This window comes from Aegilops tauschii, chromosome 4, assembly GCF_002575655.3.
Source record: "Aegilops tauschii subsp. strangulata cultivar AL8/78 chromosome 4, Aet v6.0, whole genome shotgun sequence".
NCBI lineage: Eukaryota > Viridiplantae > Streptophyta > Magnoliopsida > Poales > Poaceae > Aegilops > Aegilops tauschii.
Window position 1 is genome coordinate 268139720 of NC_053038.3, and position 72089 is coordinate 268211808.

Below are 72089 nucleotides of genomic sequence, written 5' to 3' on the forward strand. Positions count from 1 at the left end.
CATTAATTTTGCAAAAGACTGTTAATAGATCTAGAAAGAATTGGTCCAAGAAACTTGATGATGCATTATGGGCCTATAGAATTGCATATAAAAATCCTATGGGTATGTCTCCGTATAAAATGGTTTCTGGAAAAGCATGTCACATACCTCTCGAACAAGAACACAAGGCATATTGGGCCATTAAAGAGCTCAATTATGATTTCAAACTTGCCAGCGAGAAGAGACTATTTGACATTAGCTCACTTGATGAGTGGAGAACCCAGGCCTATGAGAATGCCAAACTGTTTAAAGAAAAAAGTTAAAAGATGGCATGACAAAAGGATACAAAAGCGTAAGTTTAATGTAGGTGACTATGTTCTGTTATACAACTCTTGTTTAAGATTTTTTGCAGGAAAACTCCTCTCTAAATGGGAAGGTCCTTACGTTATCGAGGAGGTCTATCATTCCGGTGCCATAAAAATCAACAACTTCGAAGGCACAAATCCGAAGGTGGTGAACGGTCAAAGAATCAAACATTATATCTCAGGTAATCCCATAAATGTTGAAACCAATGTTATTGACACTGTAACCCTGGAGGAGTACATAAGGGACACTTTCCAGAACGTTTCAGACTCCGAAAAGGAATAGGTATGTGGTACGGTAAGTAAACCAACTCCAAAACAGTTCTAATAGCAATTTTCTCCGTTTTGGAATATTTAAGAAAATTGGAAAATAAGAAGTAGTCCGAAAGGGACACGAGGCATCCACGAGGGTGGAGGGCGCGCCCAACCCCCCTAGGCGCGCCCCTTGCCTCGTGGGCACCTCGTGTGCCCTCCGAACTCCTTTTCTTGCACGATACTTCTTTTAGTCGGTAAAAATTCATTATATAATCTCCCGAAGGTTTTGACCACCGTACCACGCAAATATCTCCTATTTTTGTTCCGAGCTGTTTTTTGCCAGAGTTTTCAAGGCCAGGCATCATGTTGTCCCCCTCCTCCAACAACGGGGGCGACGATGCTTGGCTAATGAAGATAGAGATGAAAAGAGAAGAACTTGGGGAGATAAACAAGGGTGATAGGATCAAGAAGGCCACGGAGGATCAAGCTCCGGCAGCAGAAGAAGAAGACATCCTTGAAACTTACTATAACCATCTTTGCCCTACTGAAATAGAAGCTTTCAAGATGATTGAAATAGTTCGGGTGCAAAACAAATATCTCACTCGTGAAAATATTTTGTTGCAAGAATACATCACCGCACTCAAGGGCATTATTCACAAATTGGAGAATCTCCTACGCTCGATGTGTGACACGACTTCATCAACAACTCCTTCATCACCACCTCCGAAGAAAGAGACATAAACACATGGGTATGGGCACTCCCCTTGGCAAGTGCCAAGCTTGGGGGAGGTGCCCCGGTATCGTATCACCATCACACTTCTATCTTTACCGTTTTTATTAGTTCGATCCTTTTGCTTATATCTTGATCTAGTAGAATAAAGTTTAGTATGATCTAGCTTTGAGTTTTTGTGTTGATCCTTATCTATGTAATCGAGTCCGTCTGCTATATACAATAAAGATTAGTCTTGAGTCGAGGGCTTGGATATCTTGCTATGATCTTGAGGGAATAAAAGAAAAAAGAAGGAATAAAAAGAAATAAAGAGATCATATTGATCTTATGGAGAGTAATGACTTCACATATAAAGAGTATGATGAATAAAAGTTGTTGAGAGTTGACAAACATAGTTTTGGTCATCGTTGCAATTAATAGGAAGTAATAAAGAAAGAGAGGTTTTCACATATAAATATACTATCTTGGACATCTTTTATGATTTTGAGCACTCATTAAAAAATGACATGCTAAAAAGTTGATGTTGGACAAGGAAGATAATGTAATGGGTTATGTTTTCTTATATTCGAAATAAATTATATTGTCATGGATCATCCAACATGTTGAGCTTTCCTTTCCCCCTCATGCTAACCAAATTCGTTGCACCAAATAGAGATACTATGTGTGCTTCTAAATATCCTTAAACCCGGTTTTGCCATGAGAGTCCACCATATCTACCTATGGATTGAGTAAGATCCTTCAAGTAAGTTGTCATTGCTGCAAGCAATAAAAATTTCTCTCTAAATATGTATGATCTATTAGTGTGGAGAAAATAAGCTTTATACGAGCTTGTGATATGGAAGAAATAAAAGCGACGGACTGCATAATAAAGGTCCCTATCACAAGTGTACGGTTATGTAAAATTACAAACGTAAAAACGTAGTGTAAAATATACATAAACTCCAAATTTTCTTGTCTTATGACCTATATTTTTAGTTTCTTATACCAAATTTTACGTAGTGAATCAAAGGGAATGTAACTATTTGAATTCCAAATGTAATTTAATTATGAAGTGATCGTAAGATTACCTCAGGTGAAGAATAACTTATTCTGCACCCTGGGTGATGAATAGCATCACTATATATATATATATATCCAATTGGATGTGGGTTTTCATAATTAAAGCATTATTGTTGACGTTACCCTTGAGGTAAAAGGTTGGGAGGCAAAACTATAAGCCCCTATCTTTCTCTGTGTCCGATTAAAACTTCATACTCATAAGTATTGCGTGAGTGTTAGCAATTGTGAAAGACTAAATGATAGTTGAGTATGTGGACTTGCTGAAAAGCTCTTACATTGACTCTTTCCAATGTTATGATAAATTGCAATTGCTTCAATGACTGAGATTATAGTTTACTACTTTTTCAATGAAATTTCCTATTCATACTTGACATTGTGAATAGATTGTTACTTTAGCATAAGAAATCATATGACAATATATATATGTTGCTATTTTAAGAATGATCATGATGCCCTCATGTCCGTATTTTATTTTATCGACACCTCTATCTCTAAACATGTGGACATATTTTTCGATATCGGCTTCCGCTTGAGGACAAACGAGGTCTAAGCTTGGGGGAGTTGATAGGTCCATTTTGCATCATGCTTTTATATCGATATTTATTGCATTATTGGCTGTTATTACACATTATGTCATAATACTTGTGCCTTTTCTCTCTTATTTTACAAGGTTTACATGAAGAGGGAGAATGCCGGCAGCTGGAATTCTGGGCTGGAAAAGGAGCAAATATTATAGACCTATTTTGCACAACTCCAAAAGTCCTGAAACTCCACGAAAGTCAGTTTTGTAATGTATTAAAAATATTGGGCGAAGAAAGCACCAGAGGAGGGCCACCCACTGTCCACGTGGGTGGAGGGCGCGCCCTACCCCCTGGGCGCGCCCCCTGCCTTGTGAGCCACCTGGAAGCCCCCCGATGCCCATCTTCTGATATAAAGTGTCTTTTGCCCTGGAAAAAATAAGAAGGAAGCTTTTGGGATGAAGCACCGCCGTCTCGAGACGTAACCTGGGCGGAACCAATCTAGGCCTCCGGCAGAGCTGTTCTACCGGGGAAACATCCCTTTGGGAGAGGGAAATCGTAACCATCGTCATCACCATCGATCCTCTCATTGGGAGGGGGTAAATCTCCATCAACATCTTCACCAGCACCATCTCCTCTCAAACCCTAGTTCATCTCTTGTATCCAATCTTTGTCTCAAAACCTCAGATTGGTACCTGTGGGTTGCTAGTAGTGTTGATTACTCCTTGTAGTTGATGCTAGTTGGTTTATTCGGTGGAAGATTATATGTTCAGATCCTTTATGCACATTAATACCCCTCTGATTATGAACATGAATATGATTTGTGAGTAGTTACGTTTGTTCCCGAGGACATGGGAGAAGTCTTGTTATAAGTAGTCATGTGAATTTGGTATTCGTTCGATATTTCGATGAGATGTATGTTGTCTTTCCTCTAGTGGTGTTATGTGAACGTCGACTACATGATACTTCACCATTGTTTGGGCCTAGGGGAAGGCACTGGGAAGTAATAAGTAGATGATGGGTGGCTAGAGTGACAGAAGCTTCAACCCTAGTTTATGCGTTGCTTCGTAAGGGGCTGATTTGGATCCATATGTTTCATGCTATGGTTAGGTTTATCTCAATCCTTCTTTCGTAGTTGCGGATGCTTGCAAGGGGGTTTAATCGTAAGTGGGATGCTTGTCCAAGGAAGGGCAGTACCCAAGCACTGGTAGACCCACATATCAAATTATCAAAGTAATGAACGCGAATCATATGAGCATGATGAAAACTAGCTTGACGATAATTCCCATGTGTCCTCGGGAGTGCTTTCCTTTATATAAGAGTTTGTTCAGGCTTGTCCTTTGCTACAAAAAGGATTGGCCACCTTGCTGCACCTTGTTTACTTTTGTTACCTGTTACCCGTTACAAATTACCTTATCATAAAACTATCTGTTACCAATAATTTCAGTGCTTGCAGAGAATACCTTACTAAAAACTGCTTGTCATTTCCTTCTGCTCCTCGTTGGGTTCGACACTCTTACTAATCGAATGTACTACGATAGATCCCCTATAATTTTGGGTCATCACCGTACTAAGCAAAATAAGATGCATAAAGGATAAACATCACATGCAATCAAAATAAGTGATATGATATGGCCATCTTCATCTTGTGCCTTTGATCTCCATCTCCAAACCACCGTCATGATCACCATCGTCACCGGCTTGACACCTTGAACTCCATCGTAGCATGGTTGTCGTCTCGCCAACTATTGCTTCTATGACTATCGCCACCACTTAGTGATAAAGTAAAACAATTACATGGCGATTGCATTTCATACAATAAAACGACAACCATAAGTCTCCTGCCAGTTGGCGATAACGTTTACAAAACATGATCGTCTCATACAACAATTTATATATCATCACGTCTTGACCATATCACATCACAGCAAGCCCTGCAAAAACAAGTTAGACATCCTCTACTTTGTTGTTTCAAGTTTTGTGTGGCTGCTACGGGCTTCTAGCAAGAACCGTTCTTACCTACGCGTCAAAACCACAACGATTTTTCATCAAGTGTGCTGTTTTAACCTTCAACAAGGATCGGGCGTAGTCGAACTCGATTCAACTAAAGTTGGAGAAACAGACATCAGCTAGCCACCTTTGTGCAAAGCACGTCGGTAGAACCAGTCTCATGAACGCGGTCATGTAATGTCGGTCTGGGCCGCTTCATCCAACAATACCGCCGAATCAAAGTAAGACGTTTCTGGTAAGCAGTATGACTATTATCGCCCACAACTCATTTGTGTTCTACTCGTGCATATAACATCTACGCATAGACCTGGCTCGGATGCCACTGTTGGGGAAAACGCAGTATTTCAAAGAATTTCCTACGATCACGCAAGATCTATCTAGGAGATGCATAGCAACGAGAGGGGGAGAGCATCTTCATACCTTGAAGATCGCAAAGCGGAAGCGTTTATCAACGCGGTTGATGTAGTCGTACACCTTCACGATCCGTCCCGATCAAGTACCAAACGTACGGCACCTCCGCGTTCAGCACACGTTCAGCTCGATGACGTCCTCACCTTCTTGATCCAGCAAGACGGGCAAAGTAGTAGATGAGTTCCGGCAGCACGACGACGTGGTGACGGTGTTGGTGAAGAACAATCTCTGCAGGGCTTTGCCTAAGCACTACGAAAACTATGACGAAGGATAAACTAGAGGGGATGGGGTTGCCGGCACACGGCTTGGTGTTTCTTGATGTGTCTTGGGTGCTAGCCCTGCCCCTCTATTTATATGTTGAGCCTTGGAGTCGAAACTTGGAGTAAAAGCCTCCACAATGTCGGTTTCACCCGAAAGGCAAGAGTCCTTCTCGGACTCCAGGGCCAGACGCCAGGGTTCCCGGCAACTGAACCCAGACGCCAGGGACCCTGGCGTCTAGCCCCTAGACTCCGCAAAACTTCCTTTTGCGCTTTCCAAAAACCTTGTCCCCTTTGGCCCAAATAAAGTGTTCTCGTACCCAAACATTTCGGGAAACATCCGGAACCCCTTCCGGTGAATTCCGAAACCCTTCCGGAGACCAAACACTATTATCCCATATATCAATCTTTATCTCCGAACCATTCCGGAGTTCCTTGTCATGTCTGTGATCTCATCCGGGACTCCGAACAACATTCGGTCACGAACATACATAACTCATATAATACTATATCGTCAACGAACGTTAAGCGTGCGGACCCTACGGGTTCGAGAACTATGTAGACATGACCAAGACATCTCTCTGGTCAATAACCAATAGCGGAACCTGGATGCCCATATTGGCTCCTACATACTCTACGAAGATCTTTATTGGTCAAACCGCATAACAACATACGTTGTTCCCTTTGTCATCGGTATGTTACTTCCTCAAGATTCGATCGTCGCTATCCTCATACCTAGTTCAATATCGTTACCGGCAAGTCTCTTTACTCATTCTGTAATGCATCATCCCGCAACTAACTCATTAGTCACATTACTTGCAAGGCTTTATAGTGATGATCATTATCAAGAGGGCCGAGAGATACCTCTCCGATACACGGAGTGACAAATCCTAATCTCGATCTATGCCAACTCAACAAACACCATCGGAGACACCTGTAGAGCATCTTTATAATCACCCAGTTACGTTGTGACGTTTGATAGCACACTAAGTGTTCCTCTGGTATTCGGGAGTTGCATAATCTCATAGTCATAGGAACATGTATAAGTCATGAAGAAAGCAATAGCAATAAACTAAACGATCATAGTGCTAAGCTAACGGATGGGTCTTGTCCATCACATCATTCTCCTAATGATGTGATCCCGTTCATCAAATGACAACACATGTCTATGGTCAGGAAACTTAACCATCTTTGATTAACGAGCTAGTCAAGTAGAGGCATACTAGGGACACTTTGTTTTGTCTATGTATCCACACATGTATCAAGTTTCCCGTTAATACAATTCTAGCATGAATAAGAAAAATTTATCATGATATAAGGAAATATAAATAACAACTTTATTATTGCCTCTAGGGCATATTTCCTTCACACATATATATATATATGCATGATACTGGTATATGACACTCTCCACTATGAGTAGCCTAAGTATAGCCTAACTAAAATACCACATGTAGTTGTAGTAGGTTTTTTGACTTTATATGCACTAAAATGCAAGGTAAGTGCAAATAATGACTTAAACATAGCAGACGAGACCTGAAATGGGCCGAAAAATCAAACCAAGGGTATATCCGTGATTGTTTACCATGATTTTATTCCGAGGCGGAACGATGTAGTAACTAACGATTTGGAGTCGAAGTGTTGCGTCTCCTTTTGGAAACTATGATCCTTCTTGTGAGATGCTCCGGTATGGAAGGTGCGAGCACCATAACTTGTGCCTAACTTCACCAAAAAATTTCCATGCAATCGTGAGAGCACGCCGCAGTGACACAATGATTTTCGTTATTTTCTGGACTCTATATGCATTTCCTAAAATTAAAATACCAACAAGTCCTATGCCTCTGGCCGCACCGTGCAGACGAACTGTTTGAAGTTTTTCCCCGTTTCTCGGACAATGAATGAAAACTCGCAAAGCGACCCACAAATGATCTTGCAAACACCCACGTGTAGTTGCGACTATATATATATAGGGTGGGTCTATTATGATAACACCCCTTAAGAGTCTTATTGTAATAACACCAGCCTTATTCTTCACATCCCCCACCAGATCGCCGCCGCCCCTCCCCTCCCGACCTTCTACCGCGGCAGCAGCCTGGGAGCGCCGCCGCTCCTCCCCTCCCGACCTTCTACCGCGGCAGCGGCCTGGGAGAGCTGCCGGCCCTCTCCTCTCGGCCTTCTTCTGTGGCAGCGTCCTGGAAGCGCCGTCGCCCCTCCCCTCCCGGCCTTCTTCCGCGGCGGCGGCCTGGGAGCGATGCCGCCCCTCCCCTCCCCGCTTTCTCCCGTGGCGGCGGCCTGGGAGCGCCACCTTCCCTCCCCTCCCGGCCTTCTTATGCGGTGGCGGCCGGTAGCGACGCCGCCCCTCCGCTCCCCTTGTTCTTCGGCGGCGGCGGCCAAGCAACGACGCCGCCCATCGCCTCTCAGCCTTCTTCCACGGCAGCAACTGAGCAACACCTCCCCCACCAGTATATCATCCTTCTTCCGCAGTAGCAGCTCGATAACACCGCCACCGAACTCCTCCGGGTCTGCAATTACCTGTACTTTATCAGATGTGGATTGGTGCTGCCTCGACATCAAACCAATTCGAGCGAGGAGGACCGTGCGCAAGGTTCCTTCATCCACGTCAGCTCCTGGGATTAAGTCTGAACGACCTTCGGAGCAAATCCTCCGTCTCCGTTCACCTTGAGCAACGTCTAGACCTCTCATGAACTTCTGAAGGGAAAGTGGACTGCACGGGCGAACGCGAAAGTTGTGCAGGCGGACGAGAAGGGAACTTCCTCCTGCAAACGCAAGAAATCACTACAACACGAGTTAGCAGTACACTTCCCCAACCATATCAGTTTAGTTATTCCAGACAAAGCAGTACACGCAGTCCAGTACACCTACAAAAACAATGCAGTGCGGTTGCTTCGGTTCGTTGTGGGGGAAAATGCAGTGCACTTGCTTGGTTATGCAGTACGCTTGTGTAGGTTCATTACGGACAAACATGCAGTGTGGTTACTTCAGTTCACATTGCGGGGTGATGCAGTCAGCGTGCATTAGTTCATAGTACCATATGAAACACATTGTAGTTCGCATGATTTAGTTCATTTTGCCTGACAATGCAGCTCGGTCATTTTGTGTGCAGGAAATGACGTTCAGCAGATACAAAATGCCGCGCATAATTCACAACCCATGGAACAACAACTTTCAGAAGAGTAAAGCTTCTTCTGAAAGAGAAACTGGCTGGGTTACCCCTGAGATTCCTCGAGGATTCTTCACGACAACAAACAGGGTGAAGTACTCTCCAAAAGAGGATTTTCCCAGGGAGAAGAGATAGTCGAGGATGACAATGACATCACATTCATGTGGGAGGGCACTCACCGACAGGAGGATGAAGATGACGACGATGAAGATGAGCCAATAACAGTTCTCAACCCAGCGTATAAGCATGAGTTCACTACGTTTGGACAGCATGTCCGAACAGACAATGATGATGTAGTTGAACACGATGTTGCAACAGATGATCATTATGACTATGATGATGTGCCACCGCTCCAAAATTTTCAAACCAATCCACTGAGACATCGTCACAACATTGGATTACCACCACCTCCACCTGCTGCACCCCAAAACAGAGCTCAGCGTCCAACTGCTGCACCGAAAAACAGAGCTCCAATTAGAGCTGCTGCATCAACTTCGACACTGCGACCACCAATGGTGCCTCGGTCAAAAGTCAACAGCAGGTACAAATCCTCCTCACTATTGCCGCCGCGAGATCCTCAACTACACAGATCTGCTATAACCCCGCCATGTCCAATACAACCCGGCGAGCTGCAAACACCATCGGGTGAATGACTCTACACACATGTAAGTTTATGTTCTAAAAATAATAATAATAGTTGCAGTCCATTCAGATAACATTGCAGTGCACACTGATATTTCTTGTGATGTTTGACCTGGCATCTAATAAATTGGATTCTTCTGAAAACTTAGGAACATTGCAATGCTTTATTAAACTCGTATGCACTCCTAGTATTTAAAAAACAGAACATAACAAATTATCTCATAGAGCATTGCACTTAATGCAGGATAAAAACATGCCGCTGAACCTCATACCTGCCGCTGGAATGAAGTTCACCACGTACGACAAGGCATGGGACTTTTACAACAATTATGCAAGATGTGCAGGGTTTGGCATACGCAAGAGGGCAAAACACAGGACAAATGCCTACATTGTCTGCTCAAGAGAAGGGACGCACAAGCAGACTGTGTCAGATTATCACCGGAAACGTCAGAAGACATCAAAAAGGATTGACTGCAAGGCAAAGATTAGAGTCAAAAAGAGGAAGGATGGGAAATTTGTGATAGAAATGGTTGAACTCAACCACAATCACAAGATGCTGGAAAGCCCTGGGATGCTTTTGCACATGCGATCGCACAAAAAGACGATCCTTTGATAGACTAGTTAGTGAAAGACATGCAACTGGACAACCACACACACGCTAAGATGATGTCAACACTGTCACGTATGTCTGGTGGTCTGCAATACATGGGACATACTAGCCGCGACTGGGTAAACAAGTAAGCACATCACAGAACATGTGTTACATTGCATTTGATGAGATGAGTTTGCATTGCGTTTGAAAATGCAGGAAACAAAAGTTTGCCAGAGAAGAGTCCCAAGATGACGTCAAGAAACTTCTGGATTTCTTCGAGAATATGCAGAAGATAAACCCATAGTTTTTCTATGATTATGACGTTGATGCAGATAACCGTGTAAGAAACATCTTTTGGGCCAACGCAAGTTGCAAAGGATCGTATGAAGATTTTGGAGACTACATTACATTTGACACGACGTATAAAACTAACAAATTCCACATGCCGCTGGGAGTCTTCGTGGGAGTGAACCATCATCTACAGAGCACCATATTTGCTATTGCACTCGTGTGAGATGAAACAATACCGTCGTTCGAGTGGGTTTTCAAAATATTTCTGAGGTGTATGAACAACAAGCCGCCAATCTGCATGCTCACAGGTACAAAAAAACACGTGCATACTTACGTTTGTTTGGTGCAGTTATGTTTCTTCCATCTTTCTTACACACACACAAACAACTTAATAAAAAACACTATTTGTGCGTTCTCAGACCTGTGTTCTTCGATGAAGGCAGCATTAAAAACTATCCTCCCACATACTCTGCATAAGTTGTGTCGGTGGCATATCATGAAGAAGTACAAAGACCACCTCGCCTTGCTGTATAAGGCGCACGAGAAACTCAAGGATGAACTCAATGCGGTGCTGAACCACCCACTAATGCCGTCAGAATTTGAACGAGCATGGAAGGACCTCATTCAGAGATACAACTTGCAAGACGATGAAGTGATGAATTCGCTATGGGATGACAGGCACGAGTGGATCTCGGCTTACTACAAGGAAATTTTCTGTGCTCGGATCACTTCCACACAGAGAAGCGAGAGCATGAACCGCATACTGAAGAAAAACTTTGTCAAAGAGAAGCATGATCTCCATTTGTTTGCTCAGCAGGTGGACAAGTGCATTCAGACCAAGAAGGCCGTCGAGCATGCAAAGACAGTAGCAAATGAGGTAAACAAAATGTCAATCAAAAACTGCTAAAAATATAACTACAAAAACAAACAATTTTTTCATTTCTCCGGTTCGTAACAGTGCATTTTTGATCATGCAGTCAAAGGTAGAAACAACAACCCAGTTTGGGTTTGAAGTTCAGTTATCAAAAGTGTATACAAGGGCAGTGTTTGCAGATTTCAAAGAAACACTCTACCGTAGCACTGCATTCAGAGCAGAACGGTGCCCTGAGAACCCGACAAAGTATCTCGTACACCACTACAACAGATCATATGCATTTGACTGGGCAAGGCATAATTTCCAAGTGGTCGCCGATGAACAAAAAGGTGTCTACGAATGTGAGTGCAAACTCTGGACACACACAGGTGAGACTCCTATCACAAAAAATTCTAGTTTCTGATAGTCATGCATGAAAGCTCACTTACTGAACTTTAAAATTCCACATGCATGACTAATTCACAAAACCAAATGAAGTTCACTTCTTTAAAATGAATAAATAATGAAAAAAATAAGTGTTTATTAATTTCATGCAGTTCACTTACAAAAGAAAGAAATCATGTGTTGTCTGCAGAGCTCTTTTGCGTCCATGTGTTATGCATGCTTTCTCATTTGAGAGTACTCAAGATTCCTGAGGTGTACATCATGAAAAGATACACCCGTAACGCAAGATCAAATGCAACGTTTGACAGAAGAGACTATGAACAAACAACACCAGATGGAACCTCGCTTTTTTGCCGTAGAAAATTGCTGACAGAAACATCAATGGACCTTGCAAACAGGGCGACAAGGTCCGACGTTGGGTGCCATAGAGCGTTGTTTGGTATGAGGGCACTGATCGAGGAAGTTGATGTGCTCAACGAAGAAGAAGAAGAAGAAGAAGCAAAACTAAAGTAAGCAGAGAAATCCCAACATGACAATAATGCCGAGCAAGTAGAAAATACCGAACACAGCGGAACTGGTGCTATCAAAAAAGAAACAATTCTTCCACCTCCTGTTTCAAACACAAGAGGAAGGAAGAAAGGGGGCGACGCAACCCAGAAAAAGGTTGCATGCAAGGAGAAAAGTGATGACAAAAACAGTAAGCCACAGCCTGAGCTGGACAGTGATGGGCACCCACTGGGAATAAGAAAGTGCAAGACATGTAATGAAATCAGCGGCCACAATTCCAGGACATGTACAAAAAGACATGAACAAGAAAACCGAGGACACGGCGATGCACAACCAAACAGAAATTCCACTCACAACACTAACAAATGGACGAAACCGAGACACTATAGAATCTGCAAAAAGAGGAAGAGACACAATTCAAGAACCTGCCCCAAAAGAAGAAGATCAGAAAATGAGGAAGACGAAGAAGATGAAATCAAAGAAGAAGATGGTGACACAACTGAAGAAGAAATGGCTTATGAAGAAGCAGATGAAGAAGAGGAGGAAGAAGAAGAGAGTGAAGAGGACGAAGAACATGAAGAAACTGAAGAAGCAGTGGCTTATGAAGAAACAGATGAGGAAGATGAGGAAGAGGAAGAAGAGAGTGAAGAGGACGAAGAACATGAAGAAACAATGCCAACAAGACTACCACAAGGTAATGCTGCTGTACTGAAACAACCGAGAATGACACCACTTTCAAAAAACAAGGTAGGAGCAGGAAAGGATGCAGTTCACAGCGCTGGAAAACGAAAGCCACCATCAACAAGCAAGCGGGAAGCAAGGAAGGATGCAGTTCACAGAACTCAAAAACAAAAGCCGCAATCAACCAGCACGAGGGGAGCAAAGAAGGATGCAGTTCACAGCACAGGGAAATGAAAGCAGCCATCAACCAGCACGCGGGGAGCAAAGAAGGATACAACTCACAGCGCTGAAAAACAAAAGCCGCCATCAACCAGCATGCGAGGGACTACAAACACAACGGTGCAGAGACAAGAACAAGCAACACCGCCACGGAAAACAAAAGAAAGTGCGACTTTAGACACGCTCTAGTCACCGCGGAGAAGCAACAGGTTAACGACCAAATAGATGAACTTCAATAGATTAATCATATGCATAGCAGTTTGCTTATCTGTATGACTCATGTATCAGTTTAAATTTTGTGTAAACACAAATTTCCCGCTGACTATAAGTTATTCAACTAAACCATGTAAAGAGAAATGATGTATAGAGTATACCATATATATAGCAGTCTAGAGTAAAACTTTGACACATTTTGATCCAAAAATGATGTAAAAAATGCAGTTAGCTCACTAGTAGCACGAAGTTCAGAATAATAATTGAAGCGGTTCAGATCACAAAAGTGCTTATTACATAACGCATCAAAAACATGAAGCGTTCGACACGCAAAAGTACTTATTACAAATCAACCTCATAACCTTAACCAATCACGTCAAACGTGATTCTAACCGTACGAACCTCGAGTTCAAAGAAGTTGAGGACAACAACATGCTCAGACTTCAGGCCACTATCAATGACAAATTCCTTCCACCCTTTCTGCAGACACATCTGCCCGTCAACGCCTACACGGTACTTGGCTGGTTTAAGGTGTCCATTACCAAGAACAACTTGGAGAATTCCCTTCTTCTTGAGCCGAAGATACCTAATAGCTCGTTGGGGAATTTTCTGCAAAAAAGTAGTACAGATTAAACGCAATCTAATGTGCAGTGCGGAACTTGCAAACAAGAAGTACGCTTATAACTATTATGAAGTTCTTGAGACTACCTACATGTAGTACAAAATGTACAAGCGGGGAAAATTGTGGAAACTATTACTTCTCATCTAGTATCTAAGCAGTTCACATATTGTAACCATGCAAAATAAAACACGAGCTCCATGCACACAAGCAAAAAAATAAAAACAAGATATAAGTACAAAGTGCAGTACACTTCAATAAAACAAAATAAGTGCATTCCTAAAAAAACTAGAAGTTCAGACTAGTATGGAATTATACAAAAAAATAAAAACACAACGAAAAAAATAGATCAAGTGAAAAATACCATCTTGTAGTGAGTCTTCACATCTGTTGGCGTAAGCTGATGGACAAAAGGACTTGTGCGGCCAAGGCCACGGCGAAGCAGGGCGGAATAGAATGCAGAAATGTTGATGTGGCCCATATCCAATCCTTCTGTGAATACTGTGCCATATGCAAGCTGCTCCGCTCGCCCAGCTCGGCACAATACCTTCCCCCCACGACGAGCACGACGGGCCTGCGAGCAAGCTGAGCAATCACAGTGCATCGGCACAGCACAACCATGGCCGCAGCAGGAGAGATTCACGCAGGGGCCTGGAGCCATCGCAACAAAAACCTAGAAAAGGAAAAAACTAAAGAGAGGCTAGAGAAAGGAGAGAAGTTGCGGCTAGAGGAGAAATGAACTGCAAAGGACGGGTAGAAGTTGGCCTACATTTATAGAAGAGGAATGCAAAAAGGTCAAAACTGAAAATTAAAGGGGAGTTAATGAAAATTATGTTACCAAGAATGAAGGACAATCAATAAAGGTTTATGTTACCAAAGAAAAAGTTTTACCAGGAAGTTCTACAAAGACTTTGACTGCAGAAATTCCCACGAACTAACCGCAGATCATTAAATAATAATTCTCTAAAAAATTATAATCCACAGAGCATTTTATGTGTGCAGTTCTCCAAAGTCTTACCAGGAAGTTCACTATATGTGTGCATGAAGTGCAGTACATGCTCAAAATGAAGCACAAAGAAAAGCACTTTCGCGCAGTGCACAAAAGCAGAATTAGTGCACTTGATGTAGTCCGTAAATGTAAGCCATCCAGTCCGCAGCGTTGGCATAACCAGTCACAACTTTAGCACAAAGAAGCAAGCACGCAGTGCAAAATGTGTACACCTGCAGCACAGGACCATGACGAATGCAGTGCACATAGAGGCAACAAAGCAGTGCACACCTGTACACTAGAAAAAATGCTACGTAAGAGGGAAAAACAATAAAGATAAATGCTACCCATGCAGTGCACAAAAATGTAGCGCAAACATGTGTAGTACGGAATGCGTGCACATGCAGTACAGAACCCAGATCAATGCAGTGCACGGATGATTTGCTAAGCAACGCCCCTACATTGAAAAAAATACTTAAGATAGAAAATACAAAAAAAAATTGACCACCACAGGTGCATCCGTCCCCAGCCAGTCTCGTAGTAGGTCTGCGCCCACCGTAGGCGAGCCGTTCTGAGCCACAATGCATGGGGCCGGGCGCATATGGGCCCAAAGGTCAGAGAGCATAGAGCAGCGAGCGCCGTGTATAAGCGCCCAAATAAGTAACCAGAGGAATTCGACACGGTTGCCTCGCCAACACTTATAAACAGGTCGGGCGCGCCTTCCGCAGGCGAGGTGGGACTAAACATTAGGTCGCACACAACGCATAGGGAACCAGCCGTGCTCACAGGCCGACTTGGGCCCAATGCGTCTTCACTCCCCGATCACAGGCCCAACAAGGCCCACTAAGAAAAAACAATAACTTCAAAAATAAAACATCAAAGAAAAATGAGAAACATTTTTTAAATGAATAACAACAACAAAAGAAAATGTGCGTGGGCACTGCCAGAAACTACAGTTCAATATTAATAAACAAAACGCAGGAAGCCCGAAGTCAACGTACAAATGCAGTCCGCGACGTCCAACAATGCAGTTCTCCACGTGGAAGCACGAAGTATTAATTTTTCTGAAATGCAGTTCTCTTTCTACTGCATTGCAGTATGGCTAAAATGAAGAATGCAGCCTTGTTAGTTAAGCAAAGCAGTCCGTTATAAAATAAAGAACTGCATGAAAGAACTCCATCAAGAAACTAAATGTGCGTACATCTGTATGAATCCTAATCCGATATAATTCAGTGCACGAAGAATAAACTTCACTTCTATGCAGTACACTATGTGGACGTACGCAGTTCTGTTCTGATAGCAAACAAGTGCACTTACTAGGAAGATTCACCGAAAACACAGTCATCACATTTTCTGACAGTTGCATGCATACCTGAACAAGTCACGAAAAAAGAGGCGACGATGTTCCGGATTTCCAACGCACTAACAGAGCCTCCTCATAGCAGAACCTCTCTGTAGTTGCCACATAACTAAAAACAGAGCCCCACCACGCTACCACCCCGCTCCACCTCTCCCACGTCCTGTCAAGGAGAGCAGAGGAGAGCAGAGGAGAAAACACAACTGCTTCGTACCCCAAAAAACCACATTGCATCTTCTTCTCCACACTTCCTTTCACTAACCTCTCTCTCCAGAACAAACACGAGAGAGCAGAGCAGAGTCATGGTGGATGCACCTCTGTACAAGCAGCGCCGTAGGTACACCAGGGAGCTCCACGACGTCGACCTCCACGGCAGCCACAAGCTCCACGTCATTTGCACAAGCAAGGGTGAAGACGTGGACAAGATGTTGTCCACGCTTAGGAGGAAGGTTGGTGGAATGCCCGTCAAACTAGTCGGCGTTGATGTCGAGTACACGCACTACGTGAAGCCACAACGGGCAGCAGTGCTCCAGCTATGCGTAGAAAAGGAATGCCTTGTCTACCACATCTCTGCAGCTAAAGACAGGTCAGAATAACTATCAATCTGTACTATTTCTTGTCAATATTGATTTTAAATTTTCTTCACTTCAATTGCCAATATTTAAACTTTGGTTCTCATTTTTGAAAAGCATGGTATATGAATTCATTGACAGTTTTCATCTGGTTCCATGTATGTCACTCATGTGTTCAATTCTTGAATTATATGATCTAGCAAGACACACAATTTTATTTTGTTTTACCAAATACAAACTATTTGACTGAACAATAGAAAACTGCAACATTACTATACAAAACATGTATAAAATTCAGTTCAAGAATACAATCATGCACAAAACATGCATTGTTTATGCGATATATTATCAGATTTACTAGTTATGCTGAACAAAGTATTAGCAACTACTCAATGCAACAGATTCGGATATTCATATTGTAGTTCAGTTTCAGAAAAACCAAAAAAACATTGGTAGTTCTAAGAAAATAAACTATATTCACTCTATACAAACATCTTGCAGGCCAATGGAACTAGACAAATTACTCATGAATGGTGAGTACACCTTCGTCGGATTCGCCATTGAAGGAGACAAAAGCAAGCTGAAGCTATCTGGTTTGGAGATCAACTCTGACAACTACAGTGATATTCAGGTGGAATGGAGAGACCCATACAATAAGAAGAAGTTTGACTCATTGGCTGATGTTGCCGGTAGGATGATAGACATTCAGTACCATGACATGAAGAAAAAAATTAACCGCGAGGAGGACCATACTCTGTGGCGATTTTGCCCACTGCCAGAAAAGCTTATCAAGTATGCAGCAATAGATGCATTCACAACATATGAGTCATGGAGAATCATCTACGATGTCATAATGGGACTGGACAGGGCAAAAAGAGACAAACAAGCAAAGTAGAAGAAGAACAAGGCTGTAATCCAATACAGCAACTAGAAATAATCAGGGCTATGTTTTAGTTTCACTTCACTTTAGTCGTTGTGTTGTTCTTTGTTTCATGTATGCAATCTTTTGATTATGTCCGTTGCTTCATATCGAACATTTCTTTTGTAAAAACAATGTTGGTTTAGAATTATCATCAAATTTTGTTTCTGTTGTTTCACTTTACTTAGTTCAGTTTGCTTGTGATCAATTGCTTTCGCTAAAATTAGTTTGTGTTAGAACAAGTATATAGAAAACTTTGAAAAATTTAATGTGTGATAGCAAAAAATACTATTCACATACAAAACATATTTAAAAACAACGTTAAAAAAATTAAGTAATCTGACAACAACTCATACCTAAAAAAGAAAGATTAATGCAGTTCACAATGGTAAAAAATAAGCATTACACATTTGTACACATGCAGTCCACAAAAAGTAATTATAGAAAAAGAACATTAATATTAATATTTATAAAAAAATAATCCACAGGCCATTATAAACATACATGAATACAGCTCACATAACAAATATAAGGCAGTTCGCAAAGTGTATACATGAACTGCAGTACATGCATAAATGCAGAACGAGAGGGGCTGCAGCAGCTTTCGTGCAGTGCACAACACACGGACTTGGTACGTGCAGTGCAGTACTCAACGTTGGTGCAAGCAGTACAAATGACATCATTTGTACTACCACGAAATATATATATACTCGAAAAGAAAAATACTTCAGATAAGGAAAAAAATTTGACCACTCAGCTGCAACCAGGCCCCAGCCAGTCCCGTAATAGGTCTACACCCACCGTAGGCGAGCCATTCTGAGCCACAATGCATAGGGCCGGGCACACCTGGGCCCACAGGTCAGAGAGCATAGAGCACCGAGCGCCGTGTATAAGCGCCCAAACAAGTGACCAGAGGAGTTCGACAGAGATGCCTCGCCAATACTTATAAACAGGTCGGGCGTGCCTTCCGCCGGCGAGGTGGGACTAAATATTAGAGCGCACACACAACGCACCGGGAACCAGCCGTGCTCACAGGACGACTTGGGCGCAATGCGTCTTACACCCCAACAGACCCAACAAGTTCTCAAAGCCCAAAAACAAACAAAGCCCAACGACGCACAACTAGCAAGTAACTCCAGTACCCCCACACCTAAAATTGTAGTCCGCTGTGCAGTCCGGTATGGGATGGAAGATGTGCTGTCAACAAAGCATTGCAGTTCGCTTAGACGAATATTTTTTCCAGCCAATCAAAAACACTACCACGGCGAATCTTTTCACTTGGCTACAACGGCGACGGGGTTGACAGGCGCACGGGGTGTGACAGGGAGGCGAGGGGTGTGACGGACTCGCCAGAGCATGCGGCGCCGCGGCACGCCGCGTCCCCGCCTGCTCTGGCTCGTTCCAGGCTCGGCCTCGCAGTGGGGTGGGGAGGGGGTAACGACCCCCTCCCACCCCCCTGCTCGGCCTCATGCTAACGCACGCTGTTTTCTTGGTTGACAGTCGCAGTGCGGACATTCTGTTTTTCCAACAATAGGACGCACGCAACCCCAGAGCCACACACCTAAGATAGACAGGGAGGCGACGGGGTGTGACGGACTCGCCTGCGCATGCGGCGCCGCGGCACGCCGTGTCGCTGCCTGCTCCGGCTCGTTGCAGGCTCGGCCTCACAGGGGGGTGGGGAGGGGGGGGTCACGACCCCCTCCCACCCCCCTGCTCGGCCTCGCGCTAACGCACGCAGTGCGCTTGGTTGATAGTCGTAGTGCGGACATTCTGTTTTTCCAACAATAGGACGCACGCAACCCTAGAGCCACACCCCTAAGATAGACAGGGAGGCGACGGGGTGTGATGGACTCGCCTGCGCATGCGGCGCAGCGGCACGCCGCGTCGCCGCCTGCTCCGGCTCGTTCCAGGCTCGGCCTCGCAGAGGGGTGGGGAGGGGGGTCATGACCCGCCCTCGCACCCCCTGCTCGGCCTCGCGCTGCTGTGTTCTTGGTTGACAGGCGCAGTGCGGACATTCTGTTTTTCCAACAATAGGACGCACGCAACCCCAGAGCCAAACCCCTAAGATAAACTAGGAGGCGACGGGGTGTGATAGACTCGCATGTGCATGCGGCGCCGCGGCACGCCGCGTTGCCGCCTGCTCCGGCTCGTTCCAGACTCGGCCTCGCAGGGGGGTGGGGAGGGGGGGTCGTGGGTGGGGAGGGGGGTCACGACCCCCCCTCCCACCCTCCTGCTCGGCCTTGCGGTAACGCACGCAGTGCGCTTAGTTGACAGGCGCAGTGCGGACATTCTGTTTTCCAACAATAGGACGCAGGCAACCCCAGAGCCACACCCCTAAGATAGTTAGGGAGGCGACGGGGTGTGACGGACTTGCCTGCGCATGCGGCGCCGCGGCACGCCGCGTCGCCGCCTGCACCGGCTCGTTCCAGGCGCGACCTCGCAGGGGGGTGGGGAGGGGGGTCACGACCCCCCTCCCACCCCCTGCTCGGCCTCGCGCTAATGCATGTAGTGCTCTTGGTTGACAAGCCAGTGCGGACATTCTGTTTTTACAACAATAGGACGCACACAACCCTAGAGCCACACCCCTAAGATAGACAGGGAGGCGACGGGGTGCGAAAGACTCGCCTGCGCATGCGGCGCCGCGGCACGCCGCGTCGCTGCTTGCTCCGGCTCGTTCCAAGCTCGGCCTCGCAGGGGGGTGGGGATGGGGTCACGACCCGCCTTCCCACCCCCCTGCTCGGCCTCGCACTAACGCACGCAATGCGCTTGGTTGACAGGCGCAGTGCGGACATTCTGTTTATCCAAAATTGGACGCACGCAACCCCAGAGCCACACCCCTAAGATTGACAGGGAGGCGACGGGGTGTGATGGACTCGCCTGCGCATGCGGCGCCGCGGCACGCCGCTTCGCCGCCTGCTCCAGCTCATTCCAGGCTCGGCCTCGCAGAGGGGTGGGGAGGGGAGGTCACGACCCCCTCCCACCCCTCTGTTCGGCCTCGCGCTAACGCACGCAGTGCGCTTGGTTGACACGCGCAGTGCGGACATTCTGTTTTTCCAACAATAGGACGCACACAACTCGGAGCCACACCCCTAAGATAGACAGGGAGGCGACAGGGTGTGACGGACTCACCTGCGCATGCGGCACCGCGGCACGCCGCATCGCCGCCTGCTCCGGCTCGTTCCAGGCTCGGCCTCGCAGGGGGTGGGGAGGCGGGGTCACGACCCCCTCCCACCCCTTGCCTGGCCTCGCGCTAACGCACGCAGTAAGTTAAGTACAGGGAATACAAAGAGCAAATACAAATCGATAGACAACCAAAAAAATGGGAGGGCCAACCCCCCCCCCCCTAGGTTACAGTACAAACAATAAAAAACCAACTGCAGGACGCATCTTTAGGCAAAACCAGTGCACTTGGTTAGGCAAAGCAGTGCAGTATCACAAAGCAATGCAGTTGCAGGATACACACATGAATGCAGGGTCTGCGGCAAAAGTGCAGCAAAAAAACAGGTGCAGCACAAACTTGTAGACAAATGCAGTGCTTTTTGTTGGACGAAGAAGTTCGGCATCACATGCAATGCATTTTATGGGACACATAAGATACATATTGTTGGAAATATGCCCTAGAGGCAATAATAAATAGGTTATTATTATATTTCCTTGTTCATGATAATCGTTTATTATCCATGCTAGAATTGTATTGATAGGAAACTCAGATACATGTGTGGATACATAGACAACACCATGTCCCTTGTAAGCCTCTAGTTGACTAGCTCGTTGATCAATAGATGGTTACGGTTTCTTGACCATGGACATTGGATGTCGTTGATAACGAGATCACATCATTAGGAGAATGATGTGATGGACAAGACCCAATCCTAAGCCTAGCACAAGATCGTGTAGTTCGTTTGCTCAGAGCTTTTCTAATGTCAAGTATCATTTCCTTAGACCATGAGATTGTGAAACTCCCGGATACCGCAGGAATGCTTTGGGTGTACCAAACGTCACAACGTAATTGGGTGGCTATAAAGGTACACTACAGGTATCTCCGAAAGTGTCTGTTGGGTTGGCACGAATCGAGACTGGGATTTGTCACTCCGTGTAAACGGAGAGGTATCTCTGGGCCCACTCGGTAGGACATCATCATAATGTGCACAATGTGACCAAGGAGTTGATGATGGGATGATGTGAGTTACGGAACGAGTAAAGAGACTTGCCGGTAACGAGATTGAACAAGGTATCGGGATTTCGACGATCGAATCTCGGGCAAGTAGCATACCGATAGACAAAGGGAATTGAATACGGGATTGATTGAATCCCCGACATCATGGTTCATCCGATGAGATCATCGTGGAACATGTGGGAGCCAACATGGGTATCCAGATCCCGCTGTTGGTTATTGACCGAAGAACGTCTCGGTCATGTCTGCATGGTTCCCGAACCCGTAGGGTCTACACACTTAAGGTTCGATGACGCTAGGGTTATAGGGAAAGTATGTACGTGGTTACCGAATGTTGTTCGGAGTCTCGGATGAGATCCCGGACGTCACGAGGAGTTCCGGAATGGTCCAGAGGTAAAGATTTATATATGGGAAGTCTTGTTTTGGTCACCGGAAAGGTTTCGGGTGATATCGGTAATGTACGGGGACCACCGGGAGGGTCCCGGGGGTCCACCAAGTGGGGCCACCAGCCCCAGAAGGCTGCGTGGGCCAAGTGTGGGAGGGGACCAGCCCCAGGTGGGCTGGTGTGACCCCCCACCAAGGCCCAAGGCGCATGGGAGAGTGGGAGGGGGCAAACTCTAGGTCCAGATGGGCCTTAAGGCCCACCCTAGTGGCGCCCCCCTCTCCTCCCCTTGGCCGCACCCTAGATGGGTTTGGGGGCTGCCGCCACCCCTGGGAGGGAACCCTAGGTGGGGGCACAGCCCTCCCTCTCCCCCTATATATAGTGGAAGCAAAGGGGCAGCCCAACACATGAAGTTCTTCTTCTCTTGGCGCAGCCCTTTCCCTCCTCCTCCTCTCCCGCGGTGCTTGGCGAAGCCCTGCGGGATTGCCACGCTCCTCCATCACCACCATGCCGTCGTGCTGCTGCTGGATGGAGTCTTCCCCAACCTCTCCCTCTCTCCTTGCTGGATCAAGGCGTGGGAGACGTCACCGGGCTGCACGTGTGTTGAACGCGGAGGCGCCGTGGTTCGGCGCTTAGATCGGAATCAACCGCGATCTGAATCGCTACGAGTACGACTCCTTCATCCGCATTCTCGCAACGCTTCCGCATCGCGATCTACAATGGTATGTAGATGCACTCCCCTTCCCCTCGTTGCTAGATTACTCCATAGATTGATCTTGGTGATGCGTAGAAAATTTTGAATTTCTGCTACGTTACCCGACAGTGGTATCAGAGCTAGGTCTATGCGTAGTTTCTGTGCACGAGTAGAACACAAAGCAGTTGTGGGCGTAGATGTTGCCAATTCTTCTTGCCGCTACTAGTCTTATCTTGTTTCGGCGGCATTGTGGGATGAAGCGGCCCGGACCGACCTTACACGTACGCTTACGTGAGACAGGTTCCACCGACTGACATGCACTAGTTGCATAAGGTGGCTAGCGGGTGTCTGTCTCTCCCACTTTAGTCGGAACGGATTCGATGAAAAGGGTCCTTATGAAGGGTAAATAGAAATTGGCATATCACGTTGTGGTTTTACGTAGGTAAGAAACGTTCTTGCTAGAAACCTATACAAGCCACGTAAAAACTTGCAACAACAATTAGAGGACGTCTAACTTGTTTTTGCAGCATGTGCTATGTGATGTGATATGGCCAGAAGATATGATGAATGATATATGTGATGTACGAGATTGATCATATTCTTGTAATAGGGATCACGACTTGCATGTCGATGAGTATGACAACCGGCAGGAGCCATAGGAGTTGTCTTTATTTTTTGTATGACCTACGTGTCATTGAATAACGCCATGTAAATTACTTTACTTTACTGCTAAGCGCGTTAGCCATAGAAGTAGAAGTAATCGTTGGCCTGACAACTTCATGAAGACACAATGATGGAGATCATGGTGTCATGCCGGTGACAAAGATGATCGTGGTGCCCCGAAGATGGAGATCAAAGGAGCAAAATGATATTGGCCATATCATGTCACTATTTGATTGCATGTGATGTTTATCATGTTATGCATCTTATTTGCTTAGAACGACGGTAGTAAATAAGATGATCCCTCACTAAAATTTCAAGAGACGTGTTCCCCCTAACTGTGCACCGTTGCGAAGGTTCGTTGTTTCGAAGCACCACGTGATGATCGGTTGTGATAGATTCTAACGTTCGAATACAGCAGGTGTTGACGAGCCTAGCATGTACAGACATGGCCTCGGAACACATGCGAAACACTTAGGTTGACTTGACGAGCCTAGCATGTACAGACATGGCCTCAGAACACAAGAGACCGAAAGGTCGAACATGAGTCGTATAGTAGATGCGATCAACATGGAGATGTTCACCGATGATGACTAGTCCGTCTCACGTGATGATCGGACACGGCCTAGTTTGACTCGGATCATGTATCACTTAGATGACTAGAGGGATGTCTATCTGAGTGGGAGTTCATTAAATAATCAGATGAACTTCATTATCATGAACATAGTCAAAAGGTCTTTTGCAAATTATGTCATACGCTTTAGTTCTACTGTTTAAGATATGTTCCTAGAGAAAATTTAGTTGAAAGTTGGTAGTAGCAATTATGCAGACTGGGTCCATAAACTGAGGATTGTCCTCATTGCTGCACAGAAGGCTTATGTCCTTAATGCACCGCTCGGTGTGCTGAACCTCAGCGTCGTCTGTAGATGTTGCGGAACATCTGACATACACGTTTTGGTAACTACGTGATAGTTCAGTGCGTAATGCTAACGGTTTAGAATTGTGGCACCAAAGACGGTTTTGAAACGTCGCAGAACATATGAGATGTTCCGAAGACTGAAATTGGGATTTCAGACTAGTGCCCACGTTAAGAGGTATGAGACCTCTGACAAGTTTCTTAAGCCTGCAGACTAAGGGAGAAAAGCTCAATCGTTGAGCATGTGCTCAGATTGTCTGAGTGCCACAATCGCTTGAATCGAGTGGGAGTTAATCTTCCAGATGAGATAGTGATGGTTCTCCTTAGTCACTGCCACCAAGCTATTAGAGCTTCGTGATGAACTATAACATATCAGGGATAGATATGATGATCCTTGAGCAACTCGCGATGTTTGACACCGCAAAAATAGAAATCAAGAAGGAGCATCAATTGTTGATGGTTAGTAAAACCACTAGTTTCTAGAAGGGCAAGGGCAAAAGGGACACTTCATGAAATAGCAAATCATTTGCTGCTCTAGTGAAGAATCCCAAGGTTGAACCCAAACCCAAGACTAAGTGCTTCTGTAATGAGGGGAACGGTCACTGAAGCAGGACTACCCTAGATACTTGGTAGATGAGAAGGCAGGCAAGATCGACAGAAGTATATTGGATATACATTATATGAATGTGTACTTTAATAGTACTCCTAGCAGCACCAGGGTATTGGATACCGGTTCGGTTGCTAAGTGTTAGTACCTCGAAATAAAAGCTGCGGAATAAATGGAGATTGGCTAAAGGTGAGATGACGATATGTGTTGGAAGTGTTTCCAAGGTTGATGTGATCAAGCATCGCATGCTCCCTCTACCATCGAGATTGGTGTTTGCGTTGAGCACAAACATGATTGGATTATGTTTATCGCAATACGGTTATTCATTTAAGGAGAATAATGGTTACTCTGTTTATTTGAATAATACCTTCAATGGTCTTGCACCTAAAATGAATCTCGATCGTAGTGATACACATGTTCATGCCAAAAGATATAAGATAGTAATGATAGTACCACATACTTGTGGCACTGCCACTTGAGTCATATTGGTATAGAATGCATGAAGAAGCTCCATGTAGATGGATCTTTGGACTCAGTCGTTTTTGAAAAGATTGAGACATGCGAACCATGTCTATTGGTATATATGCATGAAGAAACTCCATGCAAATGGATCGTTTGGACTCACTTGATTTTGAATCACTTGAGACATGCAAATCATACCACATGGGCAAGATGACTGAAAGGCCTCGTTTTCAGTAAGATGGAACAAGAGAGCAACTTATTGGAAGTTATACATTTTGATGTATGCAGTCCAATGAGTGCTGAGGCATGCAGTGGATATCGTTATGTTCTTACTTCACAAATGATTTGAGTAGATGCTGAGTGTATTTACTGGATGAAACACAAGTCTGAATTATTGAAAGGTTCAAGTAATTTCAGAGTGAAGTTGAAGATCGTCGTGACAAGAGGATAAAATGTCTGTGATATGATCATAGAGATGAGTATCTGAGTTACGAGTTTGGCACACAACTAAGACATTGTGGAAAGTGTTTCACAATTAATACCGCCTGGAACACCATAGTGTGATGGTGTGTCCGAAAGTCATAACTACACCCTATAGGATATGGTGCATACCATGATGTTTCTTATCAAATTACCACTATCGTTTATGGGTTAGGCATTAGAGACAACCGCATTCACTTTAAATAGGGCACCACGCAATTCCGTTGAGACGACACCGTTTAGAGAAACCTAAGTTGTCGTTTTTTAGAAGTTTGGGGCTGCGATGCTTATGTGAAAAAGTTTCAGGATAATAAGCTCGAACCCAAAGCGGATAAATGCGTCTTCATAGAATAGCCAAAAACAGTTGGGTATACCTCCTATTTCAGATCTGGAAGCAAAAGTAATTGCTTCTAGTAACAGGGTCCTTTCTCGAGGAAAAGTTTCTCTCGAAAGAATTGAGTGGGAGGATGGTGGAGACTTGATAAGGTTATTGAACCGTCACTTCAACTAGTGTGTAGCAGGGCACAGGAAGTTGTTCCTATGGCACCTACACCAATTGAAGTGGAAGCTTATGATAGTGATCATGAAACTTCGGATCAAGTCACTACCAAACCTCGTAGGACGACGAGGATGCATGCTACTTCAGAGTGGTACGTGATCCTGTCTTAGATATCATATTGTTAGACAATACTAAACCTACGAGCTATGGAGAAGCGATGGTGGGCCCATATTCCGACAAATGGTTAGAAGCCATGAAATCTGAGATAAATGGATCTTTGAGAAGAAGACGGACGTGGACGGTAATGTTACCGTCTATGAAGCTCGACTTGTGGCAAAGAGTATTTCCACAAGTTCAAGGAGTTGACTACGATGAGATTTTCTCATCCGTAGCGATGCTTAAGTCCGTCGGAATCATGTTAGCATTAGCTGCATTTATGAAATATGGCAGATGGATTTCAAAACAAGTTTCCTTACCAGTTTTCGTAAAGAAAGGTTGTATGTGATACAATCAGAAAGGTTTTGTCGATCCTAAGGATGCTAAAAGGTATGCTAGCTCCAGCGATCCTTCCATGGATTAGAGCAAGCATCTCGGAGTCAGAATATACGCTTTGATGGAGTGATCAAAGTTTTTGGGTTTATACAAAGTTTGTTAGAAACTTGTATTTACAATAAAGTGAGTGGGAGCGCTACAACATTTCTAATAAGTATATGTGAATGACATATTGTTGATCCGAAATGATGTAAAATTTCTGGAAAGCATAAAGGGTTGTTTGAAAGGAGTTTTTCAAAGAAAGACCTGGATAAAGCTGCTTACATATTGGGCATCAAGATCTATAGAGATAGATCAAGACGCCCGATGATACTTTCAAAGAACGCACACCTTGACATGATTTTGAAAGAGTTCAAAATAGGTCAGCAAAGAAGGAGTTCTTGGTTGTGTTACAAGGTGTGAGTATTGAGTAAGACTCAAGACCTGACCACAGCAGAAGAGAGAGAAAGGACGAAGGTCGTCCCCTATGCTTCAGACGTAGGCTCTATAGTATGCTATGCTGTGTACCGCACATGAAGTGTGTCTTGCCATGAGTTGGTCAAGGGGTACAATAGTGATCCGGGAATGGATCACATGACAGCGGTCGAACTTATCCTTAGTATCTAGTGGACTAAGGAATTTCCTCGATTATGGAGGTGAAAAGGAGTTCGTCGTAAAGGGTTACGTCGATGCGAACTTTGACACTAATCCGGATGGCTCTAAGTAGTAAACAGGATTCGTATAGTAGAGCAATTATTTGAAATGGCTCCAAGTAGCGCGTGGTAGCATCCACAAGATGACATAGATATTCGTAAAGCACACACGGATCTGAAAGGTTCAGACCCGTTGACTAATAACCTCTCTCACAAGCATAACATGATCAAACTAGAACTCATTGAGTGTTAATCACATGGTGATGTGAACTAGATTGTTGACTCTAGTAAACTCTTGGGTGTTGGTCACATGGTGATGTGACCTATGAGTGTTAATCACATGGTGATGTGGACTAGATTATTGACTCTAGTGCAAGTGGGAGACTGTTGGAAATATGCCCTAGAGGCAATAATAAATAGGTTATTATTATATTTCCTTGTTCATGATAATCGTTTATTATCCATGCTAGAATTGTATTGATAGGAAACTCAGATACATGTGTGGATACATAGACAACACCATGTCCCTAGTAAGCCTTTAGTTGACTAGCTCGTTGATCAATAGATGGTTACGGTTTCCTGACCATGGACATTGGATGTCGTTGATAACGGGATCACATCATTAGGAGAATGATGTGATGGACAAGACCCAATCCTAAGCCTAGCACAAGATCGTGTAGTTCGTTTGCTCAGAGCTTTTCTAATGTCAAGTATCATTTCCTTTGACCATCAGATTGTGAAACTCCCGGATACCGTAGGAATGCTTTGGGTGTACCAAACGTCACAACGTAACTGGGTGGCTATAAAGGTACACTACAGGTATCTCCGAAAGTGTCTGTTGGGTTGGCATGAATCGAGACTGGGATTTGTCACTCCGTGTAAACGGAGAGGTATCTCTGGGCCCACTCGGTAGGACATCATCATAATGTGCACAATGTGACCAAGGAGTTGATCACGGGATGATGTGAGTTACGGAACGAGTAAAGAGACTTGCCGGTAACGAGATTGAACAAGGTATCGGGATACCGACGATCGAATCTCGGGGAAGTGGCATACCGATAGACAAAGGGAATTGAATACGGGATTGATTGAATCCCCGACATCGTGGTTCATCCGATGAGATCATCGTGGAACATGTGGGAGCCAACATGGGTATCCAGATCCCGCTATTGGTTATAGACCGGAGAACGTGTCGGTCAGGTCTGCATGGTTCCCGAACCCGTAGGGTCTACACACTTAAGGTTCGATGACGCTAGGGTTATAGGGAAAGTATGTACGTGGTTACCGAATGTTGTTTGGAGTCCCGGATGAGATCCCGGACGTCACGAGGAGTTCCGGAATGGTCCGGAGGTAAAGATTTATATATGGGAAGTCCTGTTTTGGTCACCGGAAAGGTTTCGGGTGATATCGGTAATGTACCGGGACCACCGGGAGGGTCCCGGGGGTCCACCAAGTGGGGCCACCAGCCCCAGAAGGCTGTGTGGGCCAAGTGTGGGAGGGGACCAGCCCCAGGTGGGCTGGTGCGCCCCCCCACCAAGGCCCAAGGCGCATGGGAGAATGGGAGGGGGCAAACCCTAGGTCCAGATGGGCCTTAAGGACCACCCTAGTGGCGCCCCCCTCTCCTCCCCTTGGCCGCACCCTAGATGGGTTTGGGGGCTGCCGCCACCCCTGGGAGGGAACCCTAGGTGGGGGCGCAGCCCTCCCTCTCCCCCTATATATAGTGGAGGAAAAGGGTCAGCCCAACGCACGAAGTTCTTCTTCTCTTGGCGCAGCCCTTTCCCTCCTCCTCTCCCGCGGTGCTTGGCGAAGCCCTGCGGGATTGCCACGCTCTGCCATCACCACCACGCCGTCGTGCTGCTGCTGGATGGAGTCTTCCCCAACCTCTCCCTCTCTCCTTGCTGGATCAAGGCATGGGAGACGTCACCGGGCTGCACGTGTGTTGAACGCGGAGGCGCCGTGGTTCGGCGCTTAGATCGGAATCAACCGCGATCTGAATCTCTACGAGTACGACTCCTTCATCCGCGTTCTCGCAACGCTTCCGCATCGCGATCTACAATGGTATGTAGATGCACTCCCCTTCCCCTCGTTGCTAGATTACTCCATAGATTGATCTTGGTGATGCGTAGAAAATTTTGAATTTCTGCTACGTTACCCGACACATATAAGCGTGAAAAAATGCCAGTTCGCACAGAACGTGTAAGTCAAAATAAATAAATATATACACATATATATACTGTATGAGTTATTTATATAAAATACACATACATATACAAATTCATCCATAAACACTGCTGCAAAAAGCAGACGAAAATCACAACAACAGAAAAAAAGTCTTTTCATACATTATATACCTTAGACAGCACACGGTACACAACATGAACCCTAGTTCTTGTCCGTACACAGGCTTTTTACCAAGTAGAAACAATGCCAAAATGATTGTTACTGCGTCTGTGACTGCGTCTGCGACTGCGACAGGGAAGTAAGCCCGAGGTCCGCAATCAGATCTCGTGGCTCAAGCGGCATGTCTTCATAACACAACATGTTCGAAGGATTGAACAGCAGCTGGAACATGTACTCCGCCTTCCAATCTTCAACAGCAGGCTGAAAAAGAAAATTAAAAAAATGCAGACAGTGATTAAATATAAGGTTGTCATAAAGAACAAAAAGTAAAATAATAAAAAAAAGTAACAAGAAAAAGAAGAAAACAGAGAAGGTGTTACGTCGGTTTTGATAATTTTCTCAACTAGACGTTGGCCGTCATACAACTGCGTCAACCTCAGAACATAGATTCCGCACTCGATTGCTCCCTGCGCTGGCACGATCGGGTAAGAGGGCTTCTCTGCCAATTTAACCCAGTCAGGGTGGTTCTTAGATTTATACATTTTTTCACCATAAATAGCCTTCAGCAACTGAGTCATCCTCCTCATCTGGCAAAAAAAGGAAGCACAATGTAAAAATAACACACACCATAGATCAAATTACTATTCAGACGAACCAAAAAATACAAAAGTTGTTCTCAACATCTAGACAATCCCTCTTTTAAATGCACGTGAGGTCATTTCCTTTTATCTCCTTTTTTACAAGGATTATGGGGGTGTGAGAAAAATGCAGTTCTGTCACGCATATGTTGCAGTGCACTACATAAACAAGTGTGGTTCTATGTGTGCTAACATTGCATGTGCAGTTTATAAAAAAATGCAGTAGGAGAAACACAAAAAAGCTTTGCACTTGGCAAGAAAAAATGACATACCACTTCAGTGCAATCTGAGTGGTAATCAGTCCTGTTCCACTTTGTCATGACATCAGGATGGCCAGTGTACTTCCTAGTGTCATGGATATCAAACGTCTGGCGATGCTGGTTCATCGTTATAAGGAATAATGACCATCCTTGGAGCGCGGCATCATAATCTGGTCTGATAAAAAAACAAAAAATGAAATGAAAAGTTATTTCGACATGTAGCACTAGGACCACTGTTCCAAAAAATATCTATAAAAAGAAATGCAACAAACCAGAAAATAAATGATGGGAAACAATGAACTTACCAGTTTTGCATCCAACAGGTTTATGTCGTCACTCACAAAAACCTTGAACTGGTTAACTGCATCTTGTAAAACAAATGGGCTATGCACAACTGGCAATACAGGGTTTCCTTCATCATCTCTCGTCACAAAGGTTTCCATCTGAAGAACATACTGCAAACAAAAAAGAACAAAAAAAGGACATGAAAAAAAGAATAAACAATGCATGCAGGCATGGACATAAAAAACCAGTACAATAGAAAAAATGACAGCACGCGTTTACCGTGATAAATAAGGGTGAAAGTAGCACACGTTCACCACCAGAATGATAAACTAAACCCATTACAGGGTCTTGCTTCTAGTACTTGATGACAAAATCCATGAGATACGAATCCATTAAAGCTCCTTTGCCAAATGCATTATATATATAGTCAACAGTGTAAGTATCAAGATCACCAAAAGGACTATTCACCATAAAGAACGCATTCCTGCAGTAAACATACAGAGATGGGATCAATAAAATTAAAATTAAAAACAAAACACAAAAAAGGATTAAGGGCACACACATAAAACTTACTCGTGGTATTTGGTTACAAAATCTTTGGTGAGAACAGGATCCTTTATTTTCCTCGCCTCATTAATATATTTGAACCTCGGAGGCTTCAATTTCTCTATAGAGCATCTCAACTTAAAAGCCCTCTCACCTGCCCTCTTGTTCGAAAATATTTCAACGTCATCCACAGGAGGACGATTAATTGCTGCACTCCTAGTCCTAGTGACGCGAGGACACGGCGTAACAAAATCATCATCATCAACATCAATACATCGCGTGGAGAGCTAGGTCGAGAAACACTTCCACCATCAAGTCCAGACGCCACAACTGTGTTCAAACCATCTCCAGCCAAAGAACCAGAATTATCTGGAGAGATTTCAATGGCACAATCCTCCATAACCACCTCAGAACCCTAGGACTCGAACAGTGACGTACAGCCTTCATGAATCCCCCCATTAAAACCTAAAAACGTGTAGAAAAAACATGGAAACACTCGGCACAAAATACAAACCAAAAAACATGTAATACATCTCATTAAAATAAAAAATGCAGTTCACTAAAGAATAGAATGCAACACAATTGTCTACATCAATGCAGTCCACTTGTCTACAACAATGCAGATCAAAATGTATACAACAATGCAGCCCACTTGTATACAACAATGCAGCCCACTTGTAAAGAACAATGCAGCTCACTTGCCCAAAAAAGAAAATGCATCTCACTAACACAACAAATAAATATACACATCCATTCTAAATCATGAACTTAACTAAACAAACTAGTAAAAAAACCGTAAGAACCGGAAGCAAGCAGTAGACAAAAAAAATAAAGGAAGGATAAAGAAGTTCACTAAAACAATCTTTATCTGCAGAAATTAAAAGTGATGTTAAATCAAGGGAACACTTTCTCGATGTGAGCCAACTATAGAGCATGGCCTTTCTGATGTAGCCAATGTGCTCCACCCCAAACTGAGCAACTCGAACACCATCCCAAGTCTGCAAGAATTGAAACATGTAGAATCCACAATCATGCCTGCAATAAAAGAATAACAAACATTAGTTTCACAAAATGAAATAAAAAAACTTCAGCAGTATGGTGGAGAGGGGCTGTACGGAACACACCCATTTGGCTGCATTGGGACAATGACATGTTTCAACACAAATCCATCAAGTGTAGGAGGATTTAGCGGCTCATCAGAACTTCAGCTTCCTTCTTTCCATGCACGCTTGATATTTTTAACCATCCTCCTAAAAACCCTGATCGCATCAAGGCTGCCAGGTTTATTGAGCAAGTCAAGAAATTCAAACCGCCTTTCTTTCACATTTAACTCAACTACACAATAATGACCAACACCATCCCTCATCTCTGGCGGATCAAAAGTTGCAAAAAGGACCTGTTCGAAGCACGAAAAAATAAATAAAATTATTATAAGAAGAAGAAACAGAACACTATAAAAACAAACACGCAAAATATAGTTTTCGACACATAAAAACGTTACTCACCATATCCTTTTTATCAACATGCTCCTCAGCTTTTGAAGAGAACATCATTTTAACACTCCTACCTACAGTACCACCATTCCAAATATTTGTCTGCCAAAAAAAACAAAAAACAAATAGTGCTCAAGCAAACAGGTCGTTGCACGAAATCAGAAAGGAAAATAAAAAAAATAAAACAAAAATTTCTGCATTCTTACACAAATATGGTACGGGACAACCATTCTCGGAGATCCCTTAAACTTATCTACCAGCAAAGAAACCCCAAGATCTACAAGTCTTGTAGTGAGCATCACTTTATCCCAAAAGGATTGACCAACTTCGCCAATGGTAATATCAGCCATCTCAGTTTTAAAAGCAATCATGTCCGTGAATTTTTCATGAAAAAACTGAAACATAAGATACTAAAAAAATAACAACAAAGAAAAAGGGGTAAATACCAAAATTAGAAAATACATATGAACAAAACAATTTCTAGAAAACCATACTTTTTCTTCTTGTCCTTCCAAACCCTCGTAACAGCAGCGTACAACTCACTGTATCTTTTCAGAAGAGCTGGATCAATGCTCGACGGTGTCACAACAGGAAGTTTGTCATCTGTAACAAAAAGATGAAGTTCACTTATCCAAATAATGAAGTTCCAATATTAAGATATGGAAATTCTGCTAGCTATTTTGAAAATCATAAACAAAAGATCAAGTTTCACTTATCATTAAACATCTAATACAGATACCACAGTAATTAAACAAAATGAAATGAGAAAAACTTCAACTGCACTCTTCGAAATAAAACTCTTGCCTTCAGTGTCAGTGTCTTCATGCTGTTGTTCTCCGGAGCCGACCAAAACGTTTTCTTGGATAGATTGCGACGAATCCACCACAACCTCACTGGACTGCCCTTCTGCAGCAACATCAGCATTCTCTGGATTTACAACAGTCTGGTCAACCGCAACGTCCTTAGATACTTCAGCTACATGAGGCTCCACTCTCGATACTTCAGGAACATCGTTGGCCGCCAGACAAACAGGGGAAGCAACAACACTAACAACAGGGACAACATTCTCCAGCGGCTTTTCAATGCCAAAAATCAGAATCTTCATGCCGACTAGGGGAAACAGCATCAAGGGATTCTTGAGCTACAGAAGGGTCTGCACAGTCGACGGCAACCGATGCAGAAGCATCAACACTGCCACCACCATCAGCAGCACAACCGCCCTGATTCAGATCAATGTGAACTTCCACGTTTTGTTCTCCAGGCTATGGAAAGTTTAAAAAACACACAATAACACAAAATGAGTGTGGGGATAATTAACACAACAACACACAGGACACTTATGTCAAAGACTGCTGACAACATACACAGAACAACGACAGTCCACATATGCAAAACAACTGCAACCCACGTGTGTCAAAACAACTACAACTCAACCCACATATACGTAAAACGGAACTGCAGTTCACTTTGTCAAACGCTGCAGTTCAGTTAGGTTAAATACTGAAGCTTACGTATGTAAAACATTATGGACCACGCATGCAAAAAAGAACTGCAGTTCACTTCTGTCAAATACTGAAGCTCACACATGTAAACCTATCGCAGCTAACATATGTAAATGAAAATACATATGAGTGAACATAACAGCGTACATCAAGTTTATAACAACAACAAAAAATTAGATTACAACACACTAACAGAGCAAGTAATACAACTATACCTTATCAGCTACAACATCCGGAGGGGACGATGCATCAGCCAAGACCTCATCCTTCCCAGAGCCATCATAGGACTCTTTATGCACATCACAAGCAGCAACAACAGTCTACGGGCATAGAACAAACCAAAAATGAAAATAAGATGGTAACGACCAAAAAAAACTTCAACTATGCACAAGCAGTACACACTTTACAACCATGAAGTACACAAAAAATACAATAAAATGGAAAGCAACAAATGCAAGTTTAAGAAGAGGGACGCATGGCACAACAGACATGGCAGAAGTACTTGTACCTGACCAATTCCATCGTCCCTAGTTCCATGGACACCAGAAGATTCCACTCCAGCCTATCACAAAAAACAAAAATAGTGAGGAGCAGTCCACATAATACACAAAAGAGGTTCAAAGCCACAAAAAACCTAGAACATACATTATCAGCGCCAACGCCAGCGCCCTGACGGTTCATTTCATCCAAAATATGCCCAACATCCTTCTCATACCGACTGCATTTTTCCTCCTGTGAATGTCTCAATTGAGCATACAAAGACCGAACATTCGTCACTGCAATCTTCAGGCTTTCAATCAGGCCATAATCAAAATTGTGAGCAGCAACAATATCTTCATCTCGTGGGCCATGGTCAATAGGGAAAAAACCAGCAATTGTCCTCAACCTGTCACCAGAGGTTGGCAAATCTTCAGTCAACTTCAAAACCTTCAGAAGAAGCTCATCAATCTGCTCGTGTTTTTTGCCGCCAACAAATGTGTGTTTAGAAGAGCTTCTATTATCAAAGATTTGTCGAGCCATGAAACCACGAGTATGCGGCACCTCATCATCACAGGCAGGAAGCTGGCTACAGATAGGCTCATAAAACCTAGCATGAGTGCTAGGCCCCGCATCAGAGCTGCCGCATGCAACTTCACCTGACGCCTTCCACTGGAAAAAAAAGACAAGAGGCAAAGAGAAGTACACCTGTGAGTACTAGAAAAGTTTGTATTTATAATGGCTGCACCTTTAAAAAAAAATCTGATATAAAAAAATCAGATGCACTAACCGGAAGCTTCCCAAATTTGTAAGTTTCCAAGTAAATCTTTCCCTTCACAAGCACATCCTCATTGTATAACTTCATCAGGTCCTTGGTCGTCAGGTATGACGCACGTGGCGTCAACGTGTGCATGACTGAAAATTTGCGAAGCTTCAAGCAGTCAAGATACATAATTAGGGGGACAATGGCACAACCCTCTGCAGAATTCTGCTTGCTGCCTTCTGTTTGCCACCTCACCACAGCTGCCTGCAACTCATCAACTACAAGCTGGCAAAAGTCCATATGAGCCATAGCCGCATAATCCATGTTCTCTACCATTGCAGCAACTCTACCCAAACGAACTGCGGGCCCGGGGCACAACAAATTCTGGTAAAGTATCAGGAAGAACACCTTCACAGCAAGGTCAACAGTCACATGATCATCTTCCTCCACCAACACCTTCAACTTCTCAAGCAAGTCCTTGACACCTATACTTTTTAAACGGTCAAAGCCAAGCTCATCCTTGAGGGCAGTCAACGAGTCATTATGGCTGCTGGCAGCAGGCATGGGTGCAGTGTGACGTCCCATGGGTAAATCAAAAATGTGATGAACTGCATCATGATTGATTCGAAGAACCCTGCCATTCCCAGAGTCCATTATCATGGTGGAAGGGTCAATCACTCCCATCAGATAGCTCATAAGAATGCACGACACATTTTTCTTTACTGTCAGTTCAAAGACAACACCAAATCCAGCATCCCGAACACGACTACAGTGTGCCTCTTTCAACAAAGCAGCAGCCTTGCAAACAGTGGGAAGCGACAAACGTACGGTCTTGTTAAATCGAGAATCATCTCCCTCAGCATCATCTTCAGTTGCATTGCTCTTACTAGACTTCTTCCTCTGTGTAAAGGGAAATGCAATCCGCATTAGAAGACTAGCCATAAAAAAAGAGATAGAGAAAACACAGATAGAATAACAAATGAAGGAAACAAATGCAGTCCACTTCAACAAACCTTTGGAACAACATCCACCTCCTCGCTAGAGTCACCACCAACATCTTCATCGACATCATCACGGGCACGCTTGGGTAGACTCTTAGGTGAACCACAGTCTTTGGTCTACCACTATGAACATCCCTCACAAAATCAGCAAGCACAAAGTCATCATCATTAGAGTTGGGACCTTTAGTGACATGTAGTCGCTTGCGCTGAGGATCATCCTTTCCACCAGCTTCATCAGTTCTCTTGCCAAGATTCTTGTTCATGCCAACAACACGTGGACTCCGCCGAGGTGTACCACCTTCCTCAGCAACAGTACTCAGCCTGTTCTTCTGCAAAGAAGGCTTCTTCACCTTGGCAAATTCGGCACCCTTGGCACCATCTGCAACTCTCCTCTGCTTCTCCTTCTCCGCAAACTCTTTCGAGTCACTTTCAAACATCAACTTCTTCTTCCTTTGCTTCAACTCATATTCACGAAGCTGTTCCGAGACCATCTAATCATGTGTAACTTCCTCTGTACCATCAACAGACTGCGATTGTGTTTCAGACAAAACGGGACGTCTCTGGTCAAAGCTCACACCAACATTACCCTTTGCAAAATAATGGTCAATCAATTGAGTAAGCTCCTCAAACCCAGGCACCCCGGCATGGAAAACAGACACTGCGTCAAAATGAAGTTTGACTATGGTCGTTAAAAAGTGCACAAAAAGAACAAATGCAGTACACTTAGACATATAAAATGCAGTGCTCCAACCATAAGCTAAAAATAAAAAATAATGCATTGCACAAAAAACTTGAATAAAACAACAATGCAGTTCACACATACATATAGTGGAGTTCACATATACAAAATAAATGCAGTGCTGCATACACTAACTTCACGTTTGTTCCCAACAAAATGCCGGACTAGATACAGCAAGGCAACGCCAATTTGTACAACATCAAGTAACCAGCATACACAAAATAAACAAATCAATCACATACTAGAAGGAGGGACCACACTTATGGGAGAAGATTCAATCGGCGAATTCACTTTATGTCCTCCCTCGCCACCATGATCCTTACCACCAGGACAATGAGAGCCAATTGGTGTATCTTTATGAGCACTGCAATCACCTACTGGATTCAAAAAGAACCAGAAACAGAAATTACAAAACATCACATGACAAAATAATGCAAACGAACGCTGAAAACTAGTAGAGCAAAACCAATATGCAGGATGGTTTACGAAACTAGATAAACATCAAACAAAATAAACAAAGCCTAAAATAATTACTCCACATACCCTGAACTCATCCTCCCACTCTGCTCGACGAAGACATGGCATTTGCCTACAGCACAAGGACGAAGTGACAGATGTAAGCAACAAAATCGGCGAAAATCTCACGAAAGCCTAGATCCACCTTGCTACACGCGAGTATCGACTTCAAATCGAGATAAAATCGACTGCCTACGGAAAAATTACACAAGCAAAATGACCAAAAGCAACTACGAGAAGCACAAAACAAGACGAGGGGACGATCAAGACCGAGGCCAAGCGGAACGTACCACAAAAAAGGTGCGGCGGCGGGAGGGGGGGAGGGGGTGCAGCGACGGGAACAGACAGGAGAGGGCTGCGGGAGCGCAGTGGCAAGGGCTCATGGAGCGGACGGCGACGCGGAGTGCAGGAATAAGGACCTCTTGAGGGCGGCGGTTCCTCGGGCGACGGCGGTTGCTGCGGGCGACGACGGTTTTGCTCGAGGGAGAGATGCCTTGGGAGAAACTGAAAGAGAGGAGAGGGGATTGTTCTCGGTCTCTCTCCCTGTCAGCGGAACGGTGGGATCGCCTGGAAGGGACACGTAGGAGGCCCGCGTGTGGCAAACGGTAACATAAAACGGGCCGGCCCAAAAATGGCCCGGCTAAAAATAAGACAGACTACATCAAAACGCACATGATGCAGTTCTCTATGAAGAACAATGAAGTTCAAACGGTAAAACAAAATAAAATACATGCAGTTCGTAAAAAAAGTTAAAATAAAAAACAACACACATGTTAAGAAAACGCATCCGAAAAGAAAAAGTCTACCTTCAAATAATTGCCACACAAAAAGGGGGGGGCCAACCCCCCTACCCCTCCCGTACCAGGGACTGCAGTAAGTACACGCAAAAAATAGATGCAGTACGCAGCACTAGAAAAATGAAGTGCATTTCGTTACACGAAGCAGTACGGTATAGCAATCCAGTTCTGGATTACCTACATGAATAAATACACGGTAAAGAACATAGCGAAAAACTCGTAAAATTGCGGAATACATTGTACTTTATTTAGGGGCTGCAGCAAGGACACGCAAAAAACGGTGAAGTACGCACCTGTAGACAAAATGCAGTTCTCTATTGTACATGATGCAGTGCAGAACTCTAACCAATGCAGTTTCATTATCACGTAGGATACATATAAACGTGACAAATGCCCGTTCGCATAGAAAGTGGTGGTTAAAAAAATTACTGATAAAAAAACCACGTTAAAAAAACCACGTTCGCATACAACCACCCAATTGGAGCGGTTCCATCGCCACAAGCCCACGATCACAGACGCCGCACCAACCCACGATCTGCACAACCGCATCGTCAGCGAGATCGTGCAGTTCATCCGATGCGGCCATCCCACCCCGCGTCCTCCCCTTAAATTCAGACCCCTGCCAAAGGCCTTCTCATCCACAACAACACAAGTATCCATTGCGCTGCCACCAAATCGCTCCATCACATCCGTCTCCACGCAAAACACCAAGCCCTACTACCGGCCATGGTGTTCGCCGACGAGTACAAGGGCGTGGAGGCCCACGGCAACACCAAGTTGCACGTCATCCACACCAACGACAAGAAGCAGATGGCGATCACCCTCGCTCAGTACGAGCGCCACCTCAGCCTCCAGCACCACAAGATCGTCAGCATTGATCTCGAGTACAATAACGAGCCTGAAGCGACGCAGAAACCCGCCCTCTGCCAACTCTCCATCGGCAAGAAACACCCGGTACTGCTCTTCCAACTGAGCGCCGCTGAAAGGTGCATCGTTTTCGACAACTTCCTCGCCGACCCCAGGTACACCTTTGCAGGCTTCTCCATCGACGGCGACAAAAAAAGGGTAGAGCGCGTCAATCTGGAGGTCGCCAACTTCGTCGACATCCAGAAGGAGTGGAGGGTGCCCGAGGCAACCAAGGAGTTGGACTCCCTTGGAGACTTCTCCGGCATGCTCATAGACGACTACTGCAACAACATGAAGAAGAAGATCACCGACGACGAACACAAGCACTGGGCCACCCTGCCTCTGTCCATGAGGCACATCGAGTACGCGGCAAAGGATGCCTACGCAGCATACGAGATATGGAACCGCATCACCCTCACCCAGGACGGGCTTCGCCGTGCAAAGCTGGAGAAGGAGGAGCCCCCCAAGAAGCGCGCGAGGAGCAGCTGGGGATGGGGAGATGCTACCTGGTGAAGAAGAAGATTGTGCCGGCCAAAGAGCCAACAATGCCAGCGTCGTTTTAGAATTATCATAAAATTTGCTTTATGTTGTTTGCTTATGTATCGTTAGTTTGCTTGTGATCATTTGCTTTTGCTGAACTTAGTTTGCTTGCCATGCAGAATCGCTTGTAATGATGTACTTTCATTATGTTAGATTGCATTCTGTTGAAATTAGTTTGTTGATGATGAACTTGTTGTACAGAATGCCTATGATAATTTGTTTTCTGTTGTTTGCTTATGTATCATTAGATTCGAGCAGTGCACAAAACAAAATAAGATGCAGTGTGCAAATAGGACGCATGCAGTGCAAGTTTTTTTGACTATATACTGCAAGGCAACAGCCTCACAGTCCTTTATTAATAACTAAAAGAAAGCAATATAGTTACAATTATACAAATTTACAGAAAAAAGAGAGAAAAGATACTTACAAGCAAAGAGGCTAAGAAAGGTTAGCTATCCAAGACAGTAAACTATCTTTATATTTACACCTAATCTTATGAGACAGAAGAGAAATGTCATGGATAAAGTTCCTTCTCCAAGCTCTAAAAGAAGGTTGCTCATTTCTGAAGATCTTCCCATTCCTTTGTGTCCAAATATTCCAAGTAGCAGTGAAGACAACCTCAGTGAAGAAAGGATGACCGAAATCCCTCCTAATTGATTGAGCCATCTCATATGTGGTTTGGTTCGGCTGAACGGACCAAGAAATCCTAAGATAGTTCCAAATCCTTTGGCTAAAATTGCAAGCAAAGAAAAGATGAGCCCGATCCTCATGCTGTGCAAGGTTGCATAGCACACATGTGTCATCCTGGATGATCCAATGATGACGTTGCATCATATCCCTAGTGTTCAAACGATCCATTAATAGAAGCCAGCCAAGCACTTTGAACTTGAGTGTGCATGCACACTTCCAAATCCATTTAAAGATGGGGTCAACCACTAGGTGTGAGAAGCAAGAGCCATAGTATATCTTTGACATAAAAACACCAGGCTTCGAAGGCCACTTCCAAATGTCTTTGCTCTCACCATCCAGATTGATCAAAGGCAGCAGGGCCTGGAGCTGTGTTAATTCTGAGTAGGCCTCCTATGATAGAGGCAAATGGAAATGATCCAAGACATCAGGCCGCTCCATAAACTCCTTGACAGTGATTGCATCATCAACTACAAATGAATGTAGCCTCGGGAAACAGTCGTGTAAAAGAACAGCACGATTTCCCAGCTGCCAATGGTCGAGCCAAAAAAGCACCGTGTCGCCTACATGAACTTGTGGAACAGCTAGCTTGCAGAAATTAGGGTATAAACGCATGACATCACGCTACCAAAAGGAGCCATAGTTCTGGGTGCTTTGAGGTGGTGACAATGCATAATAAGTGTCCCAAATTAATGATACCCAAGGCACATCCACTTTATTATAGAACTTGAAGAGATGCTTTAGTAACAAAGCCTCATTTTGAATGCCCAAGTTAAGAACACCCAAACCGCCGAATTTCTTAGGGTAACAGACTAAATCCCAAGCCGCCAATGATTGACGCGGGTTATCCGTGTTGCCCCTCCACAGACATTGCGTCATGATTCGCTCTAACTGCTGCAAAATGCCCTTGGGAAGAGATAAGGTACACAAGAAGTATATTGGCATGGAGCACAACACTGACTGTAGAAGTTGCAGTCGGCTTCTTTGATTTAGCAGGCATGAGGAAACAGATAAGCGTCGCTCAACACGATCAACCAGAGGCAGTAGATCATAGATTGTAGGCCTAGAAGTTCCCATTGGCAAGCCTAAATACGTGAATGGCATTGACCCAACATCGCATCCGAGCAAAGAAGCCACCCTAGCACCTTCCGCATCAGTCATGTTTATTGGAATGAGTGAGGACTTACTAAAGTTTACACGTAGTCCTGTTGACGTCGCAAATGTGTCAAGCATCTCCTTGAAAGCAATAAGCTGATCATCGATCGCAGGCAGAACAATTAAAGTGTCGTTGGCATACTGTACAATCGGGTAGTCGCTGGAGTTGGTTGGGATTGGCAGTGAGAGGATGTTCCTGGAGCACATCTCGTTGACTACAGATTGCAATAAGTCAACCGCAATCACAAAGAGCAACGGTGAGAGAGGATCCCCCTGACGCACGCCCATTCTGCAAACAAAGTGATTGCCAGGCACGCCGTTGAGAAGCACAGAAGAAGATCCCGTAGACAATATGCTATTGATCCATCCAGTCCACCGGGAGTCAAAACCCTTGCTTTGTAAAATTCTGAGAATAAGTTCATGCTCAATTGTGTCGAAGGCCTTCGTGAAATCCAGCTTAAGAAGGATGATGGGTCGCTTCGAAGCTTTGCATTGGTGTATATACTCAAAACACCAAGCCAGGCAATCTTGAATAGAACGACACCGAAGAAAACCATATTGATTGCGGTGGATGCATCTTAGTATCACTTTCTGAAGGCGGTTAGCAAGCAGTTTAGTTAAAAACTTCAAGCACGTGTTGGTCAACGAGATGGGCCTAAAGTCTCCGACAACTTCACGGCTCAGCTTTTTGGGTATCAGAGTAATTAATGAAGTATTTAGACATTCCAGATTGCATCTGCCCCTGTGCAGGGTATCAATGCAAGTTGTCTACCAATGCAGTACAGACTCTGTCGAATGAAGTTTACACATACCCAACAAAGCAGTGCACGCCCCTAAATTTGAAAAAATGAATACATAAGAGAAAAAACACAAAAAGAAAAATGCGATCTGTATGTGTAGTGCGGAAATATATGAGTGTGCAGTATAGAAACATAATCAATGCAGTACACGTATGATTTACTAAGCAGTGCACTCCCCTACATTAGAAAAAAGATTACATAAGAGCAAAAACACGAAAACAAAAATGAGAACTGTGCATGTAGTACGGAATGCATGCACATGTAGTACAGAACCCTGATCAATGCAGTGCATGGATGATTTACTAAGCAGTGCACGCCCCTACATTGAAAAACAATACATGACAGAAAATACAAAGAAAAAAATTTGACCACCCAGGTGCAGCTGGCCCCAGCCAGTCTCGTAGTAGATCTACGCCCACAGCAGGCGAGTCGTTCTGAGCCACGATGCATGGGGCCGGGCACACATGGGCCCACAGGTCATAGAGCATAGAGCAGCGAGCGCCGTGTATAATCGCCCAAATAAGTAACCAGAGGAGTTCGACACGGTTGCCTCGGCAACATTTATAAATAGGTCGGGCGCGCCTTCCGCGGGCGAGGTGGGACTAAACATTAGGCCGCACACAACGCACCGGGAACCAGCCGTACTCACAGGCCGACTTGGGCCCAACGCGTCTTCACTCCCCGAACACAGGCCCAACACACAAAAGAGAGGCCACTGAAAATTAAAAAAATATCCCACATACCATACACAAACGCAGGCCCAACCATGCGTTCCGCAGTTCGTCTTGATATCACATTGAAGTTCGCTATGTTCAACTAAGTAGTCCTCTTGCTACTCAAATGCATCCGCGGACACTGAATCAGAACCAATCCACCACCTAACACCAACCACATTTATTACTTCCATTGCTCAATTGGTTGCATAAAAACGTATCCATTCGTGCTCCAGACTAACACAACTCCTCCCCCCGTTCCTCTTTTTCTTCAAATCATAGATCTAGGGCTCATCCCATCCCCAGCTCTTCTTTGGAATTCAACTGAACCCGCCATGGACTGTAAGTGCGGGTGTTTGGCAAGGATGGTGTCGGTAGCGGACACATGCGTGTACGCAGAAGGTCTAGAGCTCACCAACACCGAGTGGCGCAGCATCCTCGGGTGCCTGATGATACCCAACAGGGGGTTTTGGGCGCCATTTCTTCATCGCCTCACAACTGGAGATCTGCACGAAAGTTGGGTATGTTTTTCCCCTCACAATTTTGGACATAATCTAGCCTGCAAATCCACATCTGAATATATAGTTCAATCAATTTGTTCAGTAGTGTGAACAAAATACAAAACATAATTTGTATTGTTGTTCAGATTTGTTAGCTATTAAGACTTGATGCTTCCACCTATTTTTCTTCAGTACCACACCAGGAATCGACACTAGTTAGATCAGAACCCCAACACAAGAACAAAAAAAGTTCAGTAGATCAGCGTTGCAATTCTCATAACATGCTGGCGAAGTACACTGTAACTGACCTTGCAGTACAAGCATGTTGCAGTATAATATATATCCTAGTAAAACTAGAGGTCAATTACGTATATAAGTTTGTTCATACATTGCAACTACTTTAGAAAATAGCAGTCATATATATGTAAGTATTGAAGTCAACATAAACAGATCATCCTAAGTATAAACAAAAACTTTTGTTGTTTACTTATAAAATTCTTTTTCCACCCATTCCAATATGCAGAAACTGCCATCCTCAATAAAATTTCCTGCTCTGAGTTTAGGGAAGGTTACTTTGGAGACACAACACAAGAATGGGTATGCAGACATGCAAGCTGACTACCACATCGACTCTAAAGACTGCATCAACATAACTACTGGTTGGAAAGATTTTGTCTCCCAGAATGGCTTTGAGGTCGGAGAAGTGGCCATGGTGTTTTTCTACAAAGAAGAAGACTCCCTCAAGTTTACAATATTTGCACTCTAGGCTGTCTAATATGAAGCAACCAATATTTCTAATGCTTTGCTTATGTTGTATGCTTTTAAAATTATGTCCATCAGACACTTTGAACGATGCCTATTTAAAGTATGCAACCTCAACTGCATCATTTTATCATCCTTTTTAGACAAGTTGCTGTTGGCAGTAATGCAGTTCTCTCGAACACATTGTGTGGTACTAATAATAAAACAAAGTAGTCCTCTGAAAAGTAACAAGGAAATGCGAATGGTCGAAACTTTGCAGTTAACATATGATGTTCAAAAACAATTCTCATAGTATGCAGTTCAAAAAAACCCTTATAATAACTATTAAGCTAACACAAGCATATAATGGACCATCCATTCTAATAGCAGAATAGAACATTAACCACAAATGCTAATGCAGTACGGAAGTCCATATTATGCAGTCCTCTAGAACACAGAATCCAGTTTAAGAAAGCAGAAATCTCATAAGCTGCCATAACCACTGTAATGCAGCTACAACGAAGTACACTACTAACGAAAATGCAGTGCACTACAACGTATGCCACAACTACAACAAATAAAATTAAAGCACTAGAACTCCAGACATCTGGTAGACTAATAGATGTGTCAATTTCACTCGCACTTCCATTACTCGCCTAAAAATTGTCCAACCACTAAACTATCGAAAAATACCCCCGCAAAAAATTACATGGAAGTCACGGCAACAGGACGAAAAACATCAGCTTTCATTTAAAAAATGCAATTCAAAAAATGACAATTATACCCGCGATACAATGAATTCAAACCTATACCAACAGTAATTACAATATTCAAACACGCATGGATGCGCAAAATCCAAAAAACCAACAAGAACAGAGGAGCGGACGAAGCTCACCCGCCCGCACAATCAAATTAACAGGAATTGAAAACTAACTCCTAAAAATTAACAAATTATAGAGTGAACGGGACGATTAAAAAGAACGCAATCAAAGAATTCCTACTAAAAAACAACATCCGAGCACAAAAAAAATCACATCTGAAGCGAACACGAACGAGCAGAGAAAGCTCGTCCGCCAAATCCCTCATTTTGCAAGCACTGTAGTAGAATTTCCTGTAAATTAGAAAGAATAAAGGTAAAATGAGACACAGAGACAAACTAAATCATCCCGCAACACCCGATTCCACACAGAAAACGCGTGCGGAACACTAGAAAATGAAGCAGTTCTCCCGTGAAGCATTGCAATGCCCAACGTAAAGACGATGCAGTTCGCTTCTGTTCAGAGTGCAGTGCGGAAGTGTTATCAGAATAACTATTCTGCTAATATTACCAGAATAGACCGGCTGTATATATACATACATACATATATATATATATATATATATATATATATATGTGTGTGTGTGTGTGTGTGTGTGTGTGTGTGTATGTATTCATATATACAAATGAGATCTCTTTTTTTGCATATTCAAAATTTGATATTGCTAGCCAAAGCTGCCGCCTGGTAAAATGTACCAGAAAACCGGACCATAGGGTACAATCGTGATTTCTTACCATGGAAAAAATTTCGAGGCGAAACGATGAACTCATGTTTTCATTTAAACAAAAATATGTTGTTAGTTAATGTAAATGTTTTGAAATAGCACATGGTTCACTCACAAAAGACCTGTGTCCACTAAACCGTGCCTGATGCCCCCCACCCCCTGCTATGCATGCGATATGAGTTGTGCATTCTGATTGGCCAGAACCCAAACCCCACGGATCGTACATTTGCACCGTTGGATGCTCCTTGATCGAACAGAGATCCTCATCTCTTTCGACATCACATGCAATTCCTGTTCATGTAAATGTTTTCAGATAGCACACGGTTCACTCACGACAGCCGTGTGCCTACCAAACCGTGGTCGATGCCCCCTCTTGCTACGCGCGTGATGTGAGTCGTGCGTTTTGATTGGCCAGAACCCAAACCCAACGGATCGTACATCTGCACCGTTGGATGCTCCCAGATCGAACGACAATCCTCATCCCTTTCGACAGGAAATGCAGTCTGGCTAGGATTTGATTTATATGCCAAAATGCACGGTAAATGCCAAAAAATGTCTTAAATATAGCACACGAGCCCTGAAATGCGCCAGCAAATAAAACCCGTGGTATAATGGTGATTGCTTAACGTGGGAAAAATTTAGAGGCGAAACGATGAACTCACGTATTCATTTCAAAATTAGTACGTCTTCATTTCAAACAAAAATTTTCTCTTTGTGCACACGAGCCCTTAGAGGCAACCATTTGCATAGGCCTTTCCGCGCGCTGACCGAGGATATTTTCACCCTTTTCACCTAGGCCGCCAACACCCCTCCCACCGCCCGCCCGCGTTTCACTCAACTAGTCCACCCAATCTTCATCGCCAGCTCCCCCTCCCCCAGATCCACAGCAGAACCCTCTCCGGCTCCGGCGTGCTCACCCCAGCCGTCACTAGTGCAAAACCGGGATGTATCACCGGTTTGTAAGGGCCTTTAGTGCCGGTTCCGCAACCAGCACTAAAGAGTGGGGACTAAAGGTCCCCCCCCCCCTTTAGTACCGGTTCGGCTTGAACCGGCACAAAGGTGCACCCACGTGGCACGAGCCAGCGGCGGGGGCGGGGAGCCCTTTAGTACCGGTTGGTAACACCAACCGGTACTACAATATTTGAGGGGGTTTTGGTTTTATTTTTTATTTTTCCTTTCATTTTGTGTTTTCCATTTAATATTTTTTGTTTGCTATTATTTTACGATACTACATATTGTATATATAGGGAAAATGCATCCTACTACCCAGTGGTAGTTACCCCACATATCTCATATACTACCATGTGGCGCTATATATACTATTTTATTATTTTAAATATGTTCATAAACTATATCTAAGTATTTCAAAGCAAGTTACATGAAAAAGTTGCATATGAGTCCATAGTTTTTGTTATAATTGTGAAATACGTACATATTTGTATGTAAAAAAGAGCATACTTAAAACATGGTACATACTACCTAAAAATTATATATATACTACCTAATCATTGATATATACTACATACTACACGTATATACTCTCGGTTTTGACAGATACTACATACAACATAGAAAACACAAGTGATGGTAACTACCACTTCTTGTAGGAAACATTTGTCCTATATATATAGTGTTACTATTCATCACACAGGGTGCAGAATAAGTTATTCTTCACCCGAGGTAATTTACAATTGTTTCATAAATAAATTACATTTGAAATAAAAATAGTTACATTCATCTTCATTCACTACGTAAAATTTGGCATAAGAAAACAAAAATATAGGTCATAAGATCAGAAAAAATGCATTTCATGTATTTTTTACACTATGTTTGTAATTTTACCTAACATAAATATTTTTTACGGCGACTATATATTTTCTTATGATCTATTTTTACGTATAAAATAAGACAAAATTTACGGAACATGAAATTACGGTGCATTGCTATTAAAATAGAGGGGGGTGAAGAATAACTATTCCTCACCCAGGGGGGCGAATAGTCAATCCCTATATATAGGGAAAATACATCCTACCACCTAGTGGTAGTTACCCCACATGTCTCATATACGACCATGTGGTACTATATATACTACTTTATCATTCTAAAAATGTTCATATACTATATCTAAGATATTTCAACGCAAATTACATGTAAAAATTGCATATGAGCCCATCATTTTTGTTATATTTATGAAATACGTATATATTTGTACTAAAAAAGAGTATGCTTAAAATATGATACATACTACCTAAAATGTAGTATATATACTACCTAAACATCATTATATACTACATACTATACGTACATGCTCTCGGTTTTGACAGATACTACATACAACATACCAAACGCAAGTGGTAGTAACTACCACTGGTGGTAGATATATATATCATCGAATGTCTCACAACCACCATTATTCACACATACACAAGCATGTATATATACATATACAATTAGGTATACATACAATTTCTCCTACATGTTGCCTTGGTGTCTTCGGAGCACGATGACAAGTGGTTCATGGGGGCGGTAGCGGGTAATAGTATTCTCCTTTGGGATCTATGACCTGGTCGAGCAAAAATCCCGCTATTTCCTCTTGAAGTGCTCGTATGCGCTCCGTTGGTAGGAGCTTCTCCCGCACGCCTTTGAACTGTAAGAAGGAGATCAATATGCATGCATGTGTATTAGTTGTGTGACTAGATATCGATAATCATGTAAAAATTGTGAATAGTGTTATGTCAAACGTACCCATTGCTGTCTATCAGATTTGCTCCTTTCGGACGCCATCATGCGAATGTTCTCGCAAATGTAGAATGCACACACATCAGTCCCCGGCGCCTGCTTCAGGGCCTTTACGAGAATTGAATTTAATCAGGTAATAATTAATCAAGCATGATAATTAATTAATGGTATTGAAACAAGAATTAAAGAGATGGTAGCTAGCTAGCTAGTACTACTTAATTACTTACCTTGGGTCGATACCAAAACAGCTTTTCTGCCCATTTGCCTGGAGTCACCTTGACGAACTTTGCACAAGCCCTGCCCGCCGGCAAACACAATTAATAAAGGGGTTATTAAATAGTTCATATCGGGAAATGACGAACTAAATAGGCCGAGATATAGTTAATAATGATTGAAATTACCTGTTGACTATCCCCTTCAAGATGGTGTAGTCACTTTCTTTTTTAAGTAGTGAGTCCAGTACTTCAACTTTTCCTTCTTCAACTTTAATGTCTAACAAGATCCAGTGGTAAGTGCATGCGCACACGTTTGCATGTCTTAATTAAGCGGGCATGTGCATAACACTAATCAACTACCCTAAACTACACTTAATTATTAACATCTAGCTAGCTAGTAAGCAAAAACAGAATTTGTAGTACAAGACAATGTGACTCACGGAAGGAGATCAATATGCATGCATGTGTATTAGTTGTGTGACTAGATATCGATAATCATGTAAAAATTGTGAATAGTGTTATGTCAAACGTACCCATTGCTGTCTATCAGATTTGCTCCTTTCGGACGCCATCATGCGAATGTTCTCGCAAATGTAGAATGCACACACATCAGTCCCCGGCGCCTGCTTCAGGGCCTTTACGAGAATTGAATTTAATCAGGTAATAATTAATCAAGCATGATAATTAATTAATGGTATTGAAACAAGAATTAAAGAGATGGTAGCTAGCTAGCTAGTACTACTTAATTACTTACCTTGGGTCGATACCAAAACAGCTTTTCTGCCCATTTGCCTGGAGTCACCTTGACGAACTTTGCACAAGCCCTGCCCGCCGGCAAACACAATTAATAAAGGGGTTATTAAATAGTTCATATCGGGAAATGACGAACTAAATAGGCCGAGATATAGTTAATAATGATTGAAATTACCTGTTGACTATCCCCTTCAAGATGGTGTAGTCACTTTCTTTTTTAAGTAGTGAGTCCAGTACTTCAACTTTTCCTTCTTCAACTTTAATGTCTAACAAGATCCAGTGGTAAGTGCATGCGCACACGTTTGCATGTCTTAATTAAGCGGGCATGTGCATAACACTAATCAACTACCCTAAACTACACTTAATTATTAACATCTAGCTAGCTAGTAAGCAAAAACAGAATTTGTAGTACAAGACAATGTGACTCACGGAAGGAGATCAATATGCATGCATGTGTATTAGTTGTGTGACTAGATATCGATAATCATGTAAAAATTGTGAATAGTGTTATGTCAAACGTACCCATTGCTGTCTATCAGATTTGCTCCTTTCGGACGCCATCATGCGAATGTTCTCGCAAATGTAGAATGCACACACATCAGTCCCCGGCGCCTGCTTCAGGGCCTTTACGAGAATTGAATTTAATCAGGTAATAATTAATCAAGCATGATAATTAATTAATGGTATTGAAACAAGAATTAAAGAGATGGTAGCTAGCTAGCTAGTACTACTTAATTACTTACCTTGGGTCGATACCAAAACAGCTTTTCTGCCCATTTGCCTGGAGTCACCTTGACGAACTTTGCACAAGCCCTGCCCGCCGGCAAACACAATTAATAAAGGGGTTATTAAATAGTTCATATCGGGAAATGACGAACTAAATAGGCCGAGATATAGTTAATAATGATTGAAATTACCTGTTGACTATCCCCTTCAAGATGGTGTAGTCACTTTCTTTTTAAGTAGTGAGTCCAGTACTTCAACTTTTCCTTCTTCAACTTTAATGTCTAACAAGATCCAGTGGTAAGTGCATGCGCACACGTTTGCATGTCTTAATTAAGCGGGCATGTGCATAACACTAATCAACTACCCTAAACTACACTTAATTATTAACATCTAGCTAGCTAGTAAGCAAAAACAGAATTTGTAGTACAAGACAATGTGACTCACGGAAGGAGATCAATATGCATGCATGTGTATTAGTTGTGTGACTAGATATCGATAATCATGTAAAAATTGTGAATAGTGTTATGTCAAACGTACCCATTGCTGTCTATCAGATTTGCTCCTTTCGGACGCCATCATGCGAATGTTCTCGCAAATGTAGAATGCACACACATCAGTCCCCGGCGCCTGCTTCAGGGCCTTTACGAGAATTGAATTTAATCAGGTAATAATTAATCAAGCATGATAATTAATTAATGGTATTGAAACAAGAATTAAAGAGATGGTAGCTAGCTAGCTAGTACTACTTAATTACTTACCTTGGGTCGATACCAAAACAGCTTTTCTGCCCATTTGCCTGGAGTCACCTTGACGAACTTTGCACAAGCCCTGCCCGCCGGCAAACACAATTAATAAAGGGGTTATTAAATAGTTCATATCGGGAAATGACGAACTAAATAGGCCGAGATATAGTTAATAATGATTGAAATTACCTGTTGACTATCCCCTTCAAGATGGTGTAGTCACTTTCTTTTTTAAGTAGTGAGTCCAGTACTTCAACTTTTCCTTCTTCAACTTTAATGTCTAACAAGATCCAGTGGTAAGTGCATGCGCACACGTTTGCATGTCTTAATTAAGCGGGCATGTGCATAACACTAATCAACTACCCTAAACTACACTTAATTATTAACATCTAGCTAGCTAGTAAGCAAAAACAGAATTTGTAGTACAAGACAATGTGACTCACAGGAAGTTGTAAGGAAGTAGTATATCTTCATTGGTATTGAGGCGCTTCAAGAACTCTAGCATTTTATTCTCTACATCTTGTCTATACCATTCCAATTTCCATGTGTATTCATTAACGCTATTTGGGTCAATGAACCCAATGCCATAACGTCCAGCTTTTTTCATTTCATAGATCTTCATCCTGCATAATACCACAGAAAAGAATATAGTGAGGATAATTACAGGTAATGATCGATCAATGAGCACTAAAGCTAGCTTGAGACTTAAATTACAGAAAGAAATCACTTACAGACAATACCAACTGATGATAGATTTGTCCAGTGCATCTTGATTGAATAACTGAAATAGTTCTGAATACTCAACGAACAGAGCTAGCTTATGGAAGTAATGCTCTTCCTTGACTATCACCATGAGGGACTCTCGATTGGAACTCTTGGTAATGTTGATGTACCACTGATGCAATTCATACATTCTCGTTGGGAGGTTCTTGACCTCCTCGGGCTTGACCAAAGGTTGGCCCCGGACATATTTCCGTTTTATTTCCTCCTCTCTAAGCGTGACATGGGCTCGATCTCGAGGAGTTGTCCAACACTGATATTGAGCCTTTTAGCCTGGCTTATATGCTCCTCGGTTATTACCAGATTGTTCAGCTGGGGAATGGTTTGCCCACAATAATATAGGTGCACGTACTCTCATGTGTTGTTGGCACAACAAGCGGGGGGGGGGGGGGTCGATTGCTCCGCCTGTTCTCCCAGCTGGGGAACGGTTTTCCCGCATTTTTTGCCAGATGCTTGTTGGCTCGAGCTTGAGCTCGCTTCCTTATGTAGTCATGCTCGATGTGCCTTCCTGATTTGGCGCTCATAGTCTGAGTCAACAGGCTTGGGAGCTGGTGGTTTAGCCATACAAATGAAGTGGTTAATCTTTTCCTCAGGCACTTTCTCCCTTGGCGGCGGCGCTTGTTTCGGTCCAAAATGGGCGTCCATTTGGGCCTGCACTATGGCTGCGTTTTGCTCCTCGGTCATGTCATAAGGCCTCTGAGGAAGAGGAGTGAGGCTTGGACCGTATTTATATCGCTTGCCTCCGCCTGTACCTCCTGTACTACCTCGACTCGTACCGCTACGCACCATAGCTGCGGTGGCTCTCTTCTGCGATTGCTCAGGCGGCGGAGACGGCTGACGTGGCTAAGTTGGAGCAGGAGTCTGCTCACGCATTGCTGGACTTGGAGGAGCAGGAGTCTGCTGACACGGTGGCGGACTTCGAGGACGAGTCGGCTCACGCGTTCGTGGACTTGGAGGAGCGGGAGTCTGCTGACACGATGGCGGACTTCGAGGAGGAGTTGGCTCACGCGTTCATGGACTTGGAGGAGCAGGAGTCTGCTGACTCGGTGGCGGACTTCGAGAAGGAGTCGGCTGACGCGGTGTCGATGGCCTTCGAAAGATGATGCAATCCTTTCTCCATAGGATGATATGATGTATGGCCTATCCCAGTGTGTGCTCGTCGTCACCTCCAGGAATGTCAAGCTCTAGCCCCGAATATTGGTCCACCACCTCATCAACCAAGACACGAGCATAGCCCACTGGAATCGGGTTGCAATTGAAGGTTGCTTCGGGGGGATTTGTAAAAGCAACGGCATCCGCCACCTTCATGGATATGTTCTTCATTTTGAAGTGTGGCTCACAGTTAGTGTTCTCTATGATGTCATCCACAGGGTATCTATCCAGCAATGCGTTGCCCGGGGCAGAACCAACGCTGCTTGTCAGCATGGATGGGACAGTGCTATCCAATGCTGGATCATCCGCTAGCTGCTGCCACTGCTGAGACCCCCTTTCCTGGCTAAGTGAGTCGATCTGCTGCTGCTGCCGTTGGAATTTCAGTGCCAAGTCCGCGTACCTTGCTTCTAGGCCTTGAAGGCGTTCTGCTTCCTGCTTCCTCTGCTCCTCATCCAGCTTCCTCTTCTTCTCCTCCTCCATCTTCTTTCCTGCACGGCACCTGTAGTCGTCGTTCCATTCCGAAAAGCCCTCATACCAGGGAATAATGCCCTTGCCTCGTGTTCTTCCCGGGTGTTCAGGATTTCCTAGGGCGCGCGTAAGCTCGTCGTTCTCTCTGTTGGGCGTGAACACCCCCTTACGAGCATCTTCTATTGTGTCAAGTAACTTTTGTTCGGCTCCTTTTAGACTTGCCTTCTTTGAAACCAGGCCTGTCTTCGGGTCCAACGCCCCCCCATGCGCATAGAACCAAGTTCTGCACCTAGGGGCTAGCTTCTAGTAACTGAAGTGACCCCTGCATCCACCATCTCTTGCTCAGACTTATCCCACTTAGGCATTGCCACCGCGTAGCCACCTGCCGCAGCCTATGGAACTGTGTCTTTTTTGCGGCATTGGCCTTGTTTTTTCTCGACCGTTCCTTAGATAATTCTGATTCCTTGAATTTCACGAAAGCGGGCCAGTGTTCTCTTTGCTTCTCCAGTGTTCCCTTGAATTCTGGAGTCTTCCTTTCTGCAGCGAGGTAGTTGGCCCATACAGTTTTCTTGTGGGTTTTGAATGCAACTGCCATCTTCCTAAGAGCAGCGTCCTTGACTTTCTGCACATCTGCATCAGTGAAATGATCTGGTAGGGTGAAATGTTCCATCAGAGATTCCCAAAGCGTTTTTTTTGCTCTGTCGTTGACCCAAGTAACATCTGGACGTTTATTTTTTTGGCTCTTTCCATTCTTGAATGGAGATCGGGAGTTGGTCCTTCACAAGAACTCCGCACTGACGAACGAACTTGTTCGCAATGTTCTTAGGCATTAGGGGTTCGCCATTAGCTTTGATGGAGTCGATGTTGTACTTTACACCCACCTTCAACTTTTTGCCCGGGCCTCGCTTTGTCCTGCTGTCTGTAGAAGCAGATTTCCTTGATCCGGAGGGCTGGAAGAAGAAAGATCGATTCGTTAATATATCTTCAAATAGAAAAAAACATGTGATGATCACCAGATGCCTGCTTATATATAAATATACCTCGCCGGTAGTATTTGTTATTTCAAGATCAACATTGTCTGCGTCATCGTAATCATAATCATACTTCATGACTTCATCAGCTCGGTCATCGAGATCGAATATGTTATCATCACCCTCCCGGGTATTGTTCAGATATTGGGAGCCGTCATCTGCTTCATTCAGATCATCTGGCCTGTGAGGGCTGCGTATGATCTCGAACAGGGCCTCTTCTCCCTCTCTACTGGTATTGTCCGCCATAGCTTTTATTTAACTAATCCAGAAGAAATATAAAACAATTTAGTATTCAAATTACAATGCATGGATGCAATCAATAAGGAAAAACTGAATCATATAGTACATAATATGCATCGTCTTGAATAATATATAATCTCGAATACATCGTCTCGAGTAATATAATCTCAAATACATCGTCTCTAATAATATATAATCTTGAATACATCGTCTCTAATAATATATATAATCTCGAATACATCGTCTTGAATATTATATATCGAATACATCACTGGCTAGGTAGCTAATAAAGATCGAATACTACAGAAGAATCTAGGCCACTCGAGGTTCCTGGGGCACGGGCGGTGAACACCCAAAGAGAAGGAACCATCACAGGATCATATCTCCGGACACCTGCCCAAAGAACCTGCCAGGTATTGGAGAACGTGACGTCCATAGCAGCCATGTAGCGATGGACGTGCTCGTCCTCCTCCCTGACACGACGACGCACCACCTCCGGCGGGGCCGGCTCCCTCTGCACCGAATGTGGCCGACGCGAACGCCACCAAAGGAGATTAGGGTCGACGACGGGACCCGAGGCCGGGTTCCTCACCAAGCGGCGCCCCCCTGCAGGTAGCACCTCCCAGTGCCAGCCCGGCGGAGCCTAGTGTCGGACATGGGTCTGTCGAACGTCGCCGCGAACGGGTCGACGGCGAGGATGCGGGCCGGGCATCGTCGAGAACAAATACTATATGCCTGCAAAAAGTAACATTTTTTAAATGATTGGATTGTGATAACTAAAATTCTATATGCAAATTCTAAATTTTTCTAACAATTTGACATTAATCTAATTCATCTAGCTAAAACTAATTCTAAAATTGCTAACGTTTCTATAAATATTTCTATAACTAAAAAATAGAAAAATTTATAACATTTCTATATAACTAACATTTCTATAACATTTCTAATATTTCTATAACTAAAAAACAGAAAAATTTCTAACATTTCTATAAATTTTTATATAACTAAAAAACAGAAAAAATTTCTATAACTAAAAAACTAAAAAACAATGTGTGTGTGTGTGGACATGGCGGCAGGGGCAGGAGCTCACCGACGAGGCGAGGCGACGAGGGGTGGCGACGGGGACGGTGACGGGCGGCGACGATGGGGATGGCGACGACGGGGATGGGGACGGGGCGGCGACAACGGGGACGGGGACGGGCCGGGCGGCGACGACGGGACGACGGGGCGCGGCACGGCGATGACGGGGACGGAGACGGGGCGGCGACGGGGAAGGTAACGGCCGGGGCGGCGACGACGGGGACGGGGCGGCGACGGGGGCGTCGACGAGGGGTGGCAATGGGGGCGGCGACGGGGGGTGGCGGGCGACAGGGCAGAGGGGAAGAAGCAGATGAGAAACTGAAATTTTTGAAGTGTTATCTTATATAGGATGGGCCTTTAGTACCGGTTGGAGCCACCAACCGGTACTAAAGGTCAATTTTGGCCAGGCCAAGTGGCGGGAAGCACCCACCTTTACTACCGGGTTGTGGCTCCAACCGGTACTAAGAACCCCCCCCTTTAGTACCGGTTGGAGCCACCACCCGGTACTAAAGGGGGTGCGCTGGAGCAGGTGCGGTGCGGGCATGTTTAGTCCCACCTCGCTAGCCGAGGGGCGTCCGCACTGGTTTATAAGCCCCAGTGCGGTAGCTCTCTCGAGTTCCTCTCTGAAGCAAGCCTACTGGGCCTAAATGTTCTGTGCTGCCCTATGGGCCTACTGGGCCTTTGTGGGCCTGCATCCTGGCCCAACAACAGGTTGGGTTTCAAGTCGTTTGCAGGCCGCTGTGGCGTAGTAGGCGGGCTTTTTTATTTTCTTATTTTTTTTTGCTTTATTTATTTTTGTTTTATTTATTTTTGAGTTATTTTTGCTGTATTTAGAGTTTCTTTGTGAATATTTTTGCTTTAGGTCCAAAAAATCACAAACTTTCTATTAGTGTCGGTAGTTTTCAAATTTGAATAGTTTAAGTTTTGAATTATTTGAAATTTGTGTGAATCACTAGTTTGTGAATAACTTAACTTTGAAAATAGATTTTTCAGTGATTTTTTTCTTATGTTTAATATTAGTGTGTTTTATCATTATATTCAATTTGGTAATGCTTAGGTTATTTAAAAAAATGAAATGCCTTTGTAACAGATGAGTTTTTGTCCGAAACCCTGATACTTTGAAAGAGATTGTCCATTTTTTACACGAAGTGCATCCAGTTTTGTCGTAACCCTCTCTACTTTTTTGCACATGCTATGTGGGTGAAATTATGATACCATGCCAACTTTCAACCTTTTCAGAGTTCATTTGAAGTGCTTTTCAATTTCAGGGTCATTTAGCTCAAAAAATCAGTAAATGCATGAAAGAATTTGTTTGCACATAAAAGTTCTTCGCGTTTCAAATGCCAAAACACATAACTACCCTAACTATTATAGAGATTCCCTCCTGGGTGTGTAACACAGAAGAAAGTGATGATAGTGAAGCCGATCACATCCCAGTTCTTTGGGTGTGAAACTTTTTGTTCGCGCATGTCCCTTTGCGCCGTAACCATGGAAAATCTTCATCATTTAACTGGATGCTCGGGTCAATATTCACTGTGAATGGAGCAATTGCATCAAACTTTTCATAATCTTCTGACATGTCTGTCTTGTCATCCACTCCCACGATGTTTCTCTTCCCAGAAAGAACTATGTGGCGCTTTGGCTCATCGTATGATGCATTCGCTTCCTTATCTTTTCTTTTTCTTGGCTTGGTAGACATGTCCTTCACATAGAAAACCTGTGCCACATCATTGGCTAGAACGAATGGTTCGTCTGCATACGCAAGATTGTTGAGATCCACTGTTGTCATTCTGTACTGCGGGTCTTCCGTTACCCCGCCTCGTGTCATATGGACCCATTTGCACCGAAACAAAGGGACCTTCAAACCACGTCCATAGTCAAGTTCCCATATGTCCTCTATGTAACCATAATATGTTTCCATACCCGTCTTGGTTACTGCATCAAAGCGGAGACCACTGTTTTGGTTGGTGCTCTTCTTATCTTGGGCGATCGTGTAAAATGTATTCCCATTTATCTCGTACCCTTTGAAAGTCATTATATTCGAAGATGGTAACTGGGATAGGGAGTACAGGTCATCTTCAATAGAGGCGTCATGCATGGTACGTGTCTGCAACCAACCGGCGAAAGTCCTCGTTTGTTCATGTGTAATCCAGTCATCAGACCGCTCCGGGTGTTTGGAGCGTAGAAAATTCTTGTGTTCGTCCATATACGGAGCCACCAAGGCAGAATTCTGTAGAACTGTGTAGTGTGCTTCAGTGAGAGAATGTCCATCCATACATATTATTTGATCCCCTCCTAGCGTGCCTTTTCCATCTAGTCTGCCCTTATGCCATGATTCAGGAACACCAATCGGCTTAAGGTCAGGAATACAATCAATACAAAACTCAATGACCTCCTCATTTTCATGGCCCTTGGAGATGCTTCCTTCTGGCCTAGCACGGTTATGAACATATTTCTTTAAGACTCCCATGAACCTCTCAAAGGGGAACATATTGTGTAGAAATACAGGACCCAAAACGTTAATCTCTTCGCATAGGTGAACTAGGACGTGCGTCATGATGTTGAAGAAGGATGGTGGGAACACCAACTCGAAACTGACAAGACATTGCACCAAATCATTCTCTAACCTTGGTATGATTTCTGGATCGATTACCTTCTAAGAGATTGCATTGAGGAATGCACATAGCTTCACAATGGCTAATCAAACGTTTTCCGGTAGAAGCCCCCTCAATGCAACCGGAAGCAGTTGCGTCATAATCACGTGGCAGTCATGCGACTTTAGGTTCTGGAACTTTTTCTCCACCATATTTATTATTCCCTTTATATTCGACGAGAAGCCAGATGGTACCTTAATACTGAGCAGGCATTCAAAGAAGATTTCCTTCTCTTCTTTGATAAGAGCGTAGCTGGCATGACCCTGATGTATGCCGTCTTTTCCGTGCATACGTTGCTGGTCCTCCCGTGCCTCGGGTGTATCTTTTGTCTTCCCATACACGCCCAAGAAGCCAAGCAGGGTCACGCAAAGATTCTTCGTCACGTGCATCACGTCGATTGCGGAGCGGACCTCCAGGTCTTTCCAATAGGGCAGGTCCCAAAATATAGATTTCTTCTTCCACATGGGTGCGCGTCCGTCAGCGTCATTCGAAACAGGTTGTCCGCCAGGACCCTTTCCAAAGACTACCTTCAAATCCTTGAACATATCATGTACATCAGCACCAGTATGGTGGTGAGGCTTCGTCCGGTGATCCGCCTCACCTTTGAAATGCTTCCCTTTCTTTCTTACGGGATGCTTGCTCGGAAGAAATCGACGATGTCCCAACTACACATTCTTCCTACAATTATCCAAATATATACTGTCGGTATCATCCAAACAGTGCGTGCATTCGCGGTATCCCTTGTTTGTCTGTCCTGAAAGGTTACTGAGAGCAAGCCAATCATTGATGGTCACGAACAGCAACGCCTTTAGGTCAAATTCTTCCCGTCCGTGCTCATCCCACGCATGTACACCTGTTCCATTCCACAGCTGTAAGAGTTCTTTAACTAATGGCCTTAGGTACACATCAATGTCATTGCCGGGTTGTTTAGGGCCTTGGATGAGCACTGGCATGATAATGAACTTCCGCTTCATGCACAACCAAGGAAGAAGGTTATACAAACATAAAGTCACAGGCCAGGTGCTATGGTTGCTGCTCTGCTCCCCAAAAGGATTAATGCCATCTGCGCTTAGACCAAACCATACGTTCCTTGCGTCACCTGCAAACTCCTTCCTGTACTTTCTCTCGATTTTTCTCCACTGCGACCTGTCAGCGGGTACTCTCAACTTTCCGTCTTTCTTACGGTCTTCACTGTGCCATCGCGTCACCTTGGCATGCTCTTTGTTTTGGAACAAACGTTTCAACCGTGGTATTATAGGAGCATACCACATCACCTTGGCAGGAATCTTCTTCCTGGGGCGCTCGCCCTCGACATCACCAGGTCATCACGGCTGATCTTATAGCACAATACACCGCATACTGGGCAAGCGTTCGAATCCTCGTACTCACCGCGGTAGAGGATGCAGTCATTAGGGCATGCATGTATCTTCTGCACCTCTAACCCTAGAGGGCAGACAACCTTCTTTGCTTCGTACGTACTCTCGGGCAATTCGTTGTCCTTTGGAAGCATATTCTTTATCATTACCAGCAACTTTCCAAATCCCTTGTCAGATACACCATTCTCTGCCTTCCATTGCAGCAATTCCAGTGTGGTGCCCAACTTTTTCTTGTCAGCTTCGCAATTCGGGTACAACAATTTCTTGTGATCCTCTAACATGCGCTATAACTTCTTCTTCTCCGAATCACTTGCGCAGTTTCTCTTTGCATCGGCAATGGCCCGACCTAGATCATCAACGGGCTCATCTGATGCCTCTTCTTCACCTTCTTCCCGCATTGCCGGCTCAGCTTCATCCCCCAATGTTGTATCATCGTATTCAGGGAACCCATGGCCAGGATAGCTGTCGTTGTCCTCTTCTTATTCATTGTCTTCCATCATAACCTCTCTTTCTCCGTGCTTGGTCCAAACATTATACCGGGGCATGAAACCGGACTCAAATAGGTGGACGTGAATGGTTCTTGACTTAGAGTAATTGTGATCATTCTTACAGCCAGCACATGGACAAGGCATAAAACCATCCGCCCGCTTGTTTGACTCAGCCGCAAGCAGAAAAGTTTGCACGCCATTAATGAACTCGGGAGAGCATCGGTCATCGTACATCCATTGTCGGCTCATCTTCATTACACAACACCGAAAAGACCAAATTAATACAAGTTCATACATAAAGTTCATACAACACTTAAATGTAACAAACAAATAACTCTCTAGCTAAAGCATTTAAATGCAACAACAAATGCGATCAAGATCACAACTAAGGTAACAATTGATCCAACGGCATAATGATACCAAGCCTCACTATCAATGGCATATTTTCTAATCTTTCTAATCTTCAAGCACATTTTCTCCATCTTGATCTTGTGATCATCGACGACATCGGCAACATGCAATTCCAATTCCACCTTCTCCCCCTCAATTCTTTTCAATTTTTCATTCAAATACTCGTTTTCTCTTTCAACTAAATTTAACCTCTCGACAATAGGGTCGGTTGGAATTTCCGGTTCACATACCTCCTAGATAAAAATAACTATGTCAACTTGATGGGCATAATTTCCCATAAACACGAAATGCAACATATAGTTTTAAAAGAGAATATACCACATCCGAATCATAACAAGGACGAGGGCCGACGGGGACGGATATCAAAACCATGGTACTATGTATAACAAACAACGTACGGGTAAGATAATTATACGAGTAACTATATATCCAAATCACACAAACATCAATTTTTATATAAAACATTCATGAACAAGAGGCTCACCATAAGGTGGTGCCGGTGACGAGACGGTGCGGGCGATCGACGGTGGTTACGACAGAGATTTAGAAGGCACTAAGTAAACCACACCTACATATGCAAACTAAGTGTTATTTTTGACCTCAAATTGCATATAAATCAAATACTAGCACATATAATTCCTCCCAAATTACCAAACTCACAAATTAATCACTATATAAAGCATTGCAAGAGCTAATCTAACAATGAGAGATGAAAGGACAAAGTTGCTAACCTTTGTGATCATTTGAATGGATGGGGGCCTTCAAATCTTGACGAATTTTGGGCAAAATGTGTGATGAGCTCGAGAGGAAGAGGGGAAGAACAGAGAGGAGAGGGGAAAGGGGAAGAACAGAGCAAGCTCGGGTGGACGAAGGGTTTATGTAGGATGACCTTTAGTACCAGTTCGTGACACGAACCGGTACTAAAGGTGCTGGAGGGGCCCCAGACTGACAACATCCTGCCACCACTCTCATTAGTACCGGTTCGTGGCACGAACCGGTGCTAAAGGTTTGCCACGAACCGGTACTAATGAGAGCGACCCGGCTAGCCGTTGGAACCGGCACTAATGGACACATTAGTGCTGGCTCAAATTCAAACCGGCACTAATGTGCTTCACATTTGACCCTTTTTCTACTAGCGCGTGTGCCCGCTCTTTGGCATCAAGCCTACCTCCACTGCTGTTCCCAACATGCGGCTGCCCGCGCCTCGCCGTCTTCATTTGCTCGCTAGCCACCCTCGAGCATATCGATCTTGTAACCCTCGCCTCTCCTATGGTCTGGCCGGGTTTGAATTAAGAAGCCTGTTAGTTACTGCTCGCCATCGCGGTGAGGCATATTTCCTCGTAATCCCGCCTCCTATTTCGTTCTGTATGTTCCCAAATTGGTTAGAAAATAATGGAGAGCATATATATGTTCATTATCTAGCTTCCTAACTAGTACATATAAGCTATATTTGTTCCAATAAGTTACTGCTGATTTGCAGATCGCGGGCACCTGAGTAACACAAACTTAACAAATTAGCCGTACATTTTCTAAATTATTGCATGACATGTTTAGACAGCTTCATACCAAGTTGTTAGTTTTATGCTTATTCTCCTTTCCTGATTTTTGCATGTGTTCTCTGTAGATGCCGAGTAGCAGCGACAGCACTCATGCTTCAGGCGATGTATCTTCATCTGATTCCGACAACCCTAGGTCTTTAGCAGATTGTGAGGGATCAAGTAATCTTGAACGGGATAGAGCTGCAACAATTACCCTTCTGGTCAGGACACGGAGGAACGCTCCAAGGAACCCCACACACCAGCCTAAAGGTGTATATGAAGTAACCAAGATTGATTTAAAGTCTTGTGCTCCAACTAAACTAGATAAATCATGCACGAGGTTCAGGAGTCTGTGTGGATTTGTTGGCAGGGCAAGGCTCAACATTAATCTGCCGGGGTTTCGGAAGGCTGACACAGAAACACGGCAAAGGATAGTCCAGGAGATCATGGATCACTTCAACGTTCCAGAGCAGTAGAGAATGCAGGTGCATGACACTGCACTGAAGAAGGCTAGGGATGCTTGGAGAAACTGGAAGCACATACTGTACAAGAAGTACTTGAGTGAAGGCAAGGACCCAATCCCCGCATACCCCCAAATTGCAAAGGCAGACTGGGCAGAATTCAAAAGGATCAGGGAAACTATAGAGTTTGCTGAGAAGAGTGCCAAACAATCGGAACTTCAGAAGAAGAGCATATACCCCCACCGTATGGGTGTGGCAGGATACTATGGAATGAAACCGATATGGGACCAGGAGGACAAAGAAGTAGTAGCGGCGGGTGGGCAACCGGCCTTTAGTGAAATTAGGGGCAAACGCACCAGAGACTACTTGCGGGCACATGCAAAGATGCGTGATGACGGAACTTATTACTTTGAAAACTCACATGACGAAGAACTGTATCAAGTGATGTTAGAGGCTTCCAAGATCCCTGGAAGGTTCTTCAGGAACTTAGGGCCATGTGACATTCTGTCCGATGCTCTGGAAACAAGAGAGCCCCCTGGACGTGCAAGGGGTATAGGTGTTAATGTCCCGCACAAGAGGGCTTTCACACTCAGCAAAGAAGAGAGGCTCATGATGAAAAAAGCCAGGAGTGAAATGAAGCATAATGAATTGTATGAAAGGTTGAGGAAGGACATGTATCCGGTTGTTCGAAAGGATATTGAGGAGTCAATGATGATGCAGAAGACTCTAACACTGATAGATAGCCAGCAGATGGGAGGGGAGGCGGGCATGGAGGATGCTGCTTATTGCGCGACAACACCGCACAAGAGTAGTTGTGCATCAGCTGACCCTAGCGACACTGAGACTGCAGCTACTCATGAAGATGCTATATCTGATCTATCTGGAATGAAAGACAGACTGACGGGCGTGCTTACACATTATGAAGGTACATTAAAATGTGCAACAGCCAAGGTTTGCCCACCCTTCTTCGAAGAGGGCCTTTTGTTGGACAATGTGCCATTGAAGCCGGGCTTTGTGAAGTGCTACGTGACTAAACTAAAGCCTGGATTCAATGAATTTGCCCTAAAGAATGTCCTAGGAGACTTTGATGAGCAAAGGACCTTGGGAGAAACACCGTTACATCACATCCAGTGGCCATGAAAGGAAATAGAGTTCATCGATGAGATACCTGAAGCCCCGCCAAGAGCAACCAATGTCGCCCTGATACGTCTCCAACGTATCTATAACTTTTGATTGTTCCATGCTATTATATTATCTGTTTTGGATGTTTAATGGGCTTTATTATGCACTTTTATATTATTTTTGGGACTAACCTATTAACCGAAGGCCCAGTGCAAATTGCTGTTTTTTTTGCCTATTTCAGTGTTTCACAGAAAAGGAATATCAAACGGAGTCCAAACGGAATGAAACCTTCGGGAGAGTTATTTTTGGAACAAACGCAATCCAGGAGACTTGGAGTGGACATCAAGGAAGAAACGAGGCGGCTACGAGGCAGGGAAGAGCGCCCCCACCCTCGTGGGCCCCTCGTGGCTCCACCGACCTACTTCTTTCGCCACTTATGGATTGCATACCAAAGATGATAATACCTAGATCTATTCTTGCCTTTATGCCTAGCTAGGGGCATTAAACGATAGCGCTTGTTGGGAGGCAACCCAATTTTATTTTTGTTTCTTGCTTTTTGGTTCCGTTTAGTAATAAATAATTCATCTAGCTTCTATTAAGATGTGTTTTCATGTTTTAATTAGTGTTTGTGCCAAGTAGAACCAATAGGATCTTCTTGGGTGATTGTTGTTTTATCTTGCTGAAAAAGACAGAAACTTTGCGCTCACGAAAATAATTGTTAAAATTCACCAGAACGTGATAAATACCGATTCTTTTTGTAGTAGATCAATATACAAATTGTCCAGGTTTTCCTTGTTTTTCATAATTTTTGGATTTCCAGAAGTATTCGAACAAATCTGATTGCTACAGACTATTGTGTTTTTGACAGATTATGTTTTTCGTGTGTTGTTTGCTTATTTTGATGAATCTATGGCTAGTATCGGGGGGTATGAACCATAGAGAAGTTGGAATACAGTAGGTTTATCACCAATATAAATAAAGAATGAGTTCATTACAGTACCTTAAGGTGGTGATTTGTTTTCTTATACTAACGGAGCTCATGAGATTTTCTGTTGAGTTTTGTGTTGTGAAGTTTTCAAGTTTTGGGTAAAGATTTGATGGATTATGGAATAAGGAGTGGCAATAGCCTAAGATTGGGGATGCCCAAGGCACCCCAAGGTAAAATTAAAGGACAACCTAAAGCCTAAGCTTTGGGATGCCCGGAAGGCATCCCCTCTTTCTTCTTCGTCTATCGGTAACTTTACTTGAGGCTATATTTTTATTCACCACATGATATGTGTTTTGCTTGGAGCGTCTTGTATGATTTGAGTCTTTGATTTTTTAGTTTACCACAATCATCCTTAATGTACACACCTTTTGTAGAGACACACATGAATCGGAATTTATTAGAATACTCTATGTGCTTCACTTATATCTTTTGAGCTAGATAATTTTGCTCCAGTGCTTCACTTATATATTTTAGAGCACGGTGGTGGTTTTATTTTATAGAAATAATTGATCTGTCATGCTTCACTTATATTATTTTGAGAGTCTTTTAGAATAGCATGGTAGTTTGCTTTGGCTATAAAATTAGTCCTAATATGATGAACATCCAAGATAGGTATAATAAAAACTATCATATAAAGTGCATCGAATACTATGAGAAGTTTGATACTTGATAATTGTTTTGAGATATGAAGATGGTGATATTAGAGTCATGCTAGTTGAGTAGTTGTGAATTTGAGAAATACTTGTTCTAAAGTTTGTGATTCCCGTAGCATGCACGTATGGTGAACCGTTATGTGATGAAGTCGGAGCATGATTTATTTATAGATTTTCTTCCTTATGAGTGGCAGTCGGGGACGAGCGATGATCTTTTCCTACCAATCTATCCCCCTAGGAGCATGCGCATAGTACTTCGTTTTGTAACTAATAGATTTTTGCAATAAGTATGTGAGTTATTTATGACTAATGTTGAGTCCATGGATTATACGCAATCTCACCCTTCCACCATTGCTAGCCTCTCTAATACCGCGCACCTTTCGCCGGTATCATACACCCACCATATACCTTCCTCAAAACAGCCACCATACCTACCTATTATGGCATTTCCATGGACATTCTGAGATATATTGCCATGCAACTTACCACCGTTCCATTTATTATGACACGCTCCATCATTGTCATATTGCTTTGCATGATCATGTAGTTGACATCGTATATGTGGCAAAGCCACCTTTATAATTCTTTCATACATGTCACTCTTGATTCATTGCATATCTCGGTACACCGCCGGAGGCATTCACATAGAGTCATATTTTGTTCTAGTATTGAGTTGTAATTTTTGAGTTGTAAGTAAATAAAAGTGTGATGATCATCATTATTAGAGCATTGTCCCATGTGAGGAAAGGATGATGGAGACTATGATTCCCCCACAAGTTGGGATGAGACTCCGGACAAAAAGAAAATAAGAATAAAAAAGAGGCCATAAAAGAAGAAGAGAAAAAGCCTAAATAAAAAAAAGATGAGAGAAAAAGAGAGAAGGGACAATGTTACTATCCTTTTACCACACTTGTGCTTCAAAGTAGCACCATGATCTTCATGATAGAGAGTCTCCTATGTTGTCACTTTCATATACTAGTGGGAATTTTACATTATAGAACTTGGCTTGTATATTCCAATGATGGGCTTCCTCAAAATGCCCTAGGTCTTCGTGAGCAAGCGAGTTGGATGCACACCCACTTAGTTTCTTTTGAGCTTTCATACGCTTATAGCTCTACTGCATCCGTTGCATGGCAATCCCTACTCACTCACATTAATATCTATTGATGGGCATCTCCATAGCCCGTTGATACACCTAGTTGATGTGAGATTATCTTCTCCTTTTTGTCTTCTCCACAACAACCATTCTATTCCACATATAGTGCTATGTCCATGGCTCACGCTCATATATTGCGTGAAGATTGAATAAGTTTGAGAACATCAAAAGTATGAAACAATTGCTTGGCTTGTCATCGGGGTTGTGCATGATTAAATACTTTGTGTGATGAAGATAGAGCACAGCCAGACTATATGATTTTGTAGGGATAACTTCCTTTGGCCATGTTACTTTGAGAAGACATGATTGCTTTGTTAGTATGCTTGAAGTATTATTATTTTTATGTCAATATTAAACTTTTATCTTGAATCTTTCGGATCTGAACATTCATGCCACAATAAAGAAAATTACATTGAAAAATATGCTAGGTAGCATTCCACATCAAAAATTCTGTTTTTATCATTTACCTACTCGAGGACAAGCAGGAATTAAGCTTGGGGATGCTTGATACGTCTCCAACGTATCTATAATTTTTGATTGTTCCATGCTATTATATTATCTGTTTTGGATGTTTAATGGGCTTTATTATGCACTTTTATATTATTTTTGGGACTAACCTATTAACCGAATCCCAATGCAAATTGCTTTTTTTTTGCCTATTTCAGTGTTTCGCAGAAAAGGAATATCAAACAGAGTCCAAACGGAATGAAACCTTCGGGAGAGTTATTTTTGGAACAAACGCAATCTAGGAGACTTGGAGTGGACGTCAAGGAAGCAACGAGGCGGCTACAAGGCAGGGAGGCACGCCCAGGGGGGTAGGCGCGCCCCCACCCTCGTGGGCCCCTCATGGCTCCACCGACCTACTTCTTTCGCCTATATATACTCACATACCCTGAAAACATCCGAGAGCACCACAAAACCCTATTTCCACCGCCGCAACCTTCTGTACCTGTGAGATCCCATCTTGGGGCCTTTTCCGGCGCTCCGCCGAGGGGGAATCGATCACGGAGGGCTTCTTCATCAACACCATAGCCTCTCCAACGATGTGTGAGTAGTTTACCACGGACCTTCGGGTCCATAGTTATTAGCTAGATGGCTTCTTCTCTCTCTTTGGATCTCAATACAAAGTTCTCCTCGATCTTCTTGGAGATCTATTCGATGTAATTCTTTTTGCGGTGTGTTTGTCGAGATCCGGTGAATTGTGGGTTTATGATCAAGATTATCTATGAACAATATTTGATTCTCCTCTGAATTCTTATATGTATGATTTGTTATCTTTGCAAGTCTCTTTGAATTATCAGTTTGGTTTGGCCTACTACATTTATCTTTCTTGCAATGGGAGAAGTGCTTAGCTTTGGGTTCAATCTTGCGGTGTCCTTTCCAAGTGATAGCAGGGGCAGCAAGGCACGTATTGTATTGTTGCCATCGAGGATAAAAAGATGGGGTTTATATCATATTGCTTGAGTTCATCCCTCTACATCATGTCATCTTGCCTAATGTGTTACTCTGTTCTTATGAACTTAATACTCTAGATGCATGCTGGATAGCGGTCGATGTGTGGAGTAATAGTAGTAGATGCAGAATCGTTTCGGTCTACTTGTCGCGGACGTGATGCCTATATACATGATCATGCCTAGATATTCTCATAACTATGCGCTTTTCTATCAATTGCTCGACAGTAATTAGTTCACCCACCGTAAATTATGCTATCTTGAGAGAAGCCACTAGTGAAACCTATGGCCCCCGGGTCTATCTTCCATCATATTATTTTCCTATCAATTTACTATTTCTTCCGTCTTTTATTTTGCAATCTTTACTTTCCAATCTATATCATAAAAATACCAAAAATATTTATCTTATTATCTCTATCAGATCTCACTTTTACAGGTGGCCGTGAAGGGATTGACAACCCCTTTATCCCGTTGGTTGCAAGGTTCTTATTGTTTGTGTAGGTATGAGGCGATTTGCGTGTAACCTCCTACTGGATTGATACCTTGGTTCTCAAAAACTAAGGGAAATACTTACGCTACTTTGCTGCATCACCCTTTCCTCTTCAAGGGAAAACCAATGCAAGCTCAAGAGGTAGCACGCCCCTAACCGGCGACGCTCTCGTTGCCATAGCAGCTCTCGCGTGCTTCCCCCAAAGAACCTAATACTCGTAATCCGATGGCTAATGCATCAACTCGTGATCAGCCGGCCCGACTTTGTGCCGTACAGGCCATGTCATCCTCCGCCCCAGAGCAGCCAGTGGCAAGGCCTAGAACTGCTAAAGAAGCACCCCCTGTTCAGATGCCGGCCGCTGAAGCAGTGGGGGGAGACCCAGCTGCAGCGCAGGCTCAGCAGACCAACCTGGTGGAACGGACTGCTAAGCACTCTGATGCTTCGGAACTGCCTGCTAAGCAGTCTATAGGTCCAGAACCGACTGCTCATCAGTCTGTCGGGACACATTCACGTGATCAGCATACCAATGCATCAGCACTTCTTGCTCAGCAAACCAATGCGTTGGCACGGCCTCCTCAGCACACCGACAAGTTGGCAGCACCTGCGCAGAAATCCGACATAGCTTCAACGCATGGTCAGCAATATGATGCCTCTGCTCCTACAGCCCAGTAGTCCGTCACAGCAGCACCGCCAGCTCAGTGGTCCGGCATAGATAAACCGTCTGCTAAGCAGTCCGTCAAAGCTTCACCGTCTGCTCGGCAGTCTACCTTGCAGCCAACTAGATGTTCTGCCAGAAATGCTTCAAGTACCAAGAAGGAAGCGGCCAAAAAGGCTGCACCCGCGAGGAAGCGCGGCGAGAGAGCGAAGAGGAAAGAGAGCGATTGCCTCTTACTTAAAGTACTCATCGCCCAGAACCAAATTAACATCAGGTTGTTCGAATCGGGGAGTAATATTATTTCTGACGGCATGGATGATGAAGAAGTAGATTTGTTGCTTGCTAAAAGTAAAGCAGACGTACTTCAAGCACGCAATTATGTCAATGGCCAACCATTTCTTGTTAGTGAATACATTGATGAGTGCAGCTCTAGTTGCCGCAAGTTACATGAATATTGCATGGATCAAATGTCAGTAGGTCATCATGGTTTCCTAGTCCACTACAACAGAGATCATTTCCGACACGATGTTGGTTCCATGAATGTAAGTTTCGAGGACTTACATATCTTCTTCAACTTCAACGAGCTCGATGCCACTCTTGTTAGATGCCTGATTTTTTAAGTACTTAACAAACTCTGATCAACTTCTCCATACAAGGCTATAAATGATAATTAGCTAACTGCATTTTATTCCTCTCAGGGGATTGAATGCGCAGAGAAGAAAAAGGGAGAGTGTGTATTTCATAGATCCGGCATTAGCAAATGGCACGACATTAGATGGTAAGGACCTACGAGACTGGGCCAATAACACAGTCGTCCTTCATTTCTTTGGCCATATCATGAACGGTAAGGCAAGTAAACAACCACGCATACACTGATTGTCTTTCAGATTTTGACATAATTCGTAAGTTCATGGCTTTCTTAATATGTAGCGATCACTGGATACTGGTATTCATTGTTCCAAATAAGAACACAGTTTACTACATGGATTCTCTCAGACAGTCAACAATTCATGGATAGGTATTGAATTCTAGGATGTTGAAATTAATTTGCATTCATATCTGGTTCAATAATTGATGTTGTCAAAATTCATCTTCATTTGCAATGTGCTCGCATTGTGGAAAACTAAACCAGGGAACCTGTTCAAGAGGGAACTACCTCTACAGCACGAGATCGTTTCTCCGGTAACACACCGAAATCCGTTGTTTTCGAAAAATTTATCCAATAGTCTACAAATACCTTTTCTTACGCTAGTCAAATGTTCAAGCTTCTATATAAACCTATTTCTATTTTTGTCCAAAGAAAAGATAATACATCTAACACCGGTTAGGTTGTTCCTAACAAGACAAATACATGACTAATTAATACAAAAAAATTCAGTGTCCTCAGCAACAAGCAGGGACCAACCTTTGTGGATACTATGTTTGCAGGCACATGATCTCCATCTGCAAATCTGCTGATAGTTGTGACGATCCTCGCGAATTAGTACCAGCAAGTCTATCTTAATTAATATCTTCTACTCCACTCATATGACACATTCTGATCTTAAAAATACTGCAGCTCATCTTAGAACCGAGGACCCCTAAACTGCTCCCGGCTGGTGAATTGCTGACGGTTCAAAGATTTATTAGTGACTTCTTCCCGAATCACTACATCAATCCCACTGGTGATAATGAAGATTTCAGTAGGCGTTCTCCTGAAACATGAGTAAGAGTTAGCCGCTAAACATATACATACGGATCCATTGTTTTCCATCTGATGAGGTCTTCGTATTTCATACACTATGATTAATTATGTAATGCATATATGTGTGGACAAATCATTGGAATTCAGCTACCGTATGTTGAATTGCAATTGTTGCGAAATCTGATGAATGTTCCTCCTGTGGACACTATTTGTTCAATTGAATATTGTGGCGAACTTTCTATTTGCATGCCAATTCAAAATGGGATCTTTTTGTTTTAACCTGGCAATTGGTCCGCACACGGTTCAACTAAATGAGTGTGTGCGATCCACATCGGAAAGCATACGTCAGTTGTAGCGGAAGCGTCTGTGATACACAGCATATCGCAAACGATTTGCAGTGCTACTACGTGTGCGTA

The 72089-nt window shown here is 43.7% G+C and overlaps 3 protein-coding genes across 3 annotated transcripts; all 3 read left to right on the plus strand.

Moving 5' to 3' along the window:
- The first annotated feature begins 9657 nt into the window (after positions 1–9657).
- On the plus strand, positions 9658–10017 carry LOC109779314 (protein FAR-RED IMPAIRED RESPONSE 1-like). The gene has a single exon (XM_020337916.1). It carries the CDS (start codon positions 9658–9660, stop codon positions 10015–10017), a length of 360 nt encoding a protein of 119 aa, XP_020193505.1.
- Positions 10018–16431: 6414 nt separating this feature from the next.
- On the plus strand, positions 16432–17596 carry LOC109779312 (3'-5' exonuclease-like). Its single transcript, XM_020337913.1, has 2 exons — positions 16432–16715; positions 17203–17596. Exons 1-2 carry the CDS (start codon positions 16432–16434, stop codon positions 17594–17596), a joined length of 678 nt encoding a protein of 225 aa, XP_020193502.1.
- A 22165-nt stretch (positions 17597–39761) lies between these two features.
- On the plus strand, positions 39762–40454 carry LOC141021816 (uncharacterized). The gene has a single exon (XM_073497665.1). The coding sequence runs from the start codon at positions 39762–39764 to the stop codon at positions 40452–40454; it is 693 nt and encodes a 230-aa protein (XP_073353766.1).
- The last annotated feature ends 31635 nt before the right edge of the window (positions 40455–72089 follow it).

Coding starts and splice junctions, on each gene's coding strand:
- LOC141021816 (XM_073497665.1), top strand. CDS start 39,762: ATGGTGTTCGCCGACGAGTACAAGGGCGTGGAGGCCCACGGCAACACC.
- LOC109779314 (XM_020337916.1), top strand. CDS start 9,658: ATGCCGCTGAACCTCATACCTGCCGCTGGAATGAAGTTCACCACGTAC.
- LOC109779312 (XM_020337913.1), top strand. CDS start 16,432: ATGGTGGATGCACCTCTGTACAAGCAGCGCCGTAGGTACACCAGGGAG. Junction 16,716..17,202: donor ATCTCTGCAGCTAAAGACAG/GTCAGAATAACT, acceptor AACATCTTGCAG/GCCAATGGAACTAGACAAAT.